Source organism: Malania oleifera, chromosome 5 (genome assembly GCF_029873635.1).
Source record: "Malania oleifera isolate guangnan ecotype guangnan chromosome 5, ASM2987363v1, whole genome shotgun sequence".
In the NCBI taxonomy this organism is placed as follows: domain Eukaryota; kingdom Viridiplantae; phylum Streptophyta; class Magnoliopsida; order Santalales; family Ximeniaceae; genus Malania; species Malania oleifera.
This window is the reverse complement of record NC_080421.1, coordinates 14866186-14938274: the sequence shown is the minus strand read 5'-3', so window position 1 is coordinate 14938274 and position 72089 is coordinate 14866186. Positions and strand designations below refer to the sequence as shown.

General features: G+C 36.6%; 2 protein-coding genes across 3 annotated transcripts; one reads left to right on the top strand and one right to left on the bottom strand.

Annotated features, from left to right (window-relative positions):
* Positions 1-1607: 1607 nt before the first annotated feature.
* On the top strand, positions 1608-3004 carry LOC131155372 (uncharacterized). The gene has a single exon (XM_058108446.1). The coding sequence runs from the start codon at positions 1817-1819 to the stop codon at positions 2822-2824; it is 1008 nt and encodes a 335-aa protein (XP_057964429.1). The 5' UTR covers positions 1608-1816; the 3' UTR covers positions 2825-3004.
* A 17841-nt stretch (positions 3005-20845) lies between these two features.
* On the bottom strand, positions 20846-66344 carry LOC131155796 (zinc finger protein ZOP1). 2 transcript variants are annotated; one of them, XM_058109210.1, is made up of 6 exons: positions 66012-66344; positions 64759-64959; positions 23247-23379; positions 22440-22535; positions 21926-22331; positions 20846-21193 (listed from the first exon to the last, which is right to left on the bottom strand). In XM_058109210.1, the coding sequence occupies exons 1-5, from the start codon at positions 66018-66020 to the stop codon at positions 21970-21972; spliced, it is 801 nt and encodes a 266-aa protein (XP_057965193.1). In that variant the 5' UTR covers positions 66021-66344; the 3' UTR covers positions 20846-21193; positions 21926-21969. The 2 variants fall into 2 exon arrangements, with proteins under 2 accessions (XP_057965193.1, XP_057965191.1); XM_058109208.1 differs by lacking the exon at positions 20846-21193 and having other exon boundaries at positions 21812-22331.
* Positions 66345-72089: the final 5745 nt, after the last annotated feature.

Genomic DNA, 72089 nt, shown 5'->3' with positions numbered 1-72089 from the left:
AACCCGTTTGGCTTTGAACTTATTTGACCAACATTTGGTTGATTAAAGTTAAACAATTCTCAACTTGTCTAGTAAAAAAATATTAAAATAAAAATTATTGCCCAAATACCCAACTCAATGTGAACTAAGAAACTTGATCTTGAACAAGAATTATTTGGTTATTGTATATTACAACATACCAAAAAAAATTCAAAATATTTTTCAAAATCTTGACATAATTAATCTAAATAGATTACAAGAATTAGGAATTAAAACCCAAATTCTCTTTCAAGCTAGACATCGCACTACGGTAGAGGGATAATCAAATTAATAAAGTTTTGTAGTATTTACAAATGTCAATAATGTTAAATTGCATATACGAATTTTGGTCAATTTATCCTTCATTGCCTATTAAAAATTACATAACATGCGTAATATGTCTTTATTTGAATTTTGAAATATTCATGTGTTACTTAAAACATTAACAAAACTATGAGTTAGCTATAGGTTACGTAATATTTTCATATTATACTAGTTTTATTTTTCAAACCAATATTTGTACAATATTTATATTTTAAAAATAAAAAATAAATAATGTTGAATATTCTTCAAATAATTTCATTCCAAGAAATGAACTTACTCAATTTACCAACCAAAAAATAGAACCTTCCTATATATTTGACTCAAAAATAATAAAGTTTTCAAAATAAGATTTCACAATATATTTGTAGGGGTGAAAAAACGGGTTAATGGGTTGGGTTCGGACGGGTCATAAATGGATCGAGGTTTAACGGGTTTGGATTGCCCCGTTTATTAATGAGTGACCACTATGTATACCCAAACCACCTGTTTAATAAATGGGTCATAAACGGATCACTCATTTAAAAAATATTATTTATTTATTTTAACAATTTTTACACACTTCATATAAAATGATGTATTTTTTTTTAAAGAAAAATACTTCATTTTATTTTTAAACGGGTCATATGCCTAACCCGTTTAATAAATGGGTCGAGTCCGAATTGATTTGTTTATAAATAGATCGCCTTGCATTAAACTAAAACCTGATTTAAAAAAGTGAGTTGGATTTATATATTTGGTTGTAGGATAGAATGTGGTTTTATTTTATTATATTTGGATTATTAAAATGTCGTTTTTTAAATTTAATATTGAGATTTTTTTACTTTTAGTCAAATGACAAAAAAAATATAATTTTGTCAAAAATAAATTGAGCTCCTGCCCATGGATTGAGCCGTAAATGGCTGACCACTCTAACAAAGCAGGCAATCTAATCATTAATCAACCATCCTCACTCCTCAATTTAAAATGTATTTTTAAATAAAATTATGGATGATTAATTAAACACACGTTAACCCATATGCAATTTGCACTAACTCAAAATCAAACGACAATTATACCCCATCCAGAACTATAGTTAAGCACTTAACCCTCATCTGACCTTCTGCCTCTGTCTTATTTTGACATTTTAAAACTCAATATTTTAAAAATACGTCAAACAACACCACCCATAACTGGCCGTAGAAAGATTGAGATTTGAGAGACAAGATCGAAAATATTTTTCACTTATGAGTTATGAATGCATAATTCAATAGAATAAAAATGGCGGCTACGTACTCAGCCCCTCTGCCATTTTTCAGTCAATGAGCTCTCTCTCTCTCTCTCTCTCTCTCTCGCCTTCCTTGCCCCTTCCTCCGCTTGAAACTACACTAGTTTCTCCATGACCTATCTATAAATCCCACCTTTTCTCCCTGTACATCTTTGCTTTTTCCATCTCAAAGCAAAAGCCAGAAAGAATTGTAGACGACCAAATCAAGCTATGGAGATGGAGGTGCTTCCTCCTGTGGACTTCAACTTCGACAGTGCTTGCTCATCTCCTTACATTACCGCACCTTCCAGCCCCCAACCCTTCGGCAATTTCTTCCTCAGCGCCCCCACCAGTCCACGCAGCTCATCCGCTGCCGCCTTCCTCCGCCAATTCAACGACCTCTCTCTCCTCACCTCCGCCGCCACCGCCATCGGCACCGGCGCTTCATCTTCTCCGACGCCTAAGTCGAAAAATAATCTCCATAATTGTGACGAGGACGACGACGGCGACGGTCAAGAGGATTTTGCGTTCGATTTCAGCGGACAGTTGGAGAGACCTTCGCTCTCCGCCGACGAGCTCTTCGACGGCGGAAAAATCAAGCCCCTGAAACCGCCTCCGGAGCGTTCTGATTCGTCGAGTCTCAACAAATCAGAATTCTTGCGGCGGCGAAAAGAAGATGCCGCGTTTCTTGCGGCGGAAGAAACCCGGGAGAGAAGATCTGCACGGAAAGGGAAGCACTCGCAATCGCAGTCGCAGTTGCCGTTCCGAGTCGCCGATTTGCTAGATTCTCGAACCGGAACCAATCGGTCCGGTCCGAAACAGCCTTCGTCCTCTTCTAATTCTTCTTCCGGTTCGTCGAGTTCGTCGGCAATGGCACCGCTGTCCCCGAAAGGATACAGAAAATGGCGGCTGAAGGATTTTCTGCTGTTTCGGAGCTCTTCGGAGGGTCGGGTGGCGAGCAAAGACGTGTTGAGGAAGTACTCGGCGTTGTCGAAGAAGAGCGAGGACGCAAGGAACTCGAGCTTCCGGTCGGCCGACGGAGAGGGCTCGGTGTCCGGTTCGCGGCGGAGAGGACCGGTTTCGGCTCACGAGTTGCACTACACAGCGAACCGGGCGGTTTCGGAGGAGATGAGGAAGAAGACGTTTTTGCCCTACAAGCAGGACCTACTGGGGTGCCTGGGGTTTGGGCATGGTGTGAAAGAGATTTCCAGGGGCATTGGGTCTTTGACACGTGGATGATCCAGATCACTCGATCTGTCTGTCTCCTCTTCCTTTTTTTTTTGGATTGTTCCATATACATATATACTTTTTTTTTTTGGTAATTTAGGTATGGTTGTTGATGGGGTAATTTTTTGTTGTTAATTTCTTCCCCCCAACAAATGGAATTCGAAAAATTGAAGGACCACCCAGAAGAATTAATGCTGTGTCCGTTGGTTGGTATATGCTTATTCTGGGGATGCATTGAAGACTTGAAAGTATTTCCCAAAAAAAGAAGATAACGTTCATATGTTTTAAAAATAAATTCAATTACGTTGGTCTTTAATTTCATTCTCATCCATTTTAAGTTGTGTCAAATTTGCAGTATAAATTTAAGATTTTGAATATAAATTTTTATGTTAGTTTAGATTAAACTAATATAATTTAATATTAGTAGGGCTAAGGATCAATTCAAGTAAAGAAGGTTGGATTTAGGTTCAATTTGCATGAAGATTAATTTTTTATTTATTTGTGAGCAGGATTAAATTCTTCCTTGATTCGGTATTGTGATTATTGTCTTTAAAGAATTCGTCAAAAAAAAATTTATATAAATATTTAAATTTAATGTTTATATTTTGAATTATAAAATAAAGTTGTGCATAAATATGTTGATTTTGAATGTTAAATTTAAATTCAAAAATTCAAATGCAATCAATGAGAAGAAGAAGAATATTAGAATAGTTGGATTAAGAATTTTGTAGAAGAAAACAAAATGATGCGCCAGCTTAGCTTAGCTTGATTTGATTTTGCAGTTTGCAAGTGAATTGAGGAAAATGGGGAACAAAATAAAGGGAGTTGCTTTTCTAATCCTTGGTTTTGATGAGGTGCAGGAATCATGATTGCGGCCTCATCATTATTATTTCCCATCAACAGTCAAATTTTTGAATGTTTTGGTATTCCACAGCCCTTCTTATGTGCACAATTCTCCATCACAAATCTCCCCAACCCAAATCAATCAATGTTTTATACAACAAAAAAACAAAGATATTAATGTTATCTAAAATTTTCAAAATCATAAAAAATTTTCTTGATACTTTTTTGATAAATCGAAATATATATATATATATATATATATTATATATTGATAATCTCGGGGCTTCAATCAGCATCGCACCATATTGGACACTATGGTACGACACCAAATCTAGAAGGGTGAAAGTCACCCCCCTCCCAATTGATGCACCCCTAATAATTCACCAATGTAATGTATCAATGAGAAATCAAATTCATGACTTTGAGGTCTCATAAGTTACAAGTTCGGTCTTATCACTTGAGTTAGCTCAATTGGGCAAGTATGAAACATTTTAAAAATCTCAAACGATTGTTTGAAATTTTTAAAATTTGGAAGAAATTTTCTTCCTTTCTATCAAGTAGTGGATTCAAACTTTAATTCTCCCCCATTCCATAAAAAAGTCCAAAATTACAACTCATTTGTATGCATATTCTTAGTAGTATTATTAATTAAGTAATTTAAAATAATGTTAAATTATTTGTTTTGTTATTATTATTATATATATATATATATATGTATGTATGTATATTTATAAATTCAATATCGGTCAAATTACATGCATTTTCTAATAAGAACCATAACAAAATTGTATAAATTATCTAACTTTTATGTCATTCGAGGTAAACTTATTCAAAAGTTATGTTTAGTTCACAAAATTCTTATGTTTAGAAATAAAATATATATAATTGATAATTTACATAAATAATATATTATTAGCTCTTTTAGAGCAAATAAAAATGCCATAATATCTTATAAATATGCAACAAGAAATATATAAAGAATAATTATTTCTAAATTTCATAATAGAAATGCCTATTTATTTTCTATCCTATACTTAATGGAATAACATATATATATATACTCTTTGTTACGAGTTATTCAAGTACATTCTTATTATGTTTCATTTCATTACTAAAAATATAATTACCCTTTATTTTTTAGTGACAAAAAAAAAGAAGAGAAAATTATAGGTGCAAACCAACAAAAAATGAGCATTTTCTTCATGAGAGGTGGACTTATTGTTTTAAAACTTGACTAATAGACCAAGTGATTGCTCCCTCCACATGATGATGAAGGATTGATTTGATGTATATCCCAATACACCTAATAATTTCTTGAAATATATATATATATATATATATATATATATATCAAATTTCTCTGAGTAGATATTAATTTTTCGTAGTAAGCTTCATATTGAGATTAAATACGCAATTATTTTATTGATAGTGATAATGAACAATTAAAACATCAAAGGTTTGAATATATTAAAAAATTTAAAATTTTATTAATTCTATGTTTAGAGGAGCCTTAAATTTAGATTTATGCTATATTTGTATAAAATATAATATAAAATTATATTAAAATTTATATAAATTTAAACATAAAAATAATTCAATGGATTTAATGTTGGGACTAACTTAGGAGTCTAAATAATAAATACATGAACCTCATTTTTTTTTTCTTCCTTTCCTTTCATTAAAGCTTGGCACCCACCCAGCCGAGTTAACTCAAGTGATAAGAGCAACTTGTGATTTTGGTGACTTAAGGTCATAGGTTCAATTCTCTCTTAAGAGTTTATCTCAGTAAATTACCAAGAATGCGTTAATGGGTGGACGACTTTTATATCTCAGGTTTTTTTTTTTTTTTTAATATTGCCGGGTGTCCACAATCGTCAACGCACGTCCGTTTTACGGTCCGCACGTACCGGTCATGACTAATCCCATGCCCCGCGATGGCTACCCCACACCACTATGAGAAGGTTAAATCAGGAGCCAGCCGCACCATAATATTTAAAAATGGCGTGATGATGGTTGAAGTCCCGAGTTAAGTGAACCCTTAGTCGCATAGTACCCTTAAAAAAATAAAAAAAGGTTTCCGAAGCTATTATTCTTAAATATCCCTGAACCCCATGTCTACTGCATGCATGCAGATCCTCATGAGACCATGGCAAAGCAGAGGAGGCGAATCATTAATAGGGCGACTCAAGAGTCAAGACAAGACTCTCTCTCTCTCTCTGCTGTGTTGTACATCCTCTTTGATTTAATTCCATGCAGATCGAATAATTAAAGATCAAAAGTGAAAGAGAATTAAGTACTGGAGTAGATATATAGGAGAACATGATTAATAATGAAGCAGCTAAAGCCTATTGTGTTGGCGGGGTGGTATGCTTTTTGAGTGCATGCAGCTGCGTAGTAGCTAGCCAGTGATTGTTCCTGCTGGGAAAAGAGGAGACGACCAGCCCATGCACGCAACCCTTACTTTGGGGAAAGCCAAGTTATGTCCATTATCCAGAGAGACCCACATTATCTATATTTATATTTTTATACAAATATCCCTACCAATTATGCTCTTTCTTTTCCTCTTTCTTTTTCTTTTCTTTTCTTTTCTCGTGTTTGTGAGAGTGGAAAATACTGAAAAGCAGCAACAGACGCCCTTAACTACGGAGCTGAGCAATACACACACACACATACAAACATACATAACAGAGAGAGAGAGAGAGAGAGAGAGAGAGTAATCATCACCAGATTATACAATAATATCTACACCGAAAACTCTTGTCTCATCTATACCTCTCCAAACAAAAAAAAAATCGTCTCATCTGTGATCGGTGACCATGAATATACAACATATAAAATATGTCGCTTTTGGTTGTCAATGATAATGATAAGTATTATCCTTTGATGCATGCTTTGGTCTGAGTTTGCTTTTGTAGATCCATCTCTTTGATCTTGGATCCTCATGTCTCATATATATAACATTTTACTGGAATTTAATTATTTTCCAATTAAACCAAAATAAGTTGAAAATACGAATTATTTCCTATTAAATATTAGAATATGTTGAATTTTTGGTTCATTATTTATCTCAACATATATATTAGCATGAAATGACATGGAAAGGATATTTTTTTCTTGAAAAATATCAAAGAATTCACGTTTCATATTTGATTATCAAGGAAAGTAAGAGAGAAAATAAAAATATATATTAATTTGAGGAACAAAATTTTGATTTTATATATTATTAATATTTATTTTTTCTTAACTTTTAGTCTTATAAAAATAAACTTTCAGTTTTCATATAAATCAAGAAAAATATAATAAACAATGAGTTTTCCCCTTATTTTCTTTTTCTTTCCTCTTTCCAACTAAAATCTTTGATCCAAAGATTGATTAACTATACCAATGAAAAAAATTATTTAAACTATTTATCAAAGAACGTCCCATAATTTATCTTCAATTTTTTTTTTGAAACAACTTAATTAATTAATTTAGAAAGTTATGTTTTGCATAATCTTTTTATATTTTTCTTTATTTTTGTGCAAATATATAAACATGTAGCCGCTATATATATATATATGTAAGTGTGTGATCAAGAATGTTAATTAATTATTCATAAACTTTAATTAATTAGCATTAATGTTGAAGTTACTTGAGAGTGCAACACTTTAATTAAGTTTGCTGTAATAACCAGCAGAGTCACATTGATCGGAAGGGAAGGGATCGACCCCCCCGCGGCCCCAAATAAATAAATAGGGGCATAGAGAATGCAGTTAAGGAATGAAGAGACATGTTCACGAGTTCCAACGCCTCCCTAGCTCGAGGCCTACAGCTATGTATATACCTAGCTAAGGCCCCTCCATCTCAACCAGCTGCTGCAAGTTCTTGTAGGGTGATGATGCAAACTTAGTTCAGCAACTCTGCAACCCTAGTTAGGTTATCCCTCCTCATAAAGATACATAATATTGAGTTATAAAGTCCTCTCTCTCTCTCATTCTACGTACAATACATATATATATATATATATATATATATATATATATATGTAAGTGGTATAGCATATATAAGTTAAACTCATAATAGTTTTTTATTGACGTGATGGTAAAAATTGTGCATAGATTTCACAGACATGGATAAAGTGAAATTGTTGAATCACGTAAAATTTTGAATCCTTATTTTCTTATTTTCTATTTTACTTTTGATTTACTCCATGAATGCTGAGGACATGTTTCCTTATTAGGTTACAGGTGAAAGGTGATAAATAAATAAGGATATTGTACCATAAGTCCCTAAAATTTGATTAATTACATAATTTTCATCCGTAAATTTTAAATTATGATTCTTAAAATTTCAATTTTAACTTTAATGAAGCTACGTATTCCCTATGTTTTGAGAGCACTTAGATCTGAAGCTGCATTCAATTTGGATAAGATATAATATAAAATTGTATTAAAAAAAATTTTAAAATCACTTGCATTCAAATCATTCAGCGCTCAAACTCATCATCGGTCTGCTTGAATTAATCTAAACATAAAAATTTAAGAATAAAACTGTCACGGTTTAAATTTAAAGAAATAAAATACTACAATTCAATCCAACTTTGGAGATCTATATTTTAACTAGGTTTTTCCAATTTCATGCGATGGTAGATGCCAATATAGGAGGTTTCTTTTGAAGATCTTTCCTGCAAAATGACTCTCAAAGTTACTTAAAGCCATCGGCCTGGTTGCATGTGAAGAATGATTGATTGTGTGGGAGCATTTTGAAATTCGAGCAGTGATGGAACTCCCGAAGTACCATTTAAAGTCAAAAGCAATTCTAAGGAAAAGGAAAATTAAGACTAGAAATAGGGAAAGGAAAAGGGAAATGGAAACGGAAACCACACTTTTGGCCTCTTGCCAAATCTATGACATTCAATAGCTAGCTAGCTAGCTGGTGATGGGTACCATGACTTGAGCCTATGCAGTACCCGTGAAAAGAGGGGATAGAGTTTCTTCAATTGCAAATAGTCTTCTTCTTCCATTACTGCAGATACTAGATAAACCTTCCTTCTTCAAAACCCAAATTAAGTTATTTTGAGTTTGGGAGGATAGATTTTAGGCTTTGGATTTTGAATTTACACAAATTTTGATGAGACTTACTACAATTTTATCTTATGTATTAGGTGTAAGTCAAATACATTGCCAAATGTATTAGGTGTAAGTCAAATACATACGATTTGGTAAGAGAGAGGGCATTAGCACATTTTTCACATGATATAGGTTTGAGATCTCTCCTTAGTAACTAGTAGTGACTAAGAAATGTATTTAAGAATTGAAACCCTTCAATTTTTTTAATGTGTTTTTTTTGTAAAGAATATTTGGGTCTTTTGTATAATTAATTTGTCTTTGTATATGTATTTTTTCATAGCCAATCTAATTCAATACTATTTCATCTAACTATAAATCTCATAAACCCTTTAGGTTATGTTTAGTTCATGGATAAGAAGGGGAAATTGATAGTTCAACTTTACAAGGAAAGAAAATAAAAAAGTATTTTATCTTATAGCAATTGAATTATAAAAACGATTCATAGTAAGAAATACACCAATGACTATTTCCAAATTTCAATACAAGAATGTCTATTCATTTTCTACTCCATGTTGAATCAAATAATAAAATTTTTTGCATGAATTAACTTTTTTCTAAAACTATTCTTTTCCCACACAACTTTTGCACATTATCATTGTATTTCATGATCCTTACATTCTACCCTTACTAGTATTAGATATTCCATGAACCAAAAGTAACTTAATTTAGTCACCAAAATAAACACATCCTAATTAAACTTCTGACAATTCCTGCAACTCAAAAAAAAAATAAAAAAATGTACTTGAATCGAAACTTTGGCCTAGTTCACCTGGTTCCCTTTGGGGAGGTCCAGGATTCAAATTCTCTTGGTGAGGATCTTACCATATTTTAGAATAGGGAGGGAGGGATTTTAGGATAAGGGTAGGAGAGGGGGTGTCGTTGTAGTATGCTACATGGCCTTGCTCATATCTCAAAAGAAAAAAAGAAAAAAAAAATGCAACGAGCGAGGAGGTTGTACTATATGACGTAAGAGCATATAAAAATAAAGATACAATAATCACTTTGAGGTACAATGCATCCACATAAGTGTATAAAAAGTGTATAAATGTAAGTTGTGTTTGATAAAATATAAATTTAATAATCATATGTTTAGCTACTAAAAAAGAAAAGTCTTTTGGCAGTTTTCAATCTTTATATTATATATCTATAGTTTCTAAATTTTCCTTTCTAACAAAAGTTACTTCAAATGTTAGGTAAGAAAAGGAAAACAAGTAGAAAAGTAATCTAATATCAAAATAAAATCTTTGATACAAATATTTAGTGAGTTAAGTCAGTCATTTAGTCACAAGTTCACTTTATATGAATTAACTTATAATACCAAACTAATCAACGAATGTTTTTGTGACGGTCACTTGATGCCTCAATGAGTCTAGGATGAAGGATGAATATAGTAGGATTAATTCAAGTCTCATGTGTTCCTCATCCTCCTGCAAATAAGTCATGATGCATGTTTGGTTCTTAATTGGAAAAGTGTGTTAATCGTGGTCATTATTTGTTTGACTGACATAATGATTGTGACCCAATGCTTACTTTTTCCAATATCTTTAGCTATTAGAACAACCAAATTTTCTCCCCCCACTCTTTATGTCCGATTGGTCCAGTGGCACCATATAGTACAACTAAGTCACTTACCATCCACTTGGGTTGGTTGAGCCAAATTAGCCAATCTCAATTTTACCCATTTGAATAGTCATTCACCATCATAATAAACCAATTTAGGTTGATGGTGAGAGTATCAAGTTTTCTCTTCTGGGCGTCTAGTAACCTCAATAGTCTAAGATCAAGTTGATAGGACATGTTCCTTGAATAAGATTAATTGTTATTGCATGACCTATTGCACTTCTCTGTATTTCAAGCTTACTTCTTAGGGTGGCCCCCATGTTGCTGTCCAGTTGCTTTACTTCGAGAAAGGGACATCAATTGTTAGTATGTTTAATCCAAGAATGCCTTCATATTTGAATGAAACTTCATATTATTATTATTTTTTTGTGGCTCTGGAACTCTTTCAAATACCTCTACAATTTCATTTCATTAATCTTTCTCAAACTAATTTCTTGTATTCTTTGTAAAATCTCTCTTCTCCAAAAAACTAAGTACCACTCATTTGGTTACTTTTTTTTTTTCTATCTTTTTAATTCTTTTCCTTTTTCTTTGAGCTTGCATTTTTATGATCGCTATCTTATCTCGTGGCTCATTAGAAGAAACTAATCCTATTCCATGGTTCTGAAGCGGAATTGAGTACACTTTTCCATTAACCTCTTTTGGCATTGTTGTTCAAATAGATCGGATCGGATAATGAAGATGCACAGCGGAAATAAAAACAACAAGTGAATAAAAAATACACAATCAGAATCAACAGCACGAAGATTTAACGTGGTTCGACAAAGCCTACATCCACGGAAGTAATGACACATAAATTTTTCACTAAAAAATCAAGATGTACACAATACACTTCTCAAAATGATCAACTCTCTCTCATATATGCTCAGAATAACATATATAAAAGTTTCTCAGAGGTTTCCCCCCGTTTGCCCAACCACCCAACATTCAAAATTCAAAAATTTTGAAAAATTACTCGCAGCTCAGGCGTTTCTCGTTGACGAAGCCTTATGTTCGTCGACGAGACCAGGAAGAAACTTCGTCGACAAACATAAGGTTTCTTTAACGAACCTAGAAATATGAAAACACCTGCTCTCGGTAATTACTCGTTGACGAACTTCAGAGCCTTCGTCGACGAGCCTCTGCCCTCTCCTCGTTGATGAACATAGGGCTTTGTCGACAAGTCCGTGCTGTTGTGCTGTGCTGTCCAAGTATAAGAGCCACAAATAACAATCTTCACCTTGGCGATTATACACCCCTTTGGAAAGTTCCGAAAAATTGAAAAATCCCCAAAAACATGAAAAGCACCACCTTGAACTTGAAAACATTAGGTTTGGGCTTGTCTCCTTTCAATCACTTGGAGACATGAAGCAAGTCCAAGCAATGCTTGAACTTCTCTAAAGTAACTGATTTGGTCAGAATATATGCTGCATTATCAAATGTATGAACTTTCTCTAACACAAGTTCACTCAAAGAAATCAATTCCCGAACCCTGTGAAATCTCACATCAATATGCTTGGTTCTAGCATGATATACTTGATTCTTTGCCAAGTAAATAGCACTCTGACTATCACAATGCAACACCACTCCATTTTGTTGCATTCCCAACTCTCTGACTAAACCAGTAAGCCATAAGGCTTCCTTTGCAGCTTCGGCGACTGCCATATATTCTGCCTCAGTCATGGATAATGCAACCAGAGACTGTACCATGGATTTCCAACATACCGGTCCTCCTACAAAGGTAAACACATATCTGGTTGTAGACCTTTTGTTATCCATATCTCCAGCATAATCTGCATCAAAGAACCCCATAAATGTAGGACAACTCTGCTGCTTGCTGAACATGATGTCATATCCTGATGTACCCTGCAAGTATCTAAATATCCATTTAACGGCTTCCGGTTGAGTATCAAGCAGAGCCTTAGTCATCCTTTGTTGCACAAGAATGTCCTTCACTCTCCTCTACCATACACCAAAGTTTCTGGTTCCATCAACTTTAACGATGTAAAACCTTGTAGAAGACGATCCCGATGCCATAACAACCCTGACTCTGATACCAATTTGTTGTACAAATAGATCGGATTGGATAATGAAGATGCACAGCGAAAAAAAAAAACAACAAGTGAATAAAAAATACACAACCAGGATCAACAACACGAAGATTTAATGTGGTTTGGCAAAGCCTACATCCACAAAAACAATGGCACACAAATTTTTCACTAAGAAATCAAGATGTACATGATGCACTTCTCAAAATGATCAACTCTCTCTCATATATGCCCGGAATGACATATATAAAAGTTTCTCGGAGGTTTCCCCCTGTTTGCCCAACCACCCAACATTCAAAATTCAAAAATTCTGAAAAACTGCTCGCTGCCCAGGCATTTCTCGTCGACAAAGACAGGGCCTCGTCAACGAGACCAGGAATAAATTTCGTCGACGAATACAAGGTTTCGTCGATGAACCTAGAAATCTGATGTCACGACCTGCTCTTTTTTTTCCTCATTTTTTTTATAATAATAATAATAATAATAATAATAATAATAATAATAATAATATCAATTGCACATTTACTATATTCCAGTTCAGCAGGTCACAATCCACCTGGACCCGTGAGTACCAAGGATATATCAGAACATACAGCAGAAGCCCTTGCAGCAGAAAACATACAATAATGTACATCTCAATACCATATATCACAATATATTAGAGTTACTACAATTACTGTATCTCAGTATATACATCTCAAAAATCAGATCTAGGGACATTCCCCACAAAATCTAACTGTCCCTACAAAACTTACCCTTCAAAAAGGGCAATTAAATCGCACTAGATCAGCGGGGCTTTTCCCGCTCTCCTTTTTGGGGTTCCTGAAAAGTTTATAAGATTAAGGGGTGAGACACCTCTCAGTAAGGGAAATAAACTAATACTAGTGTGTGGCAACATGAGTATTCTGTATTGTATATATCTCATACATAACATATTCAAAAACTGTTTTGTCAGATCTGGGAAAACATGAATATATCAAATCATGGCAGAACATATTGTATTTTCATAAACATATGTCGTCTCATATAGTAATAATAACATAAAACCCATCCTGGTAGGTTAGTTGGCTGTTGTCATGTATTACCCCCACATGACTGGGTTGTGTGGCCCGAAGGTAGGACCTAACAATGGTTGACCGACCACTGCCAAGTCAAACAGTAGTATGTAGATCCGATGGGTCTACCAAACCTGGTCCGTACACCAAGGGCGATCACAGCACACTTCTTTAATAACCACATCGACCATCCAATCTCACATCACTCCGTACAGCGGTGTTAACACAAATATCATGATCACGAAGACCATGGATACATAGCAATGGTACCGTGCAAGTGCTAGCCTAGACCAAGCCAACCAGCTTCAGATATCATATAGCATATACTAAAACTGTGATACATAGATATTTCATATCATTTATTCTCACATCAATCATATCATTTTGCATATATACGTGTATCAAGAAGATCATCGGCCCATATGTCGGTATTACATATTTTATCATAGTTCGGCCCGTACGCCGGCAAAACATAGCACAACCCGTACGTTGGCAATTCATAGTCACATAGCACGTCCCGTACACCGACAAACATAGCACAGCCCGTACGCTGGCAAATTACATCATAGCACAGCTCGTAGGCCGGCAAATCACAGTTACATAGCACGGCCCGTATGCCGGCAAAACACAGTCACATAGCACGGCCCGTATGCTAGAAAAACATATAAAAACCTTGGCCCATACGCCAGTTTTTCCATTATAAAAATTCGTATCATTCAAATTCAAAGAAAACAGTATTTCCAACGTTTTATACTCATGCCACACTGAACATATTTTCCACTTATTCAACATAACATCATTTAAACAATATTTTCCCAAATATAACTCATATATATATATATATACATACATTTTCTCAAAAAGAACTAGCTTAATTTATCCCCTTACCTACTTTCTGAAAAGCCCCTAAGAAAATTCTACCCCACGCCCGCAAGGTTCCCAACTCAACACCCTGAAAATGCAAACTCCCAGTATTAAACTTCAATATTTCTACGTGTATAACACTTCTTATAACTGCCATTAAGTCAAATTTGGCTTAAAAAGTCTTACCTCAACTTAGGGATGATTTCCAACGTTCCCAATTCAACACCCTTGGAAATGAAAACTTCCAGTATTAAAGTTCAGTATTTCTAAGTGTATAACACTTTTCTCAACTATCACAAATTCAAATATTGAGTAAAAAGCTTTACCCTGAATTTGGAATGGTTTCCACTTAACTTTCACCAACGATCCGCTCCAGCAGATTTAGAGAGAACTTCCCCAGGAGCGTCGTGGTGACTTCGGGTTGTCGATCCGGCGAAGATCTAGCCTGAAATCGACGAAAGAAAGAGGGAAAACTGAAAAGGAGAGAGAGAGATGATAAATTTCTTAATCCTTAAGTAAAATCCGGATTTTTCCATATTTATAAAACAGAGGATTTCGTCAACGAGCCACATCATTCGTCGACGAATCCTTTATTAATTTCGTTGACGAAATTTAGTCCTCGTTGATGAAATTCAGTCCTCGTCGATGAAATTCAGTCAGCTCAAAACCCCCCTCTCGGTATTTCTTCGTCGACGAATTTTCTTAAGCCTTCGTCAACGAATACAGGGGATTCGTCAACGAAGCCCTGATGATCCCCTTTTTGTTTTTCCTTCCAAAATACAATGTCGTTGATGAATGCTGCCTCCTTCTGTTTCCGGTTTCCATTTCCCTTTCTTCTTATTATTTAAATCTCATTATTATTCGGGTCGTTACATTTGAAAACGCCTGCTCTCAGTAATTACTCATCGATGAACTTCAAAGTCGTTGTCAACGAACTTCAAAGCCGTAGTTGACGAGCCTCTACCATTTCCTTGTCGACAAACATAGGGCTTTGTCGACGAGTCTATGCTGTTATGTTGTGTTGTCCAAGTATAAGAGCCACAAATAACACACATAAATAAGAAAGTTGAGCACAAGGTAGTTGACCCTTCCAATAGCGAACCAATAATACGATGCAAGCTTCATTTGGGGTGCCTTGGGTATGGTGATGTCAAATTTTCAAGCACTACTAAACTAAGACTCAAGTTAAAGTATCCATTATTTAGGTTGGTGGCTCTTCTTGGAGTGTGTCCCTATCCTTTCCAAGCTTATGCATGCTTTATCTCCTAGGATTATTCAAATTGTTAGAAAGACTTCTTATATCACTACTAAGATCACTCTCCAGCTTCCCAAGCTTATGTGTCACGCCCCGAACCCGAAAATGCGTTCCAGGGGTGAAATAGTAATCTAACATGTCCCTGTATCATACAAATATCAATCATACAGCACAATGAATGAGGGTCCGACCCCGTGAGGTTCCCAGGCACCCTTTACGCATCCACATACAACCAGGTACACAGCGAAAAAAAGGTCTTTCTATACATATACACTACCATACCAAAGTCTATATAAAAACGGAGTCCAAGCCCCATACATACAAAACGTACATCCGGGTGCCAAACATACCCCAAAACGGCAACCTGTGAAGCGAAAGTCTTAACACTTACCCAAGCGCTACCCGCAGTACACCGGTCACTGCGCTCCCAACACCAGGACGCTAGTTCCGATTACTCGAAGGACCTGTAAAATATGTACGTACACCAGGGGTGAGACACATCTCAGTAAGGAAGAATACAGGTTATATCGGTGTGTGGCATTCGAGTGTTATCATGATACAAAACACATACATAGTTAAATGCAATTCTAGTACTAATTTCACAGCAGTGCATACAAGCACACAAACACATGATCAAGCAACCCGGTGTTGTCACACTCTCCAACCCGAAGTCGGCCCTCGATATCAGGCGTCGGCCCGTAACCGGCCGGCGATACACGGCGCCACTGGCACATGGCATAGCCCCAGGCTCCCATGGCATCATACCGGCGCAAACTGGTAGATCCACACCCTTCGGTGATCAGCCGGTAAGGCTCACGTCCTCGGATATAGAGTCGAACACTCTTGCCAAATATGGCCTAACGATTTCATACGCCCACGAATATAGAGCCAGACACTATCAGTACCTGGAACAACTTAGAACCTAGTTCCAATTGCATCCACAAAACTCAACTATGCATGCTCATATAACCAAACATACCACACCCATTTGGTAATCTAAAACCATGGTTTTCCAAACCTATACAGTTTAAATAAAGTCAAGGCATGGTCATCCCTTTTACACAATATAAATCATCATATACATATGGTTTTTCCAACAAAACCAGAGACGCAACCCAATACCCTTTTTTTTCCAAAACTGTAATCATGAAAAACTCATAGTTTTACCAGTTAGATTCCCCCAAATAAGTAACCAAAATGTACACAGGACCGTGGATCCCAGTTCCACCGAATCTGATTTCAAAAATAACTGACATAAACTGAATCCCCTTATCTTTCCCTCAAAAGACCAATCTCGAACTCTACAGCTCCTAAACAACGAACTGAGTTCTCAAAACCTACGAAACACAGTACAGAACATACTCATGACTCCATTCTTTACCAAACTACAGGATCGAAAAAGAAGATCGAGTCTTACCTCGATTTTACGCCAAAACTTGAAATGCCCGAAACGAGTTTCCGATCCGTAGGTTTTGTAAAGAATCCTTCCCTGATCCTCGTGGTAACGTCGAATTATCAAATCAGACGATGAACGGCAAAGAAACCTAGAGAGAGAGAGAGAGAGAGAAAGAGTGTGCCCTTTCGAATTCTAGAGAGAGAGAAAAAAAAGTTGCTAACTTAGCAACTAAGCAACCCCAAAATATCTTTTATAGCACCTTTGACTCGGCCATCCTCGTTGATGACATGGCGACGTCGTTAACGAGGCACTAAAGACATCTCGTCAATGAGCTTGAGATTTCAAATCTCCCCAAAACCCATCAGCTTCTCCTCGTCAACGAGCAGTAAAGGCCTTTGTTGACGAAATCTGGCTTTGTCGACGAAGCCTACTCAAATTCCAATTTTACCCTTCTCTTAATTATTTAACTTCATATATTACAGTTCGAATTCTTACATTATGCACCCTTTATCTCCTACTAAGATCTCTCTCCATGCATAATGCATTTAGTAGTTCTTCGCTCTTCACTTGGCTATCTAGCGTTTATTGTTGGCACAATAACTAGTAGATTAGAGGTCTCGATTCTATAGTAATATAGGAAGGTCCCTTTTAATGCTTTAACACCGACAGAGGATATGAACTGAGCTATTTCATAATGTTCTAAACTCACTTACATACTTTTTAATGGAAATGTAATATTACTATTTGAACTAGTACATATATCCTAGGCTCGATTTGCATATACGAGAATGCCTTTGTAATAGATCTCAAAATTATTCTTTTATACATTAATAATTTCTTTCACCAGTACAAGTTTGCATCTGCCTAGCCTGCTATTCCCAAACAGATAACAAATCCTTTTTAAGTTTTGCTTGTCATTGTGTAAATTCCCCAGTCAAATTGAAAGTATAAAAAAATTTCCTAAAACCATTTTGTTCTCAAGAAACAACATGAGGGAGAGGGTAGTACTATTTTAGTGCCAAGATATATAAGCAAGAGCATTATTATTGAAACCCTTAATTTCATCAAAAGAGTTGAAGTTTTTCTTCAAAATCGCAACTATGATCTCCAATGACCTTTTGAAGCCCAATTTATAACTCTCTCCCTCCCTCCCTCACCCAGCCCCTGCGGCTGCTTCCTCACCCCCAGCACCATCCTCACTGCAAACCTCAACCTATCCTCCACCATCACTGCTAAAAGGCTTCTGGTTTGCAACTCCAGCTCTGCCTATTTGATGTGTCTGCGCGGTGCTACTAGGGTTAGAGACCTAGGGATTTGAAGTTTCGGTCAAAAAGGATAAGATTACCGTCGGGTGATCCGACTCGAACCCGCCTAACCTGTTTAATAAACAAATCGGGTCCAAATGTGTCAGCTTACATTAACTCAAACCCGTTTTAAACGGAAAGATCACGAGTTGCCTATCGTGTTTTGATCCATTTTATCACCCCTACATGTCAGGCTATTTTGCAGCCTAATAATTGCCAAAATGCAACATGGTCATTCTCCTCATACTTGATGGTCCTTGTGGCTTCATTACTAATTTTGTTCTAATACAATTCTTTAAATGGATCATGTATTAATTTGATCATGTGTAGGAATTGTTCAACTTAACCTTCTTTGTACGCAACCTTCTAGAAACATCCAAGATTGATCATTCCATCTAGCCTTTGCTCAAATTGGCATGGACTCCTAAACAATGCATAACATGCATGAAATAAAATAATAATAATAATAATAATAATAATAATTTTCAAATTTCCATGAGAATATATACTTCAAAAAAAGGTTTTTTTTATAAATTATCATCCTATTTTATAATACTATACGAATAGATAATACATTTGATAGGTATTTAATACTATTATACAGTCGAAACCAAACATAACCCTTTTTTATGCAAGTTATTTAATACTATTACTAAGAACACTTGTATAGTCGAAACCAAACAAAACAATTTTTTTTAAGTGTCGACCAACATATGGGCATGATCATATCTGCACCGTCCAGGCTGCATGGTCGCTCTCATACGGTCCGCCGATAAGTATGACTTTTGGTAAACGTGCCACATGCGTCAACAGTACTCTACTCTACCGACAAAGCAAAGAAAGGCGTGCGCAGCTGCAGAGACAACTAGAGAAGCACGTGCTCCACCATCTGCTCCATTTTGATTTCAAACTCCATCGACTCAGATCGATCCACACCTTTATGCATGTGTCGCCTAGTTGCTGTCTTGGTGCGTCGCACCATCTCACTAAGACAAAAGAAAAGGGCCTAAGGATTTTCTTAATATCTATAAATATTGTGACATATGGATATGTAGGTTACTATAAATTTAAATAATTACATGGCCAGAAGTCATAACCAAAAATTCTTACAGTATAAAATAGTCATTAGAAATATAAACTTGCACAAAAAAAAGACTTATGAGAGAATTTAGAATTCTTCAATCATAAAATATCGTACCACTAAAGTGATATGAAACTCATATCTAGAGATCCACATTAAGCAACATATCTTACTTGTAAATGATAATATTACATCTTATGATTGATGGGTTCTAAAAATTATGTTAAGGGATCCTTCTTTATCAGTATTTCTCTATACATTATGGAGATTTTTAACTTACAATGATGGTTCGCTCTAAGTATGTGATGCGCCTTTATAAGATAAGACCCTAAAATCAATGGACTGATACCTCACCATTGTTGAACTGCGATTGTCATATTTAATAATGTCACTCAATTAAATTTGAGAGGAATTATTCATTTTCAATTTTATGTTACAAATTAATAAAAAAATTACATTGTCATTTGCTTTATAATAATATTTTTATTTTTAATTTTTGATAAACTCTCAACACTATAATAATTCTATTTCTAATAATAGACCTTCCATCTGCAAAATAAATGTAACATATATATATATATATATATATAACTAAAATTATAAACTAATACAATGCAAAATCATCACTGGTAAAATTTTACGGTGAAAATGACATGTCCACAGTTTAAAAATGAAAGCAAACCACAATTCACAACAATTTTTAAAATCCACTAACGCAAAAAATAATTATTCTCAAAATATATTATGAAATATTTTTTTTCTTCTTTTACAAGTTGAATAAAGTAATACAAATTGTAGCATTAATAATTTTTTTTGAAATCATTATACTAACTCATAATTTATCTTTTCCAATGACATAGTTGACCACATGATGAAGTGATATTAGAGGTTAATTTAAGGTATAGGAGTAATAAGCATTGATTTTATCATTACAAAAGCAAATGATTAAACCAAAGCCAAAGCTTTCATAACAATTAATAAAACTCAATCATAGATGTAGGACCTGCACGAAAGACTAAACAATTTAAATAAAGGGCCAGAAAGAATATATTATTATTATTATTTGAGGCATCTTTCATAAAGTACTCAATGTAAACCTCTAAATTTTATTTCAAACATATTAACATTTTAATATTCAAATTCAAGACTCAAAACCCATGCTCCCAAACACTACCATTAATGTCTTATTTTTTTTCATTAAAGTGAAGGGCATGACAATGACCCATTTTGTCATTAGGATATAATTTTCAGTCAAATTTATGAAATACACTTGGTCATTAAAACCTATTTAACAGCCTTAATTATTAATTCAAAAAATCAATCATCTTCCCAAAGTGAGGATGCCCTTGCCCCCTTTGTTAGTGTGTGGACTGTTGGGTTTGGTGAAATAAGGTGCATAATTACATTGGACTTTGAAAACATATTCTATTTTTGAAGGGTCTAATTCTAATCTTAACAATCAATTGACCAATAATTCATATATGCATGCTAGAATTCTCACTTCAAATTGATGTTTGGGTCCTCGGAAAATTATATGAATGCCATAGCCCACTCCCAAGGGACTTCAGACACTTTGAACAGTAATTGGACCTCAACTATGAAAATATTTTTGTGCACATTTGAGAACCCAACATATTCCTAAGACTGGAATGGTCCAAGGATCCCTACACCAAAGTTTTACCCCTATTTCATTTCATTTGGGTTGTGTGCAAACTCTTGGATCTTGGGGGATCTCAAATAATGTAAATTAGGGCTTCAAGTTTATTACAGAACTCCTTGTGCAGATGTTGCTCCTTTCCCACTCCTGTTGCCAGATACTTCACATTACCTGAATAAATATAAACACAAAAATTATAAGCTCCAACATCTCAACTGGTTTGGCTGTTAAAAAATGGCATGAGAAACATTAATTACTTCAATACCAGTTATCAGAAAATAACCACTCCATTTATAGCAGGGTTTGGAACTGGATTGTAGGCACCCTTATTCCCATTTTTCTGGAGAGGCTGATTCCGATATTCTACCAAGTGCTGTTGCAGCAGGTGTGCCAATGAGCACTTGCTTAAGTCTGATCTTTTACTTGTTCCAAGCGTAATTTATGAAGATCTTGTTTTGTAAATTCCAAAATTCATTTTGCCGCAATACAAAGGAAAAATCTGGAGGTCAAATGCACGCCCTCATTTCATGCAAATGGGGGACCATCATAATCCAAACAATGAAATGCTGGCACTCATTCTGCAGTCTGGAAGAAACCTCTAGATCCAATTCTTTTTCTCAACACCCCTCCCTCCACACCACCACCTCCCCTCCCCACCCCCCCAAACCCCCCTTTTCAAAAAAAAAAAAGAAATAATAATAAAACCAATGGCTAGATCCAGTTCTTGACATAATGACACCAGTATATTTTAAACACACCAGATTTCAGAAACACATGAACAAAACCAAATGGCAAACTGCATATGCAGTCTCATTTTTGCAATAAGAACAGATGATGCAAATGATCATTATTAGGGTACAGGCAAGGAGGATTCTAAAATTAAAAATTAGGCGGAAAGCAAACCTCTTATAAATTAAAAAGAAGTTTGAGCACTTCCAATACAATTGTCAGCGTGAATTGTAAAGGCCAAGCAAATTTTTTTCTCTTCGTTCAACTCTCTTCTTTGCAGCCTCCCTTGCCTTCAGTGCAGCTGCTTCCTCTTCAGACATAGCCTTTGGCTTCTCATCTGGCCTCTTTCTCTTGCCAACAGTGACTGATGAAGGAGCCCCTTTAATGGATCTCATAGGGTTTAAAGACACAGAAACAACCAACCCAGGTGTGGTCCCATTTTGAGACTTGACTGCATTTTTGTTTTCTGGTACTTGTCTTGCCTCCGAAGATGATAGCTTTTTCAGTGTGGATTCTTTTGGCTTGAAATCTGAAGATACTTGCAATGCAGCAAATGCTTCTTCCTGGGTCACCCACTTGCCTGTTTCATTCATGCAAGTAAATTAAATATACCATTAAAAGCAGATGATTGAGAAGGATTTCTTGGCAGGGAAAAGGGAAACATTACACAAATAAAAGGAATGAATACCTATAGAATCAGAATAGTAAAAACCGGAGTTTGGATCATAGTAACAACCAGTTGCTTGATTGTAGTAATAACCTGAAGTGCTGTCATAATCCCATTCTGTTAGCATTCACAGCTACATCAGTAAAATAGACATTTTGACAGCATTGGCCACAAGAGCCCAGAAAATTTCATAGACAACTTATGCAATTGTGCTTTTTTATTCAATAAACAATACAGTGCCCTATTTGGGAAAAAGGAAATAATCCAGATTCCATTTGGAAAACAAAATTTTGGCATAGTGCATGCACATCCAACTCATTTTATCAAGAGAAAGCTGAAACAAAGCTCACAGGTTGTTCAGCAGTGTTTTGACGATGTATATCATGCCCTCAGATCCCCAATCGGCTTGAAAGCCTTGTGTCTCATTTTATTTTCTTTTATTTTCTTTTACTTTTACAAATATCAAACCTTCAATCATGATCAATCATGAGAAGGTGTCCATCTATCTGAGATGTTTAATTGATTCCTACCACTGGATATCCAAATCAAGCTCCCAAGTTCCTTTTTCCAAGAACTCAGGGAGACGGGAGACATAATTTTCCTACTGATAAGGTCTCTAGGATAACACAAGCTTTGAAGATGATTCCAACTATCAGAATCACAGATCAGACATTTACCACACCCACAAGCAAAAGAATGTGATACAAACAGATGACACAAGATATCAAATGGTGAGAGAATTCTGCCATACTGACAATATAACAGTGCTCCATGCAAACACTTGTACATTAATAACACTTGTACAGTTAGGAAAGCTACTAATTTTACCACATCTGGATGCTGCAAAACTTTTGGCAGACCCTAGATCATCATCATCCTCTTGAGCACCTAATGCTTGCACATTTGCATCTCTCGTCTCCCGAAATGTGGCTATATCCTTCTGATAGCTGCGCTTAGCTTTCTAGAAGGGTTGAGGATGAAGCAGAACAATTAATCAAGAAACATTTAAAGATAGTCATATATCACTTTTCATACATAGGTATTCAAGTGTGTAATAGCTACGCTTAGCTTTCTAGAAAGGTTGGGGATGAAACAGAACAATTAATCAAGAAACATTAGAAGATGGTCATATATCACTTTTCATGCATAGATATTCAAGTGTGTACATGCATGTGGGCGCATGCTCCACTGACAATTTGTATTGGTTCATTTACTTCTTAGAACACGACAGACATCATGTTTCATAAAAGGTCACACAATTTCACAGAAATAAGTGGAAGTGAAAGGAAATTTACATATGCAAGGGTATGATAGTGCCTCCATCAATAAAATTTATATATATGAACACACTCTCAAACCTCTAAACATAACTCATTTGAAAACACATAGACGCATTCAGAAAATATTGGTGATTTTAATTCTCATACCCTTTTTTGAACCAATTAATCAGGTTACACTCATCTTGCAGTAAAACCAACAGTAAAACCTCTGTCAATTTTGCATTTCTTTACAGAGAAAAGATTCAATAAACGGCACCGAGGGGATGCAAACCAAGCACAAAAACAAAGATTACAAGAAAGAATCGATAAGTCTAGGAGACATCCCCCAACAATTAAAGCTTGTAACTTCCATGTCGGAGGTTTGGGTTCTAACATCATGTGGGGATGAAAAGGGGAATGGGATCGGAGATAGGCTACCTTCATTATGTAGCCCAGCCTGGGGGAACTCTAATGGAAATAAAATATTTTTTAAAAAAAAATCAATTAAATCAATAGCAGCTTGATATCAAAAAAATGCTGCCACTGAACCAAAAAATACAAAGTTAATCCAGCAATATTTTTGTGTCTGACTCTTGACAATTCAGCACCCTTAAAAGCTGTTCTATTTATTTCCCTCCACACCTGCCAAAAATTGGTCTGTGGGGTCAGACATACAAGTTTGTCTCTTAATCTATCTATATTCTGAACCAACAGTTCAGACTTTGTTAGACCAAATAGTTAAAGGTCTTTCATTCCTACTATGTTTTGATGTTATCAACCCATTAACTGCACTCAAGGTCACTAAAGTTTCTTTAAGATATGTTTCAGGTATACAGAATGACATCTGAACCAACAAGCAGTCAAAACAACTCATGTCATGACCAGAAGCACAAGTCTCTTAAAGCATTCATGAACAATACAACAAATGTACAAAAGTCATCTGAAAAATGAGTGTGTAAAATAAGAGAGATTTTATCTTGTAAATATCTTGTACATAAAGTGAAACTCAATACAAAGAGCAAGAAAAGGGGCATATCACACACGCACAACAAAATACTAGCTAAGCCATTTTTTTAAGTATATAAAGAAACTCTCAAAATGGACAAAAACCTTCTTAGAAACTTAAAAGGACAAAAATTGAAGAAGAAGGATCTCGTCAACAAACATAGGGTTTTGTCGACGAGCTTAGTGCAAACTTCATCAATGAACACAGGGTTCTCGTCGATGAAAAGATACCGAAGGGCATCTAAATTTAGAACCACAACTCGTCGACGAACACAGGGCGTCGTTGACGAATTAAATGAAGGCCTCGTCGACGAACACAGGTTCTCGTCGACGAAAATATACCGAGGGGCATCTGAATTCAGAACCAGCAACTCGTCAACGAACACAGGTCTTCGTCGACGAAATTGCTGAAGAGCTCGTCGACGAACACAGGGCTTCATCAACGAACGTCGGGCAACAGCGAACATTAAATGCTGCGAACGGCTATTTTTGAATCTTGTCTTACATTCATAAATGCCCAACGGCTCTCCAGCGTTGCCCTCGTCCATTCAATGTATAAATAGGAGTAAATGGCATTTTACTAAACACCTTGAGAAATCATATTGAAAGAAGAACATTCATTGGTATTGTCATCTCTAGGGTTTACTCACAAACTCACTTCCCCTCTTCTTGCTACTCTAAGTATTGCATTCACTCTATTGACAGAGGATCTTGAGTAAGGAGTTTATTGGTTTATCTACCTCAAGGGAGTATTCAAGCTTACACTTAATCTTCATTTACCATTTTGTAAACAAAGGCTCTTTGTGGGCTGTTTTTGGGTGTCTCTAAGTGAGCACCTTGTTGAAGCTCTTTGTGAGCTGGTGTGTACTGGCTTCTCCACCCGAAGGAGGATTTTAGTGGATTTTGGGAATCCTTGAGTTAGTTTCAAGGCATGGACTTAAGCGGGGTGCCGAACCACGTAAATATCAATGTGTTAAGCTTTTCTTCTTTCTTATCTCATTCATATTGTTATTGTGATTTGCTACATTTCCTTTTACTCAACAATTTTATGCACTTGCTCTTGGTAAGATTTTTGTGTTTGTAGAAAGTAATCTCATCACTGAAGAAAGTCTATTCACCCCCCCTCTAGACATACTACCAGGCCAACAAGTGGTATTAGAGCACCAGTCGCTGAAATTTGGAGTAACATCCAGGCGAAAAGATCAACATGGCAGATATGTTTGCCCAAGGTCAGTCCGTGGACCGCCCTCCCAAGTTTTGTGGGATTAACTACCCAGCATGGAAGGATCGAATGTCCATTTTCATCCAGGCCTATGACTACCGTATGTGGAATGTCATCACTGAAAGAGACTACACCTTCAAAAACGAAGACGGCGATGACATACCCATTCGGAAACTTCCTGAGGCAGATGCAAGGTTGGCACAGCTCAACTTTAAAACTAAGAATTTCCTATACTGTGCTGTAAGTGATGAAGAATACAACCGGATATGTGGTTGCAACACGGTCAAGGAAATGTGAGAAAAACTTCAGGTAACATGTGAAGGAACTACTCAGGTAAAGAGATCTAAAATTTATATGCTTGTAAAAGAATATGAAATGTTCAAAATGGAAGAAAGTGAAACAATCACAGCTATGTTCACATGATTCACACACATCACTAATGGACTAAAAGCTCTCGGTAGAGAGTACTCTATGGAAGATAATGTGCAGAAAGTTCTTCGTTCTCTACTGACATCTTAGCACACAAAGTCCACAGCAATTGAAGAAGCCAAGGACCTCTCAAAGGTCACACTTGACGAACTATTGGATCCCTCATGACCTACGAAATCAAGAAGAAAAATGCTGCTGCTGAAGCTGAAGCACCCAAGAAAGCTACCGGAATTGCTCTAAAAGATGGAAAGCAAAAAGAGATCATAGAAGAAGAGGAGAATGATGATGACGACGAACTTGCCTTACTGACCAGAAGATTCAGAAACTTTCTAATGAACAAACGAAATGGCAAATCAAAGGAGAAAGGAGAATCGAGCATCAGATGCTACAATTGCAAAAAGATCGGGCACCACATGGCCGATTGCCTTCTTTTCAAAAACAAAAACAACAATCAACAAGGAGACAAGAAGAGATTCAAAGCAATGAACGCAACTGAATGGGATGAACTAGATGGAACCTCAACCGACGAAGAAGTCAAAGAAGAAATCGCTCATTTTTGCCTCATGGCGGACGAACTAAGTGAGGTAAGCTCCGATGATGAATATCTCCCTTCATATGAGGAACTAGAAGAAAACTGTAGAAAACTCTATGTTGAACTAAGAGTATCTAAAAGGAAAATCAAACTTTTAGAAGAAAACTATTCAAAATACAAACAAAAACAGATTTGCTCGTGTGATACTTTGAAAGCTGAAAATGCATCTTCTAATCTTGAAAAAGAAGAGCTTTCTAAAGAATGCTCAAAATACAAAAAGTCCTCTCAAAAAGAAATTGAAAGCTTGAAAAGTCAAGTAATTGAACTTCTTCAAGAAAACTCTTCATTGAAAAAGAAAGTGGAGGATCAAAGCAATACCATATATAAATTTACAAATGGAAAGGAAAATTTCGATAGATTGCTTGGAGCCCAAAGATTTGGAATTTTCAAAGAAGGTTTAGGATACGGCCTATCATCTTCTGAGTCAATAGGATTTGCAAACCTCTATGCCAAAAGGAGCTCTATATCCAAGAAAAGTTTTGCACCTAAACTAAATCCCTCACACAAATAAAGTCTGTTTATATTGTGAGAAAAAGGGACATGTACGATTTACTCGCCCCTTCAGGGGAAATAGAGGAAAAAATATGAACTACAAATGGGTGATTAAAAACACTAACCCAATAGGACTCAAGAAAATATGGATACCAAAACAAGTTACTTGATGTTATGTGCAGGTGTGCTTAAAGAGCAACTCCGTAAAGAACAAATGGTTTCTAGACAATGGATGCTCAAGACACATGACGGGGGACGCAAACAAATTCCTTTCCCTCTCATACAAAAAGGAAGGGCTAGTCACTTTTGGAGACAACGCCAAATGGAAGAATCATCGGTAAAGGTAAAATAGGTAATTCTTCCCTAGCTATTGAAAATGTTGCTCTAGTTGACACTCTCAAGCATAATCTGCTAAGTGTTAGTCAACTTTGTAATAAAGGGTTAAATATCATTTTCAAATCCACAAAGTGCTTAATAAATGATTTAAATGGAAATACAATTCTCATAGGAAAACGTGAGTCCAAGATATATACAATTGAATTTGAAGAAATCACAAGTTGCAACATTAAATGCTTAGCTGTCACAAATGAAAATTGTTGGCTATGGCATAGGAGACTAGGTCATGCAAGCATGGATCTTCTTCATAATATTTCATCGAAGGATCTAGTAAACGGTCTACCAAAAGACAACTATGTAAAAGACAAAATATGTGATGAATGTCAATATGGAAAACAAGTTAAGTCCTCCTTCAAAACTAAGAAAGTAATCTCTACATCAAGACCCCTAGAGTTAATTCATCTTGATCTATTTGGACCTAATGACATTGCTAGCATTAGTGGAAAACTGTATGCATTTGTTATTGTTGATGACTTTTCCAGATTTGCATGGGTAATTTTTCTTGCTAATAAAAGTGATACATGTAATGCATTTATTCATTTTTGTGAAAAAATCCAAAATGAGAAGGGGATGTCAATTGTACATATTAGAAGCAACAGAGGAAGAGGGTTTAGAAATAAAGAACTTGAGGACTTTTGCAACGAAAATGGATATTCACATAACTTCTCTGCACCAAAAACCCCACAACAAAACGGAGTAGTTGAAAGAAAAAATCGAACACTCCAAGAAATGGCTAGAACAATGCTCAACGAACATAATTTATAAAAATACTTCTGGGCAGAAGCCGTTAGCACAGCATGCTATGTTAGTAACCGAGTCACTATTAGATCCAAAATAGGAAAAACCTCATATGAAATATGGAAGGGCAGCAAACCTAACATATCACATTTTAAGGTTTTTGGATGCAAGTGCTTCATATTAAACGATAGAGATCATTTAGCTAAATTTGATTCAAAGTCCGATGAAGGGATCTTCATAGGATACGCAATGAACAGTAAAGCATATAGGGTATTCAACAAGAGGATTCAAACCGTTCAAGAGTCAACCCATGTCGTTTTTGTGAAACAAATCCTTACACATCTAAAACCCCTGTTGAGCTAAATGAAGAAAACCAAGTCACTATCTTTAGAATTGAAAGAGAATTAGAACAACTCAAGATAAATAATGATCAAGACACAAATTATCAAGATACAAATGTAGATCATCTAGGATCTTCTCCTCAAGAACCTAACCAACCAGAAGAGAAAGAAGATCATGAATTACCCAAAGCATGGAAGTTTGTAAAAAATCATCCAACTGATCTCATCATAGGAAGTCCCTCTCAAGGAGTCAGCACCCGATCTCACCTTAGAAGCGGATGCAATCATATTGCCTTTATATCTCACCTAGAACCAAAAAACTTTGAAGAAGCTGAAAATTATGCAGATTGGATAAATGTCATGCAAGAAGAATTAGATCAATTCGAAAGAAACAAAGTATGGCACTTAGTTCCTAAACCCAAAAATACCACAATAATTGGCACTAAATGGGTATTTAGGAACAAGAAAGATAAAGACGGAAACATTGTCAGAAATAAAGCTAAACTTGTAGCCCAAGGATATAACCAACAAGAAGGTATTGACTACGATGAAACTTATGCTCCTGTAACTAGACTAGAGGCTATCAGAATGCTCCTTGCCTTTGCTTGTTACAAAAACTTCAAATTGTTTCAAATGGATGTTAAAAGTGCCTTTTTAAATGGATACATAAATGAAGAAGTCTTTGTCAAACAACCTCCTGGTTTTGAGAACCACTCTCATCCCGATCACGTGTATAAACTCTCAAAAGCTCTTTACGGACTTAAGCAAGCACCAAGAGCGTGGTATGAACGGTTAAGCAAATTTCTTCTTGAAAATGGGTTCACAAGAGGAAAATTCGATACCACTCTTTTCTTAAAATATAAAGAGAATGATATGCTTGTTATACAAATCTATGTAGATGATATTATTTTTGGGGCTACAAATGAAACCTTATCTCAAGACTTTGCTCAAACTATGCAGGACACACTTGAGATGAGCATGATAGGTGAGCTAACCTTTTTCCTAGGATTACAAATCAAGCAATTGAAGCATGGAATCTTCATAAATCAGGCCAAATACGTTAAGGACATGTTGAAAAAATTTAATTTTGAAATGGGAAAATCTAAGGCAACTCCTATAAGTATTACAACTAAGCTTGACGTTGATGAAAAAGGGAAAAATATTGACCAAAAACTCTACCGTGGCGTGATAGGTAGCTTACTATATCTCAACTCCAGTAGACCCGACATAATGTTCAGCGTTTGTCTTTGTGCTAGATTTCAATCTTGTCCTAAAGAATCTCATCTTCTTGCAGTTAAACGAATCTTCAGATACTTAGCAGGCACTCCTGACTTAGGACTCTTCTTTCCCAAAAATGCTCCCTTCAACCTCACATGCTACTCTGACGCTGACTACGGTAGTTGTAAAACTGATAGAAAAAGCACTAGTGGAACATGTCACTTCCTTGGACACTCCTTTATTTCTTGGTTTTGCAAGAAACAAACCTCCGTAGCTCTTTCCACCACCGAGGCTAAGTACATAGCAGCTGGTAGCTGCTGTGCTCAAGCATTATATATGAAACAACAGCTTGAGGATTTTCGAATCTTAGTTAAAAGTACTCCAATTCATTGTAACAATACTAGTACCATTAACATTTCAAAAAATCTGTGTCTTCACTCTAAAACAAAGCACATAGAAATTAGGCACCACTTCATTCGAGATCATGTCCAAAAACGAGATGTCGAGTTGGTCTATGTTCCCACCGAAAACCAATTGGCCGACATTTTTACTAAGCCTCTCAATGAAGAAAGATTTCACAAAATTCGGCACGCCCTAGGCATGTGCACTCCTTCGGACATACTATAGGGTGTATGTCTTTTCCACTCTTTCTTCCCCTACTCTTCCACTTTAATTTTATTTCTTTTCTCCAGGTTCTCATCGACGAACACAGGGTCCTCGTCGCCGAGAAACCCTCACAATTCGTCCACGAATACAGGGCATTCATCGCCCAAAAATTTGAATTTTCGTCAACGAACTCAGGGTTCTCGTCGACGAATTTTATCGGGGTACTTATGTTAAAACAATAGAAACCCTAAACCTGTGCTCACGCTTCAACCCTCTCTCGACCCTATGCTCACATTTCGCCCACCTTGCGCCGTCGCCTCCCACCACCACCCACCAACTCCCCCCTCCGTCTTCGCCATCAGCTCTTCCCTCCCGCACGCCACCGCCTGTTTTCTCCCTCGCCTGTCTCCTCCCTCCAGCCCCCTTAATCTTCCCTCTCGGCCAACCCTTTCTCCCCGTCCCTCCATGGCTCCTCGCCCCAAACGCAGGCACCTTCAAACTGAAGTCGGCAAGGGATCCTCTCGCCCTGCCTCCGGCCCCCCTACCCCTACCTCCGACTCCCGCTTTGTCTCCTCTGAAGCCGCCCACCACTACCAAACCGACATTGTCAAACGACATGTTGTATATGGCAAAATAGTACCCTCTAAGTTCTTATAGCTTCATTTCCCTGCTCTTCTGACCAATATTCAAGCTCTTAGATGGGACGCTCTCTTCAATATCAACGACCTGGTTTATGACGATCTTGTTCGCGAATTCTACGCAAATTTTGTCCCTTCTTATCGCGGCAGTGCCGCTTACTCTACTGTTTGGGGCACCGTCATTCAGCTGTCCGACGCTACATTCACCGCGGTACTAGCTTGCAATTCTTATCCTCTTCGTGGCATCCCCAAGTCCTCCTAGATGACTCACTTTGATTGGTTCGATTCCCACACGACACTCAAGCTTATTACCGGTAACCCTCGTATCTCCGCACTCGCTCGCCCAAAATCCAAGGACCTCACTGTGGAATTTCGGGTCCTCCATCACATCATCACATATAACCTATGTCCTCGAACTGGTGGCCAAGATTGGGTTACCCTCGGTGACATCTTTTGCATGTATTGTCTGTGGGTTGGCCGGGGTATATATCTCCCCTCCATCATCGTTCAGAACATGGAGGAAGACCTCAAGCGGCAACGTGGCTGTCTCCCATACGGTCATCTCCTCACCACCTTCTTCGATCATTTTGACCTTATTCGTGCCGGCCTTTCTTGTATTCGTCCTACGCCTGAAGATATTTATACTGAGGCGACTCTTCGTCGCATGCACTTCGAGAAGGATGAAGACACTAACACATGGGTCAAAGCCCATGAGCAAGGCCCTATTCCTGTGGATGAGGTTGAGGCTGACCTCGCAGTCGAAGACGAAGACAAAGCCGACGCCGAAGAAGGCGAGCACGAGGACCTCGTCTATGGTCACATACTGACATGTCTAGACGAGCTTCAGCATACTATGACGCAGTCCGAGCATCACCACCGCCACCAATTTGACTCTATTGATGCGTCTCTTACTCAGCTCGAAAGCGCTAACCGCGCTCGTTTCGACACTCTTGACGCCTCTTTTGCTGCTCTGTTTGATAGGCTAGGTCGCCCTCCCCAGTAGCTTACTATCTAGGCTAACCCCCCCAATTTTGATTATGGCAAAGGGGGAGAAGTAGTTTTTGATTCAGTGTTCAGATGTATGTGGAAGTAATTAGAAAACAACTCTACTTGATGCTATTAGATTTAATCACTCATTGTAAGCACGGCATAGAATTAGTAATGGAACTATCATTGCATCCTTTTTAGTGTAAATGCTCTATCTGTGTATTTGATTGATTGATATACTGAACCGTCATGGTTTATGCAAGATTAAATGGAAACTATCGCATTTATAAACGACATGCTGCCAAACTTTAAACAAAATACTCTTTCATAAAATGCAAACATTAAGGGTGAGGATTTTATTTAAACTATAAATCATTCTATTTAGTAAGGGGGAGCATTTATATTTTTAAGAGACACTAATGGATTGCCATCATCAAAAAGGGGGAGAATGTTAGACCAAATAGTTAAAGGTCTTTCATTCCTACTATGTTTTGATGTTATCAACCCATTAGCTGCTCTCAAGGTCACTAATGTTTCTCTAAGATATGTTTCAGGTATACAAAATGGCATCTAAATCAACAAGCAGTCAAAACAACTCATGTCATGACCAGAAGCACAAGTCTCTTAAAGCATTCATGAACAATACAACAAATGTACAAAAGTCATCTAAAAAATGAGTGTAAAATAAGAGACATTTTATCTTGTAAATATCTTGCACATAAAGTGAAACTCAATACAAAGAGCAAGAAAAGGGGCATATCACACACACACAACAAAATACTAGTTAAGCCATTTTTTTAAGTATATAAAGAAACTCTCAAAATGGACAAGAACCTTCTTAGAAACTTAAAAGGACAAAAATTGAAGAACGAGGATCTCGTCGACGAACACAGGGTTTCGTCGACGAGCTTAGTGCAAACTTCGTCGACGAAAAGATACCGAGGGGCATCTGAATTCAGAACCACAACTCGTCGACGAACACAGAGCGTCGTCAACGAATTAAATGAAGGCCTCGTCGACGAACACAGGTTCTCGTCGATGAAAATATACCGAGGGGCATCTGAATTCAAAACCAGCAACTCGTCAACGAACACAGGTCTTCGTCGACGAAATTGCAGAAAAGCTCGTCAACGAACACAGGGCTTCGTCGACGAACATCGGGCAGCAGCGAACATTAAATGCTGCAAACGGCTATTTTTGAATCTTGTCTTACATTCATAAATGCCCAACGGCTCTCCAACGTTGCCCTCGTCCATTCAATGTATAAATAGGAGTAAATGGCATTTTACTAAACACCTTGAGAAATCATATTGAAAGAAGAACATTCATTGGTATTGTCATCTCTAGGGTTTACTCACAAACTCACTTCCCCTCTTCTTGCTACTCTTAGTATTGCATTCACTCTGTTGACAGAGGATCTTGAGTAAGGAGTTTATTGGTTTAACTACCTCAAGGGAGTATTCAAGCTTACACTTAATCTTCATTTACCTTTTTGTGAACAAAGGCTCTTTGTGGGCTGTTTTTGGGTGTCTCTAAGTGAGCACCTTGTTGAAGCCTTTGTGAGTTGGTGTGTATTGGCTTCTCCGCCCGAAGGAGGATTTTAGTGGATTTTGGGAATCCTTGAGTTGGTCTCGAGGCGTGGACGTAGGCAGGGTGCCGAACCACGTAAATATCAATGTGTTAAGCTTTTCTTCTCTCTTATCTCATTCATATTGTTATTATGATTTGCTACATTTCCTTTTACTCAACAATTTTATGCACTTGCTCTTGGTAAGATTTTTGTGTTTGTAGAAAGTAATCTCATCACCGAAGAAAGTCTATTCACCCCACCTCTAGACATACTACCAAGCCAACAGACTTTATAGACCCAGATTCTGCCCATTTGATTCCCAAAATAACTGCTATATGGTCCCAAAAGTTCCCAGTACAAGATACAAGTGCAACAAATCAGGAAATAAAACAGTCTCAACTTGTTGCTTACAGAAAAAACAGTGATTAACTAATGCAATGCCCTTATGCCCATTTTCTGCCTATTATCCATTATCGAAATCCTCTCCCACGTAGCTTCCCAAGGAAAGAAAGCCACTACGAGAGGAGCCACAGTCCTCTCAATAGCTTTCCATGGGAAATCAAGGAAATCATAGATAGCTGTCCAACGCTCGGGGTTAATGATCCAATAAAAGGATTTCACCTCTTAAATCCCACTCTTCCATTTAGCTCCATCAACCCTGTCTTGGAGAACCTGTCTCTCATATAAAAGACCAAAAAACTTGAGAAGCTCTCTCCAATACCCAATCTTGAGCTCTCTTAAGAAGTGCCACATTGCACAATCCTTCCAGCTGAGCTATAATAACTAGAGCTAAACAAAACTTCTTTGTCCCTGGTCAGGTCAAACAAATCTGGTAACTCTCTCTTGGGAAGGACCTTCCCACACCAGCTATCAAGCCAAAAGAGAATTCCAACCTCAAAATTAACTTGGTTGAAGAAGCTATCATATCCATTTATTATGTTTCTCTAGATCATCGCCCCACATGCACCTTTGAGCACCTTTTATGGTCCATCCAATTTGCTCCCACCCATATTTAGCCTCCAACTTCCACCAAATTGGATGCTTCTCTGCCATGAAACTCCAAGCCGCTTGCCTAGAGCTTTATTAAAATCAGTACAACTCTTGACCCCAACCCCACTTAACAAGGCACCCCCCATTTCATCAGGTGGAATTTGCAAGTGTCCTCCAAGCTGCCCCAAAGAAACCTTTTTTGGATGTTCCCCCCATCCTTTTGCCACCAGACAAGGTATAGGGAAAAACGATATAAAATACACTGGGATGTTGGCTAAAGAACTCTTTAATAGAATGAACATGCATCCCTCTAGACAGGAAGTTCATCTTTCAACCCTCTAACTTCTTCTAATACCTCTCAATCATCGTGTATCGCATGCCTTAGTCCTAGAATTTTGCTCCAAGAGGAAGATTCAAGTACAATAAGAGGAGCTTTCCAAACTTGTACCCCATGGGATAATAAAAGAGATCAAATTAGTTGGCAATATTTAGGGGGCTGTCATTTGAAGGATTTGAGGAGAGGACCATTAAACTATTTGAAGATATTGCGAGAGAAGAGAGGAAGTCCATCACAAGGAGTAATATGAACTGCAGCAAGAAGAGGGAGTTAAAAAACGCTGGAAGTTTCAATCAACTATGACAGGAGCGGCAGGAGAAACTTGGGGGCTGGTGGGCTCAGAAAGAAGGGAAGGTTTAGTGCCAACTCAATGCTGAGGACTGTGTCTTGAATGTAAGGGTTACTAATGATTGGAAGGAGAAAGCAATAAACAAAAACTTCTGAACAACTGGACTGCAAATATTGTGGGTATTCAGGAGAGAGAGATGAGTTTGATTTGATGCAGAAGTTGCACACAGCCTGTAGGATTGCTAGGAAAGTAAATCCCTATTTCTACAAGCAAGGGGCACATCGGAGGGGATCGGCATTAAGTGAGAATCTGTTGTGCAGATGCAGGACTACTCCCATGGTGATTTATCCATTTCTTGGTCCTTCAATTGACATAGGGATTTGAGTGGCTTTTCACGTGTTTATGGCCCCAACAAAAATAGGAGAATGGAGCAACGTTGAGATGAATTGCTGTTGCTAAGGCTTCGAGTGTCCTTTGGCCCCAGAAGGTGATTTCAATGCTGCCCTTTTCCTTTTGAAAGGAATGAACTATGAAGTGCGAGGGAGGGGAGACTAGATACAAAATCAGATATTTTGAAAATGTCAATGAATTTAGAGTGCATTCATTTCACAAGGCAGGGTTTCACAGGTCTAGACTGGATAGAAAAGGAAAGTAAGACTGGAATCCAGTCTTACATATTATGCGCCACATCCTGGCCAGCTAATACAAGGGGCCAAAAATCCTATACCATATAATATAAGATAGGACCAGCAACACATTGAAATGGCAAAGATGACCTTAATGTGAATCTCATGACATTTTTTCCAAAAAAACAAATTAAATTTTAGTTTTAAACTGAACCAAATTTAGAGCTTAAAAAGTTGAAAATATATCAAACACCTCTTCCATTTTCTTTTCCCATAAAAAAATTTCAATTTTTATTTCTTCTAAACAACAACAACAACAAAGCCAAGCCTTAACCCACTAAGTGAGGTCGGCTATATGAATCTTTTTCCGCTAATTTATGCGATCATGGACCATTTCTTTTGATAGATTCAAGGATATTAAATCCTTACTCACTATCTCCTCCCAAGTTATTTTAGGTCTACCTCTACCTCTTCTACTACCCTCCATAGTAACTAAGTCACTTTTCCTCACAGATGCACTATGTGGCCTACGTTGCAAGTGTCCATACCATCTTAGTCGTCCCTCCCTTATCTTATCTTCTATAGGAGCTACACCTAACTTACCACAAATATGTTCATTCCTTAATTTATCTTTCAATGTTATACCACTCATCCATCTAAGCATTCTCATCTCGGCAACTTTTACTTTTTGGATATTATGTTTCTTTGTCGCCCAACATTCCGATCCATATAGCATAGCTGGATTTGCAGCAGCTGCAGGGTGCAGAGAGAGAGAGAAGATGGTCAGAGAAGGGAGATAATTGCCTGTGATGGAGAAGGCAGACAGAAAAGGCTGCTACCCTCTCACTGCAACGAAAAATGGGAGTGGCTGCTCTCTCACGCTTGAAATTGATTTTTTTTTTCTTGTTTTTTATTTGATATCCCTTCATCTAATCCTGGCCAGCAGAGTACCGCATCCACAAGACAAGTATCAGCTCCTTAAACTGTCCTATCTCCCTCTTTTCTGCACCAAACATGGGCTATGCATGGACCATCCAGTCATATCCCGTACTAGCCACCAAAACAAATGCACCCCTGTGGACTTCCATTTATCAAAAGGGTGATAGACTTTGTCTAATTTCAGGGAGAATCCTGTTGTGTCCAGAATTGGACAATGCAGGTCCTCTCACAGTGCTCTTGGGGTGCATTTGTTTCATGGTCGAAGAGTCCCTAGGCTTAGCCAAGCCACTCTTTTGCCCATGTTTAGTGCACCGGCATGCTAAAGGGAGCTTTCTTAGCCCATGCAGATGGGCTACAGCTGGCCACACCAGCCATCACTGGCTAAGGAAGAACAAAGGCATAAAAGAAAAAAAAAAAAAAAAAAACCCATGCTCTTATCCTATTATTTATAGATGGCAGACCAAACGAGGGTTAGGATAATTATCATAGGGAATCCAATCCAATATCACACAGTTCAGTCTATTCCTACAAAACCTTAGCCTGCAAAACAAACGCACCGCAAAGTCCACAGAAAAAATAATGGTGATGGTCATATGTCCTCTCATAATGCCAAAGCTAAGTCTGATAAGGCTAAAATTTGTTATAAGGGCAATGCAATCAATGCTTAAAAATTCACGAGATCTTTGAAGAGCATTGTAACCATCCAGAGATGTGAACTAAAAAAGGTTCTAAGGAGAAATACTGATGGAAGCTACTCTCTCGTGAAAATCCCAACTGAAAAAAAGCAGTTCTAAGGTTGTCTCATTTAATGGAGAAAAAGAAATGGAGTGGGTAATTGGAGGAGAGCGAGTTGAATAGTGAATAAAGTTGTGGTTGCAGTTTATTTTTTTGGATAAGAGAGAATTATATTAACAGCAGAATCAGAAAGTAAAATGAATGGAGAACAAGATGTCCTCCAAAGAACAGAGTGAAATACAGCCAAAAAATTATAAAAATAATTACAAAAGCGCTGCTTTCTAATCCTTACAAGATCGGACAACAGAAAACTCCTAAAAAACCCAAAAGAGTGGACCCACATGGAGGCAAAATAGACCATTCTATCCCGCAGTAAAAATGGGGAAGTAATGCAATCATTAAAGGTTCTGGCATTTCTTTCGACCTAGCAAACACAACACTATGCCAAAGCACTTCTCCTTGGTAAAAAGACCCTTGCAAGGCCTGTTTTGGCACTCCTACATTTGTTAGGCAGGAGACATTGCAAGGCCTGTCCCAGATCATTGCCCAGTGCTCAAGTCCAAATCCGATGCAGCAAGGCCCAACACCATTTAGATTCGAAAACAAGAAGTTGAAGCACCCGTCGTATAGGGTGTGCTAGAGGGTTTGGGGCAGGGTGGGAGGGTTTAAAACTGATGAAAAAACCAAACTACATGACGAAGTTGAAGCAATGGAACAAAGACGTCTTTGGAAATGTTAGGCAAAAAACTAACATTTTTGGGGAAATTGCTGATTTGGATAAGCTGGACAAATGTGATCTGTTAGATGAGGAGAGCGGGAATTAAGGGAGGATATGAGTTGGTGCTAAAAATTGAGAGTGAAGTGGGCCACTGAAGAGGAATGTAACACAGGGTTCACAGAATCAATAATGGGATGAGGAGGAAGAATTTTATTAAGGAGCTGGAATTAGATACAGTGACAAGGGTCATGGACAACATGAAGATTGGGATGGAGATTACAAATTTTTATAACACAACTTTTTTTATGAGGATTGCCAAAGTAAATTGAGGCTAGAGGGTTTGAATGGGAGTCCCATTGATTCAACATCAGCCCAGCAGATAGAGAGGCTTTTTAAATTGAAGAAGTTAATTAAAAAGAAACTGTGTTTGACATGTGGTGGGAGAGAGCCCCAGCCCCCCACAGATTCACAATGGCCTTTTCAGGAAATTGAGAGTGATTGCAGTTTATTGTTCAATAAAATTTCCATAACAGTATGATAAGGTGGGCTTCTTGGACTCTATGGATGATACAATCCATGTGGTGTAGACATGTACATTTGATTTGGAAAGAGGTGGGGGTGTTCCTATTTTTTATGAACTGAATTCTTTCTGGTTAAAAAATCTCCTTCTAGTTGCACTGGGACAATTAGGAGATAAAAAAGCATATAATAAAGAAGAAAACAGTGATCAGTGTCAGAGGCACGTAATTGATCTGAATGGAGACGCTATTTTGCCAACTTCATGTTTCCAGAGGAGGTTAAGGGAAAGGATATTGGACATCAAGATCTAATGGATAAGATGAGGCCGTGGTTGCTTGCTCCACAAGGGCAAAAAATTATAGACTGGATGGTAATAAGAGTAAGATGAAAAAATGTCAAAGAGAATTGACCTATTTTAAAATGCTCTTAAAAAAATTATGGAAAGGTTTTGAAGAGGGGCTTCTCAAATTAATTCCTTTGCATTTTCATTTCTTTCATTCCATTTTTACATTTATCATTAGATACCACTTCTTTCCTCTCTTTCATAATAAACTTTCTTTTTCTATCAAAAACATACAAACACACACACATGTAAATATGTTGTGTGTTGTACGTGATTGCAATTGAATAATCTTGCTTCATCAATTTAAATAAGTGTTTAGGTATTTTTTTCTAAAAAAAATTGGTAATACATTATCATAATTGTGTTTAAATTAGTTAATGAATATCCAAAGTCATTTATAAGAATCTATACTTGATTTTCTATTATTTAAAATATGGGTAAAATTTTGGGTACAACTATGTGTACATGACACAATAAAACATCAAAACTTAGAATGTAGGATATGACTGTGTGGATGATCAAAATGAGAAGTTAATCAGTAGACAGATTGATGAGGGAAGGGATTTATTGAAGATAGATGAGTTTACCAGTGGTGTTCCTATGGAGGAAGGGTATAAGGAGGTTCTCATGCAGGATTATGGTTTGAATGTTTGGGACACGAATCAAGATGATGCAAGCTTTAGTAATGAAAAGACAAGGATGGATGGGGTAAAGGAGCCTCAGGTTGCTGATAAGGCAGCAGCATTAAAGGTTTATACTCCTGGGAGGAGGGCAATTAAGGTCCTCAAAAAACACAATGATAGCAATTTTTACATTGAAGACTCAAATGGAATGAAAACAGTCTTAAATAGAAGAGTTCGTGGGGAAAAACTTCGCTGGAGAAGACGAAGTAGGAGCCATATCAGATGAGGAGACTGATATGGTTCGTGATTTTGACTGTCAGATGATATCAGATGATGAAGGGCTTTTCTTAGACAAGGTTCATGAACAACTTGGCTATGGTTCAAATGATTTTGAGATTGTGGAGGCTCATTCTTCATCTCCAATGGATGATCTAGAGGTAATTCTTGGTTCAAGGAATGATGAATTGGAAGAGGTAGAAGATAGAGTTTGTGTCTCATACTCAGCAAGTACTAGATAAAAAAAGGTATGCGGCCAGCAGACTCAGAAGGAAAGGAAGTTCACTTGGATGAAGGCATAATCAAGGCTAGGAAGGGGCAATGGAAATTGGCTAATTTGCAGTGTTCCACCAATTACAATGGGAAAGATCTAAAAGGAGGCTTTCTTAGGTTGTGTTTTGTTTAGGCTTTAGGTAGGACCTTAGGTGGAGGATAAATAAGTGATTTGGATTGTGGGAATTTTTGGTTTGCATTGGTCTTAATTTTTGTTTTTATTTTCTTTGAGGATACCTTATATCCTCTGCCACTTGTATCTTCTTTCTCCCTTAATATATCTTCTTTTATTATCAAATACACACACACACATATACATACAGGATATGACTGAACTAACACGTGCTCATCAAAATCAAACACTATTAAATTCAAATATATTACACACGGTAAATGTTAGAATACCACTTCACCTAAAAGCTTAAAAGCTTAAACTTTTAGGTAAGGTGGTATTCTAACATGGTATCAGAGCTGGTAACTAGGAGGTCCTAGGTTCTAATCTTGTTGCCCACATTTAAATAAAAAAATTATTTGCACCCTGTAGTAGGTGTTATCTATTGTGTGTTTATCTCTCCATATGCAGCGGAGTGCTAAAGCTTCCACTCTACTCCATATTTGCTTTTAAACCAGATATCCACTCAGACAATCGTAAAATAGTAATCACATTTTAAGGAATCGTGTGATCTCCAAAGGAAAAAATAGTGTCATCTATAAAATGAAGATGGGACACTAAAACCCAGCCTATCCCTGCCCCAATCCCTCTCACAAAACCCATATCAACAGCCCTATCTACCAATCTGCTCAAAAAATTAACCACAAGAACAAATAAAGGGAGAGAAAAGGGATCCCATGTCCAAACCTAAGCCTTAAACCACGACTTAGATTCTCCTTTTATAATGACTCATAATGAGGCACTAAACAAGCACCCCCTCATCCAAGCCTACACTTCTCACCAAATCCCTTCCTAACCAATGCTTTATCTAGAAAATCCAACTAACTCAATCACAAGCCTTTAAATCCAGCTTAAACACAACCACCCTCTCTCTCCTCCTAGGAACATCCTCCACATTACATCTACAATCTGCCTCCCCAAAAAAAGCACTTTTTTGCCTCAAAAATAGTATCTCCAATCCATTGCTTTAAAAGGCTCAATTAAGGCTCACCTTGAGGCTCACCTCAAGACAAGGCATGCCTAAAATGCCTCGAGGCTCTATCTAAAATACCAAGTTCCAAAAAGGCTAACACATTACTTGCTAAGGCTTACGCATTTTTACCAAAGGCGCACCTTTTGCGCTTTTTTAGTTGAGGCTTACGCATTTTGGGTGTGTAATTCTCAAGTTAGGCTTGGTTAGAAAATATTAACTACATGTTTATATAAAAGCAATGTCATAATATGAGTTGATTTTTAAAATTCTTGAACCTCAAGCTTTCCAAAATAACTAACAGTTGTATCTTAGATCATGAAAATAGTTTGAACTTTATAGTATTATAGCTATCTCGTTGTGATTTAAGTCAAGTACTCAAGTTAGCAATTTTTGAATGACCAACAAGTAGCTTGCAAAGTATATCTAATTTTTATTTTTTACATTATATTTGTGGTTTTCTTAATTTTTTATTTATTTTTACAATACATATATTTACATTTTTTTATCTTAAAAACAAATTCTCAAAAGGCTTATGCCCGACGCCTTAAGGTTTTTGCCCGACGCCTTAAGGCTCATGCCTTGCCTCTTTAAAGGTTAAAATGCCTCACCTTACACATTCACCATTTAAAACATTGCTCCAATCAAATAACTCAGCCTATTCACCATGACTTCAGCAATAATCTTCTACACAATAGCAACGAGTCTAGTAGCCCAAAAATATGCAACCTCAATGGGTCAACTCTTCCTAGCAACCAAAGTAATTAAGCAAAGTTTACACTCTTGCCCAAAATACCTGTAAAACTCATTAAAGATATTCATGAAATCCCCCCAACCAGATCGAAACCATATTGAAAGAAAGCCATATTAAATCCATCCGACATGGAGTCTTATTCCTCTCCATCCCAAAAACAACCACCCTCACTTTACTTTCCTCAAAAGCCTCTCCAACCAACTTACCTAATTCCTAGAAATAGGACCCACCTCAACCTTGACGCATAGGTCTTACACACTTCCTTCTCAGTGAAAAGATTTGCAAAAAACCCTAAAATCTCACCACCTGTCAAACATTAATTAGAAGTAACCTCACTTCTCAATCCCAATTCCCTAATTAAAATTCTTTTCATCTTTCCATTAGCCAAGTGACGGAAAAAACTAAAATTGCAATCACCCAGTCTAACCCATTTAAACTTAGTTTTTGCCCCCAACTCCTCACTTGCCTAAAGATCACCTCCTCTTAACTCATTTTTGAGTGACACTGATGCAGGGGCAACATCAACGATCTGCAGCCATAGGAGAAGAAATTGAAGAGAGGGAAGGGGGGATAGAGGAGATACAAGGGGGAACTCACGTTCACTCTCAAATTCAAATTTAACAATAACTGCCTACAACATGGCTTTCACACACTATTTATAAGAAAACCTCTTCACTTGAAATTACGCATAAATCCCCAAAACAACATGAATTACAAACAAGCCCCTACATTACACAAATATTGCAAAAAAAAACCCCAAATACGCATAATCTCATACTAATTAATATTAAACACACAATAAACTACTAACTAAACTCAATAATTCCTTGAACAAATCTTCTTAAGCACTCTCCAACAAGGATCTTCCCAAGGGCTTCGCTTCTTGTCCTATATCATACACCCTTCTTAAATTCTCACTCTAAAAAGTCCGCTTCTTCCTCTTTCTTATCCAACAAATCAATCTCACCAAGAATGTTGGTCTTCTTAGCCCTAATATCCCCAAGAACCTCAATGTTCCACTACTTAAATACCTATTTAACGCTTAAGCTTTTTCATAAACCTAAAACCCTCCAACTCTTCTCAACATCCTCACTCCAAGTACTTCTAACAAAAGATCAAATGATCTAACCACATATTTTCAAACCTAAACAGAGTTGGGCTCCACTTTATCTTGCTAGACTCTAAGAAAAAATAGGAAATTTATCTGACATTGGTCTAGGCAAGACACTCTGAGACAAACTAGACCTAGGAACCACCAACACTGTTGTATTCTAGAAACTTGAAGTGCAGATGTCGCCTGCCCAACACTCCCCACCACATATCCAACATGCGCTGGAAATTAATTTATTTATTTTTGTTTTGGGATACAACTGAGACACTTCCCGACAGGCAAGGACACCTCTGGTTGACTAGGACGCTACTTGCACTGAAACACTACATTTTGTTCTATCCCCCCCCCCCCCCTCTTCAATTCTGTTAATTTTGAGAAGTTGAAAGCATGGTTTTAAATAGCGGTAGCAAGTGGCGTAACGTAACGGTAACAGGTGTAGCGTGAAATGGTTGTTGCGGGAAGGAGTAGCAGATGTTAAGTAATGGCCACGAATTTTTTTAAGCACACACAATCTTATGTTTATCGGTTTATTTGCATGTTTTAAGATCTTAACTCTTCTTAAAAGGAGTTTTAGCATACTTTGGATCCTTTAGTTCAACTTACTAACATTGTCTAATAAGGGCAACACATTTTACAATTGTTTTAAACCACTAATGAGTCAATGACAGAAAAATTATCTATGTATTTTTTCTGTTTTTCACTTTTTCATTAACCATATGTTTGATAAATTAATCAATAAAGCAAAATTCATTATACACTCCACTAATCTATTAGGCACATGAGGCGTACAAGGAATACAATAAATTAAATAAGTTCTATTTTTTTGTAAGTACAGGAAAATTTATTGAAAAGGCATCAAGGAGATGCCAGCCCGTGGTACAGCAAGTCAGGCACCCTGAAGGGTGTCACAAAAATCAAAGATTACATTATAATCATTAACAACAGTCCCACTATGCCAGCTATTGATCGCAGTAAACCAGTGCTCTTTGCTGATCTAGAGTGCTTGAGTTGAATTTTTAAACGCACTCCTATTCCTCTCTTTCCAAACGCACCAGAAAATTGCAAGGGGAATGAGAGACATAGCCTTTCTCTTTTCTTTTGCGGCCTGAATCCATTTTCAGGACCAGAGTTCCCCTCCCAGATTTAGTAACCCACCATTGTACAATCAAAGTCGATGCCATATTCCAAAGATTCCTGGTCCAAGTGCAATGAAGGAGGATGTGCTCTACTGATTCTATGTCAGCGATGCAAAGGGGACATCTGTTGGTGACTAACAGACCCCTTCTTTGCAAATTATCCGAAGTCAAGATCTTACCATGTGTTGTCTCCCAGGCAAGAATCTGAGTGGGCAGCAGTCTTCCAAATCTGAGTCCAAGGGAAATTAAAGCTGTTTGTCTCCAAAGGAAAGGGCTGTCAAATATTTTGTGAATGGCCAAATGAATTGCCCTTGAGTTCTGTATATTACATATAGACTTTACAAGAATACTATACATGGGAAGTAAATAAGGTCTAGCATGATTCTAGCCCTATACAAGTAAACTACAATCTGTCAAGCCCTATACATGTAAACTAAATATATGCTAACTGTACAAACTAAAGAATTGAAATATAAAAAAATAAATGTATACTGAAGTAAGGAAATAAATCTTTTGCTTTGCTGTTTGTTGTTCCGTTGACAGCCCCACTCAAATTGATGCGGGTTGATCAACAAGCATCAATTTGCTACTTAGGTAGCAATGTCGATGAAGAGTGAGAGCCTTGGTGAAGATACTCACAATTTGTAATTCAGTGAAAATGTGTGGAAGAGTGATAACACGAGCGTCAAATGCTTCACGAATAGAGTGACAATCGACTTCAATATGCTTCATGAGCTCATTATAGATAGGATTGACCGTGATCTAGATAGCACTTGTATTATTGGCATGTAGAGGTGTAGGATCGGTCTTAGAAAAATCTAGCTTAGCAAGCAAGCCTCGAAGCCAAATAATTTCAGAACAAGCAAAAGACATCGCCCGGTATTAAGATTCCATCGATGACTTAGAAACTCTGTCTTGCTTCTTACTCTTCCAAGAGATCAATGCATCACCTAAGTACACACACCAACCAGTGATGGAGCGACATGTATCCACACAATTAGCCCAATCAGCATCACTATAAGCAGCAAGGCGAGTAGAATTGCCTGCAGGGAAGAATAAACCACGAGCAGAAGTGCCCTGAACATAGCATATGATCCTATGGACAGTAGTCAAATGAAGATGACGATGAGTCTGAAGAAACTGGCTGACTTGCTGTACAGCAAAAGAAATGCCTGGTCTAGTAATGGTGAGATAGACTAGACTACCCTCCAACTGCCGATATAAACTGGGATCAACAAGTAAATCACCCTTCTCTTTGTGAAGCTTGACATTTAATTCCATGGGAGTATCAACAGAAGTACCCTTCTAAAGGCCAGCTGTGGCCACCAAGTCACTAGCATACTTATATTGATTGAGTGACGAGGGACTACGATTCACCTCATGACCAAGAAAATATATAAGAGACCCAAGATCTTTCATATGAAAGCACTCTGAGAGATGAGTCTTGAGCTAAGCAAATAAAGCATAATTGGAACCAGTTTTTACAATATCATCAACATAAACCAAAAGAACGACAATAACCATGTCTGATTTCCGAAGAAACAATGAAGTGTCATACTTGCTCTGCTTTAATGAAAATTGTAATAAAGTGGTGCGGAATTTATCAAATCAGGCCTTCGGAGCTTGTTTAAGACCACAAAGAGAACCACAAAGCTTACACACATGTGAAGTCAGAGAGGGAAACAAGCCCGAGGGTGGCTTCATATAAATACACTCTTTAAGATCCCTGTGAAGAAAAGCATTCTTGACATCCATCTGATATAGTGGACATCCATCTGATATAGTGGCCACTCACTAGAAGCAGCAATAGCCAGAATCGTACGAACAGTAGTCATCTTAGCCACAGGAGCAAAGGTCTCTTCATAATTGACACCATATTCCTAATTATTCCCAAGTGCAACAAGGTGAGCTTTGACCTTGACTGAGTAAACCCATTTAAAAACCCAAAGGAATACTGATGGGAGGACAAGGCTCAATGTCCCAGGTGTGATTGGCCTCTAGAGCGGCAATTTCTTCCTGCATAGCTTGTCGCCAACAATCATGCTTGGCAGCATATGAGTAGGAAGTGGGAATATCTAAATTGGACAATGCAGTAGAGCTAAAACAAAGTTACCAAATCTTGACGAGGGAAACCCATACCTGTCTGGGGGTACAAACACTCAAGAAGAGCGACATACCAAAGGCTCTAGAGGTGCTGCAACTGACTGAATCTGGAGCACAGTAGGATCAGATATTAGATGAGCTACCAGAAGAGACTGTGGGCAGGGGCACCGCATATACACAATACCTGGTTTAAAATGAGAACTGACTGGATGAGGATCCGAGAACTGCTCCTCAAAGGAGGGGAGAATCACAGTAGCAGAAGAGGGTACAGAGAACACAGGAAAGAAATGTTGATTTTCAAAGAAAATAACATTCCTAGAAATGCGTGTGCAATGTAATGTAGGATCATAGCAAACAAATCCCTTTCGACACACATTGTATCCCAAGAATGCACATCGAACAGATTGAGCAAATAACTTATGTCGCTCATGAGGAGGTAAATGAACAAAACATACACAACCAAAGGTACGGAGGTTATCGTAACTAGGTTTCTTAGCAAATAAACGGAAATAGGAATACTCCATGAGTAGGACTTGAGAAGGTAAACGATTAATCAAGTAAGTAGCTGATTTCAGAGCCTCAACCCATAACAAGGATGGAACAGAGGATTCCAGCAAGAGAGTACAAACCACATCTAGGAGATTACGATTTTTCTGTTCAGCTACTCCATTCTGTTGGGGAGTAGCAGGACATGAACATTGATGAATAATGCCTTTAGAAGCCAAAAATGTCTGAAACTAGGTAGACACATATTCACCACCAGAATCTATGTGTAATGTCTTAATAGAAGCAGAAAACTTATTGTCAACATACACTAAAAACTCAATGAAAGTACAAAAAACCTTAGATTTAGAGCGAAGAAAGTAGACCCAAGTAAATCTGCTATGATCATCAATGAAAGTCACATAGTATTTAAATTTTTCATGTGGACTAACTAGGGAAGGTCCCCAAACATTTCTATGGATAAGCTCAAAACATTGAGAAGCTCTACTAACATGCAAAGGGAAGCGAAGAGTTTTGCTTTTACCAAGTTTGCAAGAGGCACACTCAAGAGATAAAGAAGAACATTCTTTATTACCAAGTAAACCAGAGTTCAATACATGAGATAAGATCTGAGTATTGGGATGTCCTAAACGACAATGCCACACCATACTAAGAGTTGACACATTATTACAAGCAAAAGACTTAATAGAAGAAACTAGAGAACGTGCTAGAACAGGCAAAAGTAGCGGAAACAAGCGCCCCACTTTAAGTACCTTCGTGATCGGCTTCCCCGTTACCTGGTTCTACACAACACAACCATTACCAGAAAAATTAACAGCACAATTGTTATCAACTAATTGACCAATAGAAACAAGATTCGTGGAAAGCTGAGGAGCAAGAAACACATTAGTGAACTTAGAAGAGGCATCTCCAACAACAGCTATTGGCAAAGAACTGCCATTGGCAGTCTGAATAGCAAATTGACCAGCGTAGGGCCAAACATGACACAAGGTAGTGGGATTGTTTGTCATGTGATTCGAAGCATCCGAGTCCACATACTAGAGACTACTCAAATTGTTACCTTGGAACCCCATTACTGATAATGCCGAAATTAGCATATGTTGCACCATTTCGAGTGTGCAGGAATTCGCTGGAGGAGGTGCAAGAACATAGAAGTCACCTAAAGAAGAGCCAAGAGCTGCAAACGTCACTGTGGGGGGTACACTAATAGAAATCTGGAATGCCTGAGTCTAACGATTCTGCGGGCGAATACAACATTCTTTGATAATGTGACCCTTCTTCTTGCAATAAGAACAAAATTTCTTGGAACAATTTGCAACGATATGTCCAAATTCTTTGCAGCAAAAACACTGCAAAGTGCTAGAATGCACAGGCGCTAGGCAGTCCTCATCGTTGAGTAGCATAAACCATAGGGACAAACCTAGAACTACCATGAGATTGTGCCAGAGTAACTTGAGTACTAAGTTATTGTTCTTCACGAAGTAACTCACCAAAACAAACATCCAAAGAAGGAACAGGAGAGCGATTTAGCAGAGACGAGCGAACAAACTCATACTTGGGGTGGAATTTCATAAGAAACTAATCACGACAACTAGTCTCGTGAAGACATTGAATAATGGGAAGAGAAGCCACAGGAACATCCGCAGTAACCAGATCAGAATATTCATTCCAAGGACTCAAAAACCCCGAATAATAGTCTTGGATAGAATGATTATCATGTTGAAACATGGCAATCGCATGCTCTAACTGAAAATGATGGGCACCGTTATCTTGATGATATACTGCTTTTAAATAAGTCCACATGGATTAAGCGATGCGATAAGGTCGCAAGTTGGGGACAATATGTGACTCAACCGAGCCAAGAAGCCAATACAAATCCAAGCATCAAGCACAACCCATGAAGGACAAGCTGCGGACTCCTTGGATTTATCAGGAATGGGTGCACAATTCGTGCCATCAATATGATCCCAAAGATCTTTGCCCTTCAAGAAAAGTTCAAAATGAAAAGCCCACATAGAATAATTGTTGCCCGCAAACTTGGCACACAAGGATGCGGAGTCCATGCTAAATAATGGAGAAAATTGAGAAGCCCCAAAAAAACAGACTGCCGAAAGAAACAGACACTAGAAAATCTAGAAGCCCAAAATAAACAACGCAAGTACAAAGAAAAAAAAAACAAGAACAACCTCCCTGCACTAAAAAAATAAATCTTGAACCAAAAAACTGCACTAAAAATTAAATCTTGAACCAAAAACCTGCTGTGCCGAGAAGATAAGTGCCAGAAACAGCAATAGAAAGTTGTTGCCTGCTTGCCGAGAGTCACAAACAGCAACAGAAACTAGAGAAATAAGTGGCAAACCAGAAACCTGTAGTGCCTGCTTGCCGAAAGTCACAAGCCTGCTTGCCGAGAGTCGCAAACAGCAACAGAAACCGGAGAAATAAGTGGCAAACCAGAAACCTGTTGTGCCTGCTTGCCGAAAATCACAAACAGCAATAGAAAATTGTTGCCTGCTTGCCGAGAATCACAAGGACATAAACTGGAGGAATAAATGGCAACCCAGGAACTTGCTATGCCGACAGCCATGCAGCCACAGAAGCACCGAAAGAAAAGAGAAAAAATTCCATAAGAGAAAACAAAACCCCAACAGCCGCAAAACCAAGAAGACAAAAAATCGGAGGGGGGAAAAAAACCTAGCAATCAGCTGGCTCTAATACCATGTCAAATATTTTGTGAATGGCCGAATGAATTGGCCTTGAGTTTTGTATATTATATATAGACTTTACAAGAATACATGGAAAGTAAATAAGGTCTAGCATTATTCTAGCCCTATGCAACTAAACTATAATCTTTGTTGGTGTATATGTGTGCAATGTCCACCTCCCACGAGTTAATTGGCACGCTTACTTGACGTATGGCCCATATGAGGTCGAAGCGGTAGACTGCAATGGTACTATGAAAACAGAAGACGTTCCCCTCTAAGACACGGGGTCCGGGGGCAGCGCCACTGGTATGGCCTATCCAATATGAATGGTGGGCACAGTAGGTAAGCGATGGCTACCAGTGTGAACAGCAGCCGCAGTTGGTGTATGACGGCCACTAATGTCAACGACGGCTATGGTAAGTAAGCCACCACCACCTACCATGGTAGGTGAACCGCTCATGTGTTTCTTCAACGAACCAGAGGCTATAAATAAGACCCCCCCCCCCCCGGAGCAACGCACACATCTCAACTGGTTGTGTCCTCTTCTGTTTTTCTATTTGTTGTCCTTTCACCATTGAAGCTCATCTAGTGAGTGCATGGTTGGACATATTGTTGTAATTCGATTGTTGTAATAAAACTTTGTGTTATCTCTTCAATCGTTTCTTCAAAAGCAGGTCTTGGTATTGTTATTTTACAAACCTGTCAAGCCCTATACATGTAAACTAAATATATGCTAACTGAACAAAATAATGAATATAAGGAAATAAATGCGGGCTGAAGTAAGGAAAGAAATCTTTTGCTTTGCTGTTTTCTATTCCGTTGACAAGGGCTACCTATAGAAGGATGTAACAGTGAAGACCCCTTTCTCATCGTTGGTCCAAACTAGAAGATCAGTGCTATTATAGTGCTGGAAGTTGTAGAGAAAGTTGTAGAGTCTGTGAGCAGGTTGAGTTCCCAGTCTTCCACATTTCTAAGGAAGGGGATGCTCCAAAAGAGCGACTAATCTGAGGTTTGCAGGTGCTAACGGACACAGGCATCTTTGTCACAGGCCAAGTCGTAAATGGCTAGAAGTAGGACACAAAGGGCTTCCTAAATGCGCCATGCATCATGCCAAAAATAAATATTGTCCCCATTCCCCACCTGAAATCTAATACAAGAAAAGAAATCATTCCAACTTTTCTCGATGACATTTCACACCTCACAAGGTGTGGTCCTTTGCTATCCTGGGAGATCCAATGATTATGTTCAAACCCATATTTCACAGCAATGACTCCTCAGAAAAGGTGATCTTTGGCATCATGAATCTCCACAACCATTTTCTTAAAAGAACTTTACTGAAAATGTGGAGGGACTTCAAACCCAAGCCTCCTAAATGAATGGGTAGTTTCACCATTCCCCATTTGACAAAGTGAAATTTGAATTCCACCCCAAAGCTCCCCCAAAGAAACCTCCTTTGAATTCTTTCAAGTCTCTTGGCAACTGAATCCTGAAGGGAAAGGAGAGACATGAAGTAAATGGGGAGATTTGTCAAGGTGCTTTTAATGAGAGTGAATCTGCCATCTTGTGACAAAAAATTCCTTTTTCCATCCAGCTAGCCTTTTTTTCAAATTTTTCAATGATGGGGCCCACACTCCTTTATCTTTGAATTTGGGGGCATAGACCACATAGTTGTCAAATCGAGATTCAAATTGTGAATCGAATTCCAATTTTAGAATTTGAGAATTGAATCAAATCGTAAGATTCGGTATAAATTTCCAAAATTAATTCTAAATGACATACATATATTGATATAAAAACAACAAGCAAATAGTAAAATATATTTAAATTTTGACAATACAAAAAATCATATTTCATTTGTATGCTTTTTTTAAACAAATGAGAAGTAAGAGAATGAGTCAGGAAATATTAATAAAAAAATGAAATTTGTGTGTTTAAGTGAAGGAATCAAGAAAAAATAAAAATTGGTATTTATCAACAATTAAAAAAATAATAATATCACATGCATATTCTTTTAATGATTAAAAAAAAATTATCCAAAAAATGATAATAATTGAACAAACTACTGAAAAAACCAACTAAATATTAATAGCACGACAAAACAAGAGTACCACCATAGCCGGTGAGTGTTCTCCGGCTTCTTTTCAACGGCAGAATACTCATACTCCCCTAGGATGAAGAATGATTTTGTGAAGACAAATGATTTTGTGAAGACAACATGAGACTTAAAATTCTCTTTTCTCCTCTTTTTTAATACTAAACTAACATAGACAAGGAATGGTGAAGGTAATTGTGTAAAAATAATATCAATAAAAAAGAAAGAAATTTTGTTTTGGGGGTTTAAAACTAGTTGGGCTTGTCAGAATATGATAGGTCCAAAATCGTGTGAATCGATAGATTCGGATCAAATTATTAGATTCACAAGGTGAATCAATAGATTCAGCATTGATTCAATTGTGTTTAGGTTCACTAGTAAGATTCAAATCGATTTGATGTGGATGTGATTCGAATCGTATGAATCGAATCATGAATTGTAAGATTCTAACAACTATGTTTGGCTCCAAGAGGTAGCACAAGGTAGTTAATAGGGATAGTTCCCAATTCCCATCTTACAGCCCAAAAGGCCAGCAAGGAGATGCCCATCTACAATTTCTCCAACCAAAATGATTTCACTTTTTCGAAGGTTAAATTTCAAAAGGAAACCCGAAACTACCTCAAACCTTGCCAAGATGCATCTTAAATTCAGAATGTGGAGAGGGTCATCCCCACTAAAAAATGATAGTGTCATCCGCAAACAGGAGATGTGTGACCTCCATGGACCTTTCGTGCCTACCAACTCTAAGGCCTTTGATTAGCCCTTCTTCGGTAGCTTTTTTCAACATAAGGCTCAGCACCTCCATTACCACAATGAACAAAAAGGAGGATAAAAGGGTCCCCTTGTCTCAGTCCTCTAAAGGAGTGAAATAAATCAGTAGGGCACCCATTGATTAACACATAGAAACTTGGTGTGTCGATGCAATGAGCAATCCCACTACACCATTGCTTCCCAAAGCCCATTTTCCTGAAAGTGTAAAGAAGAAAGTTCTAATTAACATGATCGAAGGCTTTCCCCATGTCAAGCTTGCACACCACCCCATTTTTATTTTCCCTCCGATAAGTATCCACCGCCTCATTAGCTATAAGGGCTACAATCATGATATATCTTCCCACGATGGCATGTTGATGTTGCCTAATGACTTACTGAGTGACTATTTTGATCCTCATAACAAGGACTTTAGGAAGGATCTTAAAAATGCTTCCCACCAAGCTAATTGGACGGAAGTCCTCAATGTTGGCTACCCCGGGTTTCTTCAAGATTTGAAAGTGGCATTGATGCTGCTCACAAATCTACCCGATCTAAAGAATTCCTCAAAAATGTTAATAAAGTCCTGCTTGAGCTCGCCTCAATTTGACTCAAAGAATGACAAGGAGAAGCCATCTAGCCCTAGCGATTTGTCACTATTGCATTCTCTTATGGTATAGAGGATTTCAATTTTCCTAAAGGTCTCTTAAGACACTCTATAGTGGAGGGGTTGATAGATTTAAAGTCAATACAGTCCATTACAGGTCTCCAGCTTTTGGATTCAAAGCAAAGAGCTTTATTAAAGTTGCGGATTCCCCTTTTGATTTCTTCTTCCTCGGTTAAGGTGTTTTCCCCAGTTTCAATGCCGAAAATGGTGTTCAGTCTGCAATGGGCATTCCTAGTTCGGTGGAAAAATATACTGTTCTGGTCTCTCTCCTTGAGCCATATTTCAACTTCCAAAAGATCTCTTCAAGGCTAATAGCCTCAGTTAGCTCCTTCAACAAAACTCTTTTGGCCCTTTCATCCATACAAAGCCTTTGCCTTGGTTCTTACCCATCAAGGATCTTGATGTCATTAAGAATATCGGTAGTCTTCACTTGAATATTCCCAAATGTGCTTTTATTCCACACTTTGAGCTTCTCTTTCAATCCCTACAATTTTGAAGCTAGCACAAAGCTAGCTTTCCCCTCAACACAAAGCATGGACCACCAGAGCTTAATAAGGTCCCTAAAGCCATTGTTCTTTAACCACATTTTTCAAATCGAAATGGGGTTGGTCCCCATTTGGTAAGTTCTATTGCTTTAGCTATTAAAGTATAAAAAATCTAATAAATTTAGACTAAGTTATATATAACTATAACCTAGCTTTGAAACTATGATATATAATCATAAATTTATCATTAAATAGATAAAGTACTAGCAACTAGAACAAGGAAAAAACTAGAAAAGAAAAAGAAGGTTGAAATTGAAATATGTATATATATATATATATGTGTGTGTGTGTGTGGAAAAGAAAATCAAATTATTAATATTATCAAAACAAATATTTCTTTCCTGAAATAGTGTTCATATACAACAATAACAACATGCCTTAAGTCCCACTACGTGAGGTCGGCTACATGAATCATTATTCGCCAATTTACCCGATCAAGAGCGTTTTCCTCTATTAGATTAAGGACTAATAAATCCTTCCTCACTACCTCATTCCAAATTATTTTAGACCTACCCCTACCCCTTTTCATATCAGACATAATAACTAACTCACTCCTCTTTACAGGCGCTCCACTAGGTCTGCTTTTCAAATGCCCAAATCATCTAAGTCATCCCTCCCTTGTCTTGTTTTCAACTAGAGCTATGCCTAAATTATTACATATATGTTCATTTCATACTTTATCTTTTAATGTTAAACCACTCATCCACCTTAACATTTGCATCGCGACAACTTTTATTTTTTGTACATATTGTTTCTTAGTTGTCCAACATTCTAAACCACAAAGCATAGCTGGCCTTATAGTCGTCTTACAAAACTTTCCTTTTAATTTAAAGGGTATTCTACAATCACACAACACACCTAATGCACTCCTCCATTTTAACCAACCTATTTTAATTCTATGTACTACATCTTCTTCAAATTCCCTTTCAGCCTGCATAATAAATCCAAATTATCTAAATCTATAAGTGCTATTAATCTCTTGATTATCAAGTTTAATCTTCTCTCTATTACTACTCCTTAAATTACTGAAATTACATTTCATATATTCTGTCTTATTCCTACTTATCTTGAACCCTTTAGACTATAATGTGGCTCTCCAATGTTCTAGCTCCACTCCTACTATCATCAATCAATACGATATCATCTGCAAACAACATACACCAAGGGATATCATTTTGTAAATTCTTAGTTCATCAATTACTAAAGTAAAAAGATAAGGATTCAAAGTAAAACCTTGATGTATACCTATTGTCATTAAAAAATCTCACTCACCTCCTATAGTCCTAATGCTAGTTACTACTCTATCATACATATCCTTAATGACCTTCATATATCTACTACAAACTCACTTATTTTCAAAGATCCACCAAAGAACTTCCCTAGATACTCTATCATAAGCTTTCTCTAGGTCAATAAAAAACATATGCAAGTCCCTCTTTTTTTTCCCTAAAATTTTTCATTAAACTTCCTAAAAGATAAATAGCTTCTATTGTTAATCTACCAGTCATAAAACCAAATTGATTTTCTGAACTCTTTGTTTCTAATCTTATTCCATGTCCAATTACCTTTTCCCATAATTTCATCATATGAATCAGAATCTTAATTCCACAATGGTTATTACAGTTTTGAATATCGCCTTTGGTTTTGTGCACAAGTACTAATGTACTTTTCCTCCATTCTTCCAACATTTTCTTGGTTTTTATAATAGTGTTGAATAGATTAGTTAACCAAACAATTCCTTTATCCCCTAAACATTTCCAAACTTCAATTGGTACTTTTTCTGGTCCTATAGATTTCCCACTTTTCATTTTTTTTAATGTCATCTCAACTTCAAGGACTCTAATTTTGCGAATAAATCTTCTATTTTTAGTCTTCCCCTCATTTATCACTTCCAAGTTCAATCTTTCATTTTGGTTTTCATTAAACAACTTACCAAAGTATCTTCACCACCTCTCTTTTATGTCTTCTTCTCTAATTAAGACATTATCATTCTCTTCCTTTATACATTTTACATCACCTAAATCTTTGTATTTTCTTTCTTTAGCTCTAGTTAGTTTATAAATGTTTTTTTCTCCTTCTTTTGCATCTAATTTAGCATATAAAGTATCATTAGCTCTATGTTTAGCTTTACTAACAGTCTTTTTTCATTTTTTCTTGCTTCTTTATATTTTTCAAGATTTTCTATATTTCTACAATTTTTTTCTTATTTTTATACCAATTTCCTTTTGTCATAACGGCTTTTTGAACTTCTTGATCCCACCACCAACTTTCTTTACTACGCGAGTATCTTCCTTTGGACTCACCTAAAACCACTTTTGCTATCCTTAAGATAGAAGTTGTCATTATATTCCAAACAGTATTTGCATCAACCTTATCCCCTACTATCCAATCACACTCTTTGTTCATTTTATCTTCAAATTTTGCCATATTATCTCAAAAGTTCCACCATCTAGTTCTTTTGTGTCGAGTTATGCTACTCCTTCTCATCCATTTTTTAATATGTATATCTAAAACTAAGACTCTATGTTGTGTAGCCAAACTTTCACCTAGAATAACTTTACAATCCTAACAAGATAGACGATCCCCATTCTTCGAGAAGAAGAAATCTATTTGACTTTTATTATACCCACTCTTAAAGGTTATTAAGTGTTCTTCGCTTTTTATAAAACAAGTATTCAATATAACTAAATCATAAGACATGGCAAAATCTAAAATTGCCTCACCGGCCTCATTTTTATCTCCATATCTGTGGCCTCCATGTATCCTCTCATATCCTATGTTATCCTTTCCAATGTAACCATTCAAATCAGCTCCAATGAATGTCTTTTCAGACATAGGTATCCCTTGTAAAATACCATCCATATCTTCCCAAAATTGTCTTTTGAGATTTTCTACTAATCCTATTTGGGGAGCATATGCACTAATGATGTTCACTATCTCCAAGCCTAAAGCTATCCTGATTTTAATGATCCTATCCCCTAACATTTACCACATTATCTTTTAGGTCTTTGTGTACAACAATACCCACCCCATTTTTATGTTTCTCTATACCGCTGTACCAAAGTTTAAATCCTGATTTTTTAATTTCTCTAGCTTTCTCTCCAACCCATTTCGTCTCTTGAAGGCAAATTAAGTTAATTTTTCTCCTAAACATTATTTCTACTAGTTCCATACTTTTTTCCTGTAAGAGTTCCTATATTCCAAATTGCTAATCTAATCTTAGTTCTTTTGCTAACTTATTTATCCTCTCCCTTTTATGTTGTCCCAGTCTATTCCCTTGACCTAGGTGAATCTGGTAATTAATCATCATTATTTCATTATCATCTGCATTATAATGTTCCCCCACTCTCTTCATAGCTTATTAAGAATAATTTATGAAATGGAAAAAAAGAAAAATGAGAAGAAAAAGTTTAAAAAATAAAAATTATTTTATTTGTCGTAAGTCATAACAATTGTGTAGCAGTTACAAAATGGTAGGCGATCCATAACAGCCAGTATGGCTGTGATTTTTCTTCCTACTAGCAAAGTGTAACAGTATCAGAGACTCAAAAACCATTAAATAACGTAACAGTCACAACCACTATTTGAAACTGTGGTTGAGAGACTAAGAGTCAAGAGGTTCTTTGGCACTAGAATGATTGGGCGCTGGAGCCCTAGCACCAATATAACAGCCTCATAGAGCACTTAAGGACCTCCCAGCCCTTAGAGTCCCCCATCTCTAAAGCCATCACCAATTTTCCATTTTCTGTTAATTATTTTTTTTAAAGAAATTTCATGATGAGTCATCCTTGTCGCACACCATCATCAATGCCCTTGAGGTGTTTTTTTTCTGTTTTGGACTAGTATTCCATAATATTAATGTAGTTGATGATTGTATATAAGCGTATTTCTAGAATGCGTAATTAATAACTTTGCATGAATGAAGCTCAAACTTCATTTTAAATTTAAACTACCACAATAATCGTCATCTCAAAGGAAAAACATGCTTATATATATACAAATATATACAAAATATATATCATTGTATCCCTGTCATGCCATATCCTCATTTTTTTTTTAAATTGTCATATAGTCATGTTAGTATCGTGTTGTATCTGTGTTTGGTGTTGGTGTCGATATCAATGCTTCCTAGTATTAGACTCAAATTCCCACTCATTGCTATATATATATCCAATCGATAAGCAAGTGCACTCTCTCCACCCACCATACCAAGAAAACAAAGCATTACCCAACGGAAAATCCCTTAGCCCACACTCTCTAATAAACCTACCAAAATTATGCATACACAAAGTAATCCTACATTTTCCCCTTTTTTCCCAAAAAATCTCATCACATTAAACCCCATCCCACCCAGTAACCACCTAAGAGAACAAAAACAATAAACAGCATATAACTCACCCCAAAAACTGCCATTGACCCCTACCATTCATTTCCATCAATTTTAAAGATAGAAGTGTATCCCACAAAGTAAGAACTCTCCCATCTGCCCTCTGAGAAGGGAGCACTTCCACCCCTTGCATTGCATCTACCCTTTCAAATATTAGAAACTAATCTAAACCCACCCCCCACCCCCCTTTTTCTCCCCAAAATCAGCACTTCCTTAATCAGCCCGCTCTTCCTCACATTTCAACTAATGATCCTCATGCCTTAGACAATCAGGAAAAAAAAAAATCAACCTTCAGAATATTGTCAATTAAATAAACCATATGTGTCAAAGGGTGATTTACTTCCACTTACAAAATAAAGTTCGTAACAATTTTATTGTCAAAATTCAAACTATTTGGCGAAAAGAATTGTTCACCTAGTTAGAAGATACGATCTTTTGTTATCCATGTTATCCAAACATATAATCAGATTAAAAAAACACAGCACTTTCAGGCCACTTGTTTTACAGATCCAAATTGAAATTTCCATTCATCTTCATGGAAACCAAAACTAAAGTAGCCATTGCACCTTCATAAGTCAGCATGTCTACAATCAAAAAAACAAAAACATTTATTCTAATTCTCACCATTCATGTGTGTGCATTGTGTAGGCTCACTCTTAACACTTGATATACATTGTTGGACACTTAATCTAGTAGCATAAGCGCAGCTTTTAGGCCACATGGATAATTAATATGGTATCTAAGCCATGGTTGTCAAGTGGCCTATTGTGTAGGCTCACTTGATATACATTGTTGGACACTTAATCTAGTAGCATAAACTTAGCTTTTAGGCCACGTGGCGAATTAATATGGTATCTAAGCTATAGTTGTCAAGTGGTCCTATTGTTGAATTCCCATTGGTTGTGTTTTTCTTCTATTTGTTTAATTACTCAAAGCAGCTTGATGTTGTTATCCCCCCTAATGGGTGTTATTCATTGTTTGTTTACCTCTATGTGTGACTGGGCTGCCTATGTAGGGAGGTTTAAGCATTTAGGTTTGATATACATGGTTGATGGTAGTCCCCCCACCTCATAGCTTAATCACTAAATGTATATACATGCACATATGCCATAGGGTATCGAAACCATATCTAAGACTTTATCCAAGTCTTACACAATAAAAAATTGCCCACTCGTCAAAGTGGCAACTTAATATGGTATCAAAACCATGGTTGCTAAGAGGTTCTATGTTCAATTCTAGTCAATAATTTTTATCTTCTATCTATTTACTTAGTAAGAAGGGGAGCCGATGCGCAACGATAAAGTTATATCGTGTGACCTAGAGGTCCCGAGTTCGAGGCATGGAAACAGTCTCTTGCAAAAATGCAAAGTAAGGTCACGTACTATAGACCTATCATGGTACGCCCCTTCCTATACCCCGCATACAAGAGAGCTTTGTGTACCAGGCTGCCCTTCTTTTTTATCTGTTTACTTAGTAAAAGCTCAATGTAGTTACTATGCATGTGAGGGCGCGTGTGGCTGTGTGCAACTCACTTTTCAATTTTAAGTGCTTCACCAAATCTTGGTTCATCAATAAAATAGCGTACTCATTAAAGCTAGCCGTTTTTGCATTCAGATTCCTAAAGCTTTCTCGTCAATATGCTGAAGTGCTGAACTAGTACATTGGAGGCACATGTGGATTATTAATGTAAATCAAGTGCAGAATTGAACATTTTTACTGTGGACAACCTTCCACTGTTCATCACCACCACCCATCTTTATCTCTAGTCAACATTCACCAACTTCAGCCCCATTTTAACCGACTCAAACTCTAGTGGACCCACAATATCTTCCATCAATCACAACCCTGGAGCCTCATTCACACCATACACAAACACAAATCAACTCCTATCAAAGGCCAGACCTTGTATTTCCCAGCACACTATGATGCCTCTGTTTGTAGGTTATAGGCTTAATATTCTTTTCCCACTCAACTAGTTCACATCCTTAGTGACTAGTTGGCAAAGCTCCATTAGAAAGCTCCCTACGGTTTTGTTGTGTCAGGTTTTGATGGGTTCAAGGAAATGCACAAAACATACACAACAACAAGCCTCAAGTCCCACTAGGTGGGATCAGCTACATGAATCCTTTTCCGCCAAATCACCCAATCAAGAGCGTTTCCCTCTATTAGATTAAGGGCTAATAAATCCTTCCTCACTACCTCATTCCAAGTTATTTTAAGCCTACCCCTACTTTTTTCATCCCAAAAACAATAACTCACTCTTCCTCACAAGGGCTCTGCTAGGCCTGCGTTTCAAATGCCCAAACCATCTAAGTCGCCCCTCCCTTATCTTGTTTTCAACCGGTGTTATGCCAAAATTATTATGTATATGCTCATTTTTTACTTTATCATTTAATGTTATACCACTCATCCACCATAACATTCGCATTTCAACAACTTTTACTTTTTGTACATGTTGTTTCTTAGTTTTCCAACATTCTAAACCATAAAGCAAGCCGGCCTTATAGCCGTCTTATAAAACTATCTTTCTAATTTTAAGGGTATTCTATGATCACACAATACACTTGACGCACTCCTCCATTTTACCCAACCTGTTTTAATTCTATATACTACATCTTCTTCAATTTTCCCTTCCACTTGCATAATAGATCCAAGGTATCTAAATCGATAAGTTTTATTAATCTCTTGATTATCAAGTTTAATCTTCTATCCACTAATTATGAAAAATATGAATAATAAAAATAAATAGAGAAATTAGCCACTAGATGGTGGCTGCAGTTAAGGCATTGATTCTTGATTAAGGCAACTAAGTTAATAACCAAGTTTTTTTAGTCTTAAGACTTGTCATAAAGTTCCACATATATACTTTTTTTAATATTTATTTTACATTGAAAGTAGAATCTTACAATTCTTGATCCGATTCTACGATTCAATCCTGCAGACCCCTCCAAAGATCCCACTTAGAATCCCAATTCTAACAACCTTGATCCAGGCACAGTGAGTCGTGCCTTGAAATTTTTGACCTTTTAACTTCTTTTTTTAAAAAAAACCTGTTAAGAAAGAAAACGTAGCCAAACTCCAGAGCCAAGCTTTCGAACCAGCCTTAGCCCTTTTTCTTCGAGCCTTCGACTCGAATCAGCAGGAGCCCTTCGTCTTCAAGCCTTCAAACCAACAAGAACCCTTCATCTTTGATCCTTAGAACCAACAGGAGCCCTTCGTCTTCGAGCTTTCGAACCAACAGAAGCCCTTCATCTTCGAGCCTTCGAGGAGCCCTTCATCTTCAAGATTCGAGCCTTTGAACCAACACAACGTTTGTCCTCGAGCCAATGAGTCGTCATTGCCAGTCTTCATGAATCATCAAGTTGCTTCAAACTAGTAAGCCATAAGTCAGTCCGCTCGAACCAACAGGAGCACTTCGTCTTCGAGCCTTCAAACCAACAGGAGCCCTACGTCTTCGAGCCTTTGAACCAGCAGAAGCCCTTCGTATTCGAGCCTTCGATGATCCCTTAATCTTCGAGGTTTCAGGCCTTTGAACCAACACAACATTCGTCCTCAAGCCAGTGAGCCGTCATCGCCAGTCTTCGTGAGTCGTCAGGCTGCTTCAAACTAGTAAGTCATAAGTCAGCCTACTTCTTCGTGTTCCTCAAGGCTCAGTATTTTGCTGCAGCTGCCTGCTGGTGGCAGGCAGGCTACCCTGCTCTTGGCAAGTTATAGACTAACTTGCATTAAGCCACTAAGTTAATATTATATAATATGTAATTAATTATGTAGTTTAATGCAAGTTTATAATAAATATAAAACATTTTTTACTGAATTTAGCTACTGTTTTGTTTAGATTTTAGACTTTCAAATCTTTTATTTTACTCTTATCTTTTGATATTGAAGATGCTTTTGGGCCTTCAGCCTAGCAATTTCATTTCATTTCTAATTTGAAGCTTGAACACTTGCATGTGTAATTACTCATGTGGAACTATGTTTGTTTCACTTGGAACTTGGTACTTGGTACTTGGTTGTCATAATTTCTATGCATTTATGTTTTGGTATTGAATATTTTGGCATTTTAAACTCTAATATTACTATTGTTGTGTTCACATATCAATTACCCACCAAATAGGCATTGTACAAATCTAATAATTATGCGCCTCACCTTCATGAGGCGAGTCCCTTTGCCTCGCGCCTTGGCTCCAAGTACCTTTTGCGCCTCGGTGTGCTTTTGACTACTATGGGGATGGTAATAGGTTTAATCTCCTTCGAGCAGGTGAGGAAGAGGAAGAGGTTTCCTTGGGTGTAAGTGCATAGATCTCTAGGTGGGGATAGTATTTTTCAGGTGATTCATTCAACAAAAACAAATCAAACCTTAAGTCCTCCTATGTGGGGTCTGCTACATGAATCATTTCTACCAATTTATGCGATCATAGACAATTTCCTTCGACAAATTCAAGAATATAAAATCTTTACTCACTATCTCATTCCAAGTATTTTTAGGTCAATCCCTACCCCTTCTACTATCCCTCACAATAACTCACTCTTCCCCATTAGCGCACTATGTGTCCTATGTTGTAAGTGTCCAAACCATCTAAGTCGTCCATCCCTTATCTTATCTTTTATAGGAGCTACGCCTAACTTACTGCAAATATGTTCATTCCTCAATTTAGCTTTCACATTATAACACTCATCCATCTTAACATTCTCATCTTGGCAACTTTTACTTTTTGAATATGTTGTGTTTTAGTCACCCAATATTTTGATCCATATAACATAACTGGTCTTACAGTCATCCTATAAAACTTCCCTTTTAATCTTAAGGATATTCTACGATCACACTCAAAGTACTTCTTCATTTTACTCAACCTGCTTTATAAATTACATCTTCTTCAATATCTCAATCAGCTTGCATAATATATACAAGGCATCGAAATCTACTAGTGCTATTGATTTCTTCATCATCAAGTTTAACTTTGCCTCCAATATTCCCTCTACTATGACTAAAATTACATTTCATATATTTTGTCCTATTTCTACTTATCCTAAAGCCCCTAGATTTTAAAGGCTAAAGCTTCGATCCATAATTTTAACTTAAATTCTACTCCACTCCTAGTTTCATCAGTCAAGACAACAAACACCATGGAACCTCATTTTGGATGTATTAAGTGAGAATGATAATTATGGTACATTCAATGATTTGATGATTCAAGAATGTAATGGAGATTGTTCAGAGATGTATGTGAGGAAGGGTAAGTTGGACAATCTTTTAGTCAAACAGTCATTAAAGGATCAAATTGTCCAATCATTATATGATCAACACTTCACTTACATCATATTTTACAGTCAATAGAAAGATAATTGGCCATAATGTTAGGAAATCTCAATGGAGGTGGTTGTAATTTTTCAAACCTTAAGGGAGGACTTCTCACCAAATCTTAGGGGAGGTTATTGCAATTTATCAAAGAATAAATTACCTTAACTTCCCTTGGAAGGATCTCTTCAAACTTAAATTCATAAGCTAACATTACAGCTCAATCTTAAGGAAATAAGTTTATCAGAAGAAAGTACAAGGTATATCCAGCACTGTAAAAGATGTTTCAAGTTCTCTTAGTCTACATCAATCAAATCTCCTGGAGTAATATGGGAAATGATTTCACCTCCCTTTTGCACTGCTAATGATAGTTTTCTTTCCCCAGTAAAAATAAAAAATAAAGGGGGAAAATGACATAGGGGCCAAATTCCAAAGTCCAAACCCCTCTCCCCAGTGCACGCACACAGGCATGCCCACACACACAAAGCCTTAGCAATGAAAGCACTGAGCCGCTGACCTTTTAACTGAGATGGATTCTTCATTAAAAATAATAAATATAAAATAAAATAAAATAAAAAAGTCAATTCCCTCTCCAGCAGTATTCTGGGAAATGATTTCGCCACTCTTTTGGCACTGCTAATGACAAGTTTCTTTCCCCAATAAGAAAAATGGCAAAAATGACATAGGGGCCAAATTCCAAACCCCTCTCCCCAGCACGCACACACACACACACAGAGGCATGCCCACACACACAAAGCCTTAGCAATGAAAGCACTGAGCTGCTGAGCTGTTAATTGAGATGCAGTCTTTGTTAAAAATAATAAAATAAAATAAAATAGACAATTCCCAGACCAGATTGCTCAGTTAGATTAGTCAGAAACTTGTTAATTATTACCACTCAAATCTTTTGCATCAATGACGAGCACAAATATTTTTCAGAGATAAATACTTTATGGCCTTCATCAGGCAAAAATGTTTCCAACATGAACTTACCGCTTCAATCTGCTCAAGGGCTCGAGCTGCTTCCTTTTCTTCCTTCTCCTTGGCTGCTTTTTCTTTTCTCATAGAAGCAAGTCTTTTAGCAACATTATCCTTGTGACGTTGACCAAGCTCATGGTTTCTAATGCTTGAAGGATTGTTGGATATGAAAATCTTGCAGAATTCACACCATTTGTTGCCCTGGCTAACCCAATACTGGGAGCACCAAAAAAGGGAGGGAGAAAGAAAGAGACATACTCAGATAACAAAACTAGAATATGTTCATATTTTTTTTTTATGAATTGAAGCCTAACAAACAAAAAGCACAATCTTATAACTGCATATGCAACAACACAAACTAAAAGTAGTTTAAAACATATTATATCAACTATCACCCATGAGCAAAAAGAAAAATCTAAGCTTTTGGAAAATGTCATAGATAGATTGCCAACATGGCTCATGGTGCATATTCACATACTAAAACTAAATACTAAAGTAACTAATTTTGAGAAAGATTAATCTTTTAAAAGATGCATACATAAAATAAAATAAAATAAAAAGTATTAAAGATAAAAAGAAACAATCTTGCACATTTTTTATGAAAGGAAAAGTTTATCGTGGAGGAATACAGTAAGAATTTTTAGTCCACAGCAACTTAGCACAACATGGAAACCCATTTATCATTAAAACAGTTGTCAATTTGCAGTGCACTAGTGTATCCAGGGCAACCCAAATGACAGGCTTGAACCCCAATATTCATGTGTAAATCAATTGATAAGCCACTATATCAACAACATGAAAATGCCATCGTTCAGCCCTAATATAAAAAACAAAAAAAACCAAAAACAAAAACAAGACAAAACAAAATTGTAGTTCCCCATCCCCACTCCCCTCCAACACTATATATGGCCCTAAACCCCTCTATCTATGCTTCAAATAATATTGAAGCAGGAGAGAGTCCTTTCGTAAAGAAGTCTGCCCTAGAAAAAATGCATACAAGCAACGTGCATTTATTAATCCTACGCTAGCTATTTGTTGCAAGTTCCTCGCATTACTCTGAAACCAATTCACTAGATGAACCAATGAAACGAGCTTCGTTACTTCTTTTTACAAATAGAATCCCGATGATTAAAGCATTTTCATCACCACTGCCAGAATCAATATTTAATAGCGCAAAAAAACATCAAAAACTTAAAACAGTTTGATTATTCCCTAAAAATATTCACGCACACACAAATACGCACGGAGAGAGAGAGAGAGAGAGAGACCTCAGTCATGGCTGTGATTCAATATTGCGGTGCAGACGATGAAGGAGTTGCAGAAGCCACTTAATGAAACAGCGCTGCGGATTGCAAAATTTTCAAATTTGGCAGAAACGAGCCAGATTCTCAACCCTATTTCTCTTCTTAGCAATAATCTTTAGAGTTCATCTCAAACTTTCGTTCTGTTCTCCTCCCTCCCTCTCTCTCTCTCTCTCTCTCTCTCTCTCTCTCTCTCTGTTTTTGGGGCAACCCGGCAGCCGTTAGCGCGGTCTAGCTTTTTTATTTTTATTTTTTGGTTCTTTCAGGACGTTAGTCCATATTTTCGTACACCTGTACCAGAAAATGTAGATACCTCATACCTATCCATTTTATAGTTTTTTTAATTGAATTTTAAATTTTTAAAATGCCCCCCAATTTTATATTTTTAATTTTAAAAATTTTAGCGATATTTTTTTTATTTCATGAAGTATATCATATGATGTGTATCAATGGCTAATACATATTTAATAGAATTTATAACTTATCTTAGATGTATAGTAAATTTATATCGTCACAATCACACATGTGACCATCAAATATACAAATATTATGACTATTTTTCTAAATTTGAAATCTTAATTTGATTTTAATCCATTGAGTCTTGTGATTGTACGTTTTCCATTAAAATTCTCTTCCAAGCATTCTTGTCATCAAAACAAAAGTATGTCTATCTCGTTGTGATGATGAAAGATTTGAGGTTCTTACGTGATTTCATTTCTTCCATATTGCAGTTTGATTCTTAATTTATGTTAATCAATCCATATTTCTCATATCAAATAATTGTTTGTATGCAAATGAAAATCAATGAAGTCTAACACAATTAACAGCAACTCAACTACTAGTTACACTTGTTTATGTTCCCTAATTTGATTTGAGTTGCTTGCTTTATTAATTATTTGCTTTATTGTTGTATTATTCCTTTTCTAGCACCAATATACAACTTGATCCTATCACTTTTATTTTTTAGGAGAAGATAAGATGAATATATTAGCACAAAGGGAAAATGAGTAGTGCAGCAAGGAACAAGCTAAAGCATTATGCTTGTTCAAAGCATGACAACATATGTTAATATAAAAAAAATAATTAATAAAATTAATATTAGGAGAGTTTTCTTTTTCAAACATAGTTGTGTTTTCTTATCTCTAATATGATAAGGAAAGCTACTCAAACCAATTTTTTAACAGCAGCAAAAGTAGAATAATCCACTGAATATAACCAAGTATTCCCCTTGATCTTGGAATCTTGATCAGAAGATACAGAACATTATGAAAGATGGCCCCAGTGAAATTACACTCAAAAAACAAGTGATCTACTTTGAGGATGGTTTTTACAAAAGATATAACTGGTGTTAAATGGACTTATTCCAAGTAGAAAGCTTATCAAAAGTAGTCAACTTGTTTAGGGCAGCTAACCAACAAGCGAAAATATAATTTTGGGATTTTTATTGCTTAAACTAAATCGAGAAATGGTTGTTAACTTAAGCAAATGTAGCTCTAAGGTGATTCCAGGTAGAATTAAAGGAGAAAATACTAGAGAATTGTGTGCCTAGGTAAAGGCATCATCAACATTTGAGTTAGGAAGGGTTCCATTCCTCATAATCAATCAAAAAACTCTGGTAGAATGTCTTCTTGGTCATTTCAAACCTTGAACATTGATAATAGTTGAGACTTTAACATTTAAAGGAAAGCATAGATAAGTATATAAGTTTTCCTAATCAACTCAAGAACTCTAGTAGAAGGTCGTCTTAGCCATTTAAAATCTTGAGCATTAATAATGGCTAAGATTTTAGCATTTAAAGGAAAATCCATATTACCATATATGTTATATGCAAAGTTGATAGTTAGAGGACTTAAAGGATGCTAATTATCATAAAAAGGAGATGTATTTCTACAATAGCCCATTACATAGTTAGACAACTATAGTCTGCTTCCCTGACTTTAAGAATCCTTTTCCATGTCCAAGTGGAGTTTAGAGGAGGTTTAACAGCCAAAATACATTTATGATTCATCTTATAGATGTGAATCCAAGCCACCTAAAGAAGAGGAAAAAGAGTTATAAATAAACCCTAGCAACTTGAAGTTAGTAACTTCATTTCGTTATGAGATCAGTATGATTCTTATACCACAATGAAGCTAGCAATTTTAGACCAACCAACTTTAAACCATTAGAAATACATTCATTACCTTTCAAAAAAAAAGGGGGGGGGGGTTTAATATTCCTTCAAGGCCTTTAGTAACAACTGTTAGGAGGAAAATATATGAAAAACCAATAGCCCTATACACTCGTCAACACAAATTTAGTTAGATGTAATCTACTAGCATAAGATTATTAAGTGTGAGATATTGTCAACAAGAAGCTCACAATGAGCCTTTCTTGGTTTCTTTGTAGTTGATGGAATACCCAATCATTTGATAAGGAGAGTACTCTGTTAGACGTCGTAGCTCATGGAGTATATACGTGTGCCCCACAGTGGATATACAATGTAGAGTCAGAGGGGGGTGAATGGCTCTTTTCACGTATTAAAAATTTCTCTCTACAAAACAATAGCATTGGCAAGATGGCAAGCAATTATATCACAATATACAAAATATAAATCATGCACAAAACAAATAGTAAAATAAGGAGTGGAGAGAGAAAAGGTTAACACGGGGTTTTAACGTGATTCGGCACCAAGCCTACGTCCACGTCTTAGCGCCAAGTTAAGGATTCCACAATCCACTATAAACACTCCTTCCCCGATGGAGCAAGCCTTACAACACGGGTACACAACCCTACTCTCAGGAACAAATCCCTACACGCTCACAAAGAGCTTTCGGCTCACAAAGAACCCTCACCAAAACAGTTCACAAAGAACCTTCCAATAAATGGTTCACAAGGAACCTTACAAGATGATGGAAATACAAAGGATGCTCCACAAATGAGCTGATATAAATTATAAACCAAACCTTATACACTCTCACAAGGATTGTATCAAACAAGATTGGAGAACAAGAGAGTTTAAGCACTTTTGAATGAATGAACTAAATGCAAAGTGCCTAGATTTTGTAATCAAAGAGATTTTTCACTAAATGCTTGTATAAATCACAAAAATCATACTAAACAAGTCTATAGACTTGTATTTAGAGCCAAAACCCCCTTATAGCCGTTAAATAGTCATCAGAAGCAATTCCCAAACAAAACTAGTCTTTTTCTAGTCGTTGGTGTTCTATCACCGTCCCAAATCGTCGACTGTTTTTCTGGGCTCTCTAAAACCGTCGACAGTTTCATGCATACGTCGACAATTACCCAAAATCGAAAAAAGTCAACAACACGAAAGTTGTGGGATTTTTTCTTAACTTTCCATAGACACTAAGATCGTCCTATTTGGACTTTTTTAGCAAACGTTATGCCTCAAATACCGAAAGGTGTTTAGGACTCAAGGCTACACTATGTTAAACGACGATTGCTCAGTTTTTCCTTGTCAAGAAGCTTTTTAATGACTTAAAACATTATTGAACAAAAATATATGAAATATATTAAGTCTAATAAAGTTTAATACTTGTTCAAATAAGTTTTTTCTTGAATATAAGATATATTTTTGACAAAACACATTTGAAAGCTCGTTTTGATATCTCATATGTCAATATGTCTTTTAATGAAAATATACTTGACTTCTTGAAACTTTTGGACATAAGACTTATTTAGATAAAATCAAGACTAAGTATGAAGATGTTCAGAATACCAAGATGTTGAAAACTTGTCCCTTTGAAAAACATATTTGAGTTTAGGATTCTTTTAACAAACTCTTTGATTTTAACTTTGAAAACTATGAATTGAGTTTGTGACTTTTAGTGCAATCCTATAAACTCAAGTGTCCTAGTATGCATGCATTGGCTCAACTCTTGTTTAGAAATCATACAAGAAACACACCCGCAAGAGTTACAAATGCTCTTAACTCACACAACCCTTATTACATATAAATTAATAATTAATCTTCTGGTTATGATTGGGTCCTTCCGAGTACGTGTTCTTTTGATCTTCCTATTCACACGTCAACTTGGTTTGATCTTTACCTTTGATCCAGTACTTTATGAATGTGTCACTCGTACCTGTACTAAGCATAATCTACAAAGATGGAAGACACTAGGAATAACAAGTAGGTTAATATCATTAAAACACAATAAGCAATGATAGTGTAGCTATCAAGGTTAACATACTCTCTAAAGTTCCTAAGACCCAAATAGTGTTCTCCTTAATAATATTAAGAACACCATATAATAGCAAATTAATTATATTGAAGGCCAGGAGAATATAGAAAAGACGAAGCACATTCTAGGTGCTTTCTATAGCAATGTCCCTATGAGCAAAAATTAGCAAATTGTCAACAAAGCACAAGTTAGTGATTTTTGAATATACTACATTTGTTGTGGTGGTTAAATTCACCATACTTTGTGATAATATAAAGCATCATTGTGAGAACCTCCACAAAAATTACAAATATATAAGGAAAGAAAGGATCTCCTTCCCTAACACCTATTTAAGAAACCCTCAGACAATCATTGAGGCATAGAACATTGAGGGATTGTTATGTATCCTAGATGTAAAGCTATGGAGAGTATGAATCCCTATAAGGATTTTAAAAATGAAGTTCCACTCCACAAAATCAAAGGCTTTCCTTAAGTTAACCTTCAAGGTGATTCTTGAAGTACTCACATTTTGGTGGTAATTATTGAAGAGTTCATAGGCCAAAAGATGTTGTCATGGATAAGCCTCCCTTCAAAAAAAGTTGTCTAATTTAGGCTAATAAAAGAAAGCAAACAGGATTGGAGTCTACTAGCAAGGATTTTGATAATACCTTTATAAAGTAGATATAGGCCTAATATTTGTAGGGTTGGAGGGGTTAAGAGCTTTAGGATCTAACATCAAGGCAGTGGCATTAATCTACTTTAAGCGTTTAGAATCAAAAAAGAAAGAAGTAGCAACAGCATAAGCATCTTGCTCAATAATATGCTAGTAAAATTTGAATAATCTAGCATTGTAGCCATGAAGGCCTATGACATTATCCTTAGGGAAGGGAAAATAGAGAGTTTTCTTAACTCTCGCTATAAATAGGCTTACCAAGGAAAGCCTTTTAGGATCAACACCAAGAAAAATTCAAAGATTCTATAAGATCTCGAGATTACAAGAAATAGAAGAATCATTCTCGACTCCAAATTAATAGGTTTTGATAGCAAGAGAGTAGCTCCCCCTATATGTCATAAGAATTCTCAATCTTCTTACCCTTAGAGTTAATCAAAAGTCTTATCTATGAGATTGTTTGGAACCACTTAAATAGAAGTTTTATTTTTTTGTTAAAGTGTTGAATTTAATAAGTACTGATAATAAGTGTTTAACTAAACAAGTGTTGAAAGGTGATATTTAGTTGTATTTAAAATAAGTAGTATTTGGATGCTACTTTTATTATAAGGTACTATATGATTATTTTATAAATATTTTAAATTAAAAATGTTAATATTATTTATTAATAGTTTCATTAATAATTATTTAATTATTTATAAATAACTTTTAAATATTTTCTATTAAAATAATACGATATTATTATTTTTAATTAATAATAATCAAGTTATTAATGTATATTTATAACATACTACTATCATATTAAATTATGATAAAAATAATATTATTAATTAGAAAATTTTAATTTATTTAATTTTAATTTAAATTAATAAATAGCTCATGTTCAATCTAGAATTGAATTATAATAACTAATATGTGTTTTTTAATACATTTTAAATAAAAATGATAATATTTTTATAATTAAAAATTTTAATTATTATATATACATATATTATTTATTAATTAACGATAATCTTGTTATTAATAAATATTTACAACATATGATTATCATATTAATTTATGTTAAATAGTATTAATAACTAAATTAAAATTTTTAGTTTATTTAATATTATTTTAAATTTATTCATGGTTCTTTCTATTAATTCTAAATTTTAATTATATTCTATTAATAATTAATAGATTATAATGCATAGTAAAATAATATACAAT

Excerpts from the sequence above, each read along its gene's own strand:
- LOC131155372 (XM_058108446.1), top strand. The coding sequence starts at position 1,817 with ATGGAGATGGAGGTGCTTCCTCCTGTGGACTTCAACTTCGACAGTGCT.
- LOC131155796 (XM_058109210.1), bottom strand. Across the intron at positions 23,380-64,758 it reads CCCTTGAGCAGATTGAAGCG|AAAGCTAAGCGCAGCTATCA; the intron begins GTAAGTTCATGT and ends CAACCCTTCTAG. Across the intron at positions 22,536-23,246 it reads TTTTGCAGCATCCAGATGTG|AATGGGATTATGACAGCACT; the intron begins GTAAAATTAGTA and ends GAATGCTAACAG.